Raw genomic sequence first — 72,089 nt, 5'->3', positions numbered from 1 at the left:
AATGATTGTTTTTTGCATATAGCCAGATCATATATGCTATATGTTATGCTAAAATGTATTTATTGGTGGACCTGTTAGAGGTACTTTTGTTGCTTACAATTTTGGAATATTTCAAATGAATTAGTATGGATATATGTAGGTATTATTATTCTTGGAAAATTATTTAAAAGTAAAACAGCAAGAAAATAATATTAAGTATGATTTTACAAATTTCAGATTGTCAAGCTAAGTTTACAGTAGTTATATCATGTTACATCCCTATTGGTTGAAATAAGAGCTGTATTACCTTGACATCAGTATTTTAGTTTGCATTTCTTCAATCACTAATGATGTTGAACATTTTGTTTCTCATTTTAAAATTTTATATGCACAGGTGTTTTGTCTGCCTGTATAATTATATTAGTGTAAGAGTCAAGAAGAGGACATCAGATCTGGAGTAATGAATTGTTGTAAGCCGCTATGTAGGTTCTAGAACTTAAAGCCAGTTCCTATAAGAAGCATCAGTACATTTAATCAGTGAGCCATTTCTCCAACTCATGTGAGCATTGTTACAAGAGTTTACCTGGATTTCAATATTCACTCCTTAGTTGAAATTGTTCTTCATACTTCCAGATTTATTTATTTTTTTAGGTTGAAAATTTTAATCTATTTATATTCAAGTGATTATAAATAGATACATAGTTAATACTTATATGAATTAATATTTTTTTCTTTTTTATACTATTTTTTTAATGTTAATCAAAGGTGTTATAAGTTTGGTAATGCTCAATAACAAGATTCCCGTACAACCAGAAGTGTAACCAACCTAGATATAGCAACTATCTTTGACTGGCGGAGACATGCAAACATCAGCCTCCATGTTCCCCCACCCTCTCTCCTTCTCCTCTCCTCCTCTCCTTACTTCTCCTCTTCCTCTCCTTACTTCTCCCACCTTAGCTCCTCCTACATATCATCCTTCCTGTTAAAATATAATTTTCTCTCAAAATATAATTAGAGCACAACTATACAAATTTGTGTCAGTAAGGTACAAGATAGATCTAATACCCAGTCCATCATTTTGTTGACTAACCAGAACCTCTGTCATCTCTCCTAACTAAAAGACTTAGTTATGAACCTGATTTTTTTTTTCTTGGCTTTAGAATGAATGTCAGCTGAAAACCATCCTCTCAAATCTTTTCTCTCAAAGTAAATAGCCACGATTGGCTATGAGACTATAAGTCTTCAACGCCGTCAGAAATCCAGAATGACTGAGTTAACTGAAATTATGGGAAGCACAAAGCATAGCTTCTAAAATATAGCCACTTTATAGAGACCGCTGAACACCTGGACAGTCCCTATACTACAGAATGTTGGAGCATCTGATCTTCAGCCTTTTGGCCCAGGATCATCTGACAGCCTAGAGATGCAGAATTATTAAGGGCTGATTACTCTTTATTGGCAGATATAATCAGTCGAATATTCTGCAAGTGTGTCTTTTTCTGGACAGTGATTTGTCTGTAGATGACAAGAGGCAACTTTTGCCTAGTGGCTATCTCACCACAACTGGAATAACTCCAAAGATGCTCATTTTTTTCTTAGAATTCAAAACAGGAAGCTGTCAGGAGCAGACAGGTCTCTAATCAAAATGAACATTAATACAAAAATGTTTGTAACATCAGTTCTGTGGACTTCTGAGATTTTGAAAACCAACTATCATGTAAGGCAATCTGGACTGTTGTCTGTTAACTCCCCTCAGCTATTTCTAAATAAAATATAGAAAACACCGTAACAATAAACTCCAAGCCATGAATTTGCTATAGTCCCTTAACTCACAGGCTAACCATCTCAAATCAGTTAGAAAAGTTAAAGAAGGACTGGGTCTAAGCCTTGTATTCCTAAATGTGTTATACAGGCACAATGCCCATGAGAGTATCAATATTCATCTCACTTTTATATCAATAAGAAGCTCATACCAATGAAAACGTTAAATTTGAAACCAAAGTAGATTTTCTACCATTTAAGAAATTATAACTTCATCTTAACAACAATTATACATATTTCTACCAATAGGTTATGGCTATGCAATACATCCTAGCTAATCCTCCCTGTTCCAACAAAACCACTACTTTTCCCTAGAAAGACAGCTCAATACTAACCACCTCACTCCCCAAGCCCAGAGAATAGTGGCACTGACTCTTCATTAACTTCTTCAAGCTGGTTATGGGTGTTGAGATAATTGAAGAAGGGTAGGGGGAAGAGTAAATTGATAAGCCTCTGACACTGTGTCTTCACTGCATCCAGCTGGAATTCCAGGACATCAGAGGTTCAAGCAGGTCTGCTCAGCTTGCTTGATAAGTAGGTACACCAAGGCTGTGTATTCTGCAATATACAATTCTCAAAACAAATTTTAGTATCAAGAATTTGTTTTGTTTGAATTATGGAATCTAGTCTTCTTGTGGCCTGCCTCTATCACATCTAATCCATATAATTCTGGGCGTTTCTAGGATGGGATGCTACCACCATCCTCTCATTCATTCCTGCCTCTTTGCTCTCAAATTTCCCAACACTAGGGAATCGAAACTTTCAGGCACCAAGACTGTCCACTTCCACTGATGCCTAACCCCTTACCTTATCCCCCCTCTTCCAATTACTATGAGGGTGTGCTCCCACCATCCTCCCATTCCCACCTCCCTGCTCTTGAAATTTCCCAATTCTAGGGAATCCAAACTTTCAGGCACCAAGGCAGTCCACTTCCACTGATGCGTGGCAAGGCCACCCTTAACTACCTATACAGGTGGAGCCATGAGTCCCTCCCTTTGTGTTCTTGGGCTGGAGATTTTAAAATGGCTACTCCAGCTTTTTTTCTTAGGACCATTTGCTTGAAAAATTGTTTTCCATTCTTATACTCTAAGGTAAAGTCTGTCTTTGTCACTGAGGTGGGTTTCCTGTATGTAGCAGCAAAATGCTGGGTCCTGTTTACATATACAGTCAATTAGCCTATGTCTTTTAATTGGGGAATTGAGTCCATTGATGTTAAGAGATATTAAGGAACAGTGATTGTTGCTTCCTGTTATTTTTATTATTAGAGGTGGAATTATCTTTGTGTCTATCTTCTTTTGGATTTTTTGGAAGAGGATTACTTTCATGCTCTTTCTAGGGTATAATTTTCCTCCTTATATTGGAGCTTTCTTGCTATTATCTTTTGTAATGCTGGGTTTGTGGAAAGATATTGTGTAAATTTGGTTTTGTCATGGAATATCTTGGTTTCTCCATCTATGGTAATTGAGAATTTTTCTGGGTACAGTAGCCTGGGCTTGCATTTGTGTTCTCTTAGTGTCTGTATGACATCTGACCAGCATCTTCTAGCTTTTATAGTATCTGGTGAGAAGTCTGGTGTAATTCTGATAGGTCTGCCTTTATATGCTACTTGACCCTTTTCCCTTGCTGCATGTAATATTTTTTCTTTGTTTTGTGCACTTGGTGTTTTGATTATTATGTGATGGGAGGTATTTCTTTTCTGGTCTAGTCTATTTGGCATTCTATAGGCTTCTTGTATGTTTATGGGCATCTCTTTCTTTAGGTTAGGGAAGTTTTCTTCTATACTTTTGTTGAAGATATTTATTGGCCCTTTAAGTTGGGAATCTTCACTCTCATCTATACCTATTATCCTTAGGTTTGGTCTTCTCATTGTGTCCTGGATTTCCTGGATGTTTTGGGTTAGGAGCTTTTTGTATTTTGCATTTTCTTTGACAGTTGTGTCAATATTTTTCTATGGTATCTTCTGCACCTGAGATTCTCTCTTCTACCTTTTGTATTCTGTTGGTGATGCTTGCATCTATGACCCCTCATTTCTTTCCTAGGTTTTCTTTCTCTAGTGTAGTCTCGCTTTGTGATTTCTTGATTGTGTCTACTTCGATTTTTATATTCTGGATGGTTTTGTTCAATTCCTCCACCTGTTTGGTTGTGTTCTCTTGTAATTCTTTAAGGGATTTTTGTGCTTCCACTTTAAGGGCTTCTACTTGTTTACCTCTGTTCTCCTCAAATTCTTTGAGAATGTTATTTATGTCCTTCTTAAAGTCCTCTATCATCATTTTTAGAAGTGATTTTAAATCTGAATCTTGCTTTCCTAGTGATATGGGGAATTCAGGACTTTCTTGTGTTGGAGAACTAGGTTCTAATGATGCCAAGTACCCTGGGTTGCTGATGCTTATGTTCTTGCACTTGACTTTCATCTTCTGGATCTTAGTGCTACCTGCCCTCTCTCTGACTGGAGCCTGTTTTTCCTATTATCTTGGTTGTATCAGAACTGTGTGGGGTGGGTATTACTACTGGGACTAGCACTAGGATCCAAGTTCTGCTCAGTGCTCTGGGGCAGACAGAAAAAAAAAAAACAAAACAAAAAAAAAAAAAACCAGTGCTTTGGGTCAGGAGTGACTTTCTGGGTCCTAGTGGGTCTTAGTTACCCCCTTGTGGGGCCAATGTGGCTTTCTCCTTACCTAAGATACTGTTCAGGTTAGAGCTCCTAGGAGGCCCACTTCCTCTGGGTTCTGTGAGATTGCAGGCAGAGCTGCTTCCCGGGATCTGCTCAGTGGTCGGTCCCAGACTGGAAGAAACCCCAGATTTATTTTTAATGTGTAAAATATGAGATTTGTTTTACACTGCCCCATGAATGCATGCCATCATCCAAGTCTTTTCCCAGGTTTGTGGACAATATTTTATTCCAAAGGACATGTTTTTAACTTTGGTTTTGTTTCTGATGTATGATAAAATATTCTTGCGTAATACAAGGAAATTGGAGATATTTTCCTAATTTTTCTTCTGTATTAAAATTTTAGAACTTATATTTCAGTTTATATTCAATATAAGTGAGTTTACATAGTTGGTAGAAAGTATTTTTCAAAGCCCATTTTTAATGAAAATATTTACATTTTTTATTACCTTATTGAAAAAGCAATACTTTTATATTTATTTTTTCTTGTATTTTGTCAATAATTATTAGACTAAATAGTTGTGTACATATTCTGAGCTTTTTATTCATTTCAATTATTTATTCACTCTTCATGTTGCACTTATCATGTTGTATTGATTATGATAGATTAAATATAATACATAAAATCAACTCATGTTAGAGTTTTCTTATACAAGATTGTTTTAATAATTCAGGATTTTTAAAAATTTACTATAATTTAAGGACAAGAAAGAGAGTTGTTAAAATATTTTAACATTTCAATAGGTTAATTAAACAAAATTTGTAACATAAATTTTTTGATATAGTTCTGACACAATTAAATTTATATATGTCAGTTATTAGGTGCCAGTGAGAGACTCTGAATCAAGTAAAGTGGATGGCATTTTAAGGATGATATATAGTGAAGGTTGTTATATGACTTCCATGCATCCACACAAACACACACACATGTACATATCTACACACACACACATACACACATACTAATATAATTATTTTAGACCCATAGCCAAACTATAAAGTACAAAGTATTTCCCAAGATTCTCATCCCACACATTTATAGTCTCTTGTACAATCAGTCTCCCATTCTACACTGATATCTAGTTGTAACCATAAATGACTGTTGTTATATCCTAGTTTGTGAAAATTCATGGTTCGCATAAAAACTTACTCTGTGTTGTGAATTTAGAAAGACATAATATTAGTATACCCTGTTATGACATCATGCTACATAATTCTACTGCTTTAAAATAATAATTTCTTTCTATTCATTATTCACCCTGTCCTACAAACTATGTCAATCATTGGTCATCTATTGTACTCTTCTATAATTTGGCCTTTTCCACAATATTACCAAGGTGGTATATTGCTTTTTGATATTGGCTTTTATAATTTAGTAACACATATTTAAGTTTCATCTTTTTTTTTTATCATTTCCTGGTTCATTTTGTTTTAATCCTGAATAACATTCCACTGCACAGTGAACCAGAGTTTATGAGTTACTTACTAATACTGTATTAGTAAGGGTTCTCTAGAGTCACAGAACTTATGGGTAGTCTCTATATAGTAAGGGAATTTGTTGATGACTTACAGTCTGTAGTCCAACTCCCCAACAATGGTCAGCAGCAGCTGTGAATGGAAGTCCAAGGATCTAGCAGTTGCTCAGTCCCACAAGGCAAACAGGCAAAGATCGAATCTTCCTTCTTCCAAAGTCCTTATGTAGACCTCCAGCAGAAGGTGTGGCCCAGATTAAAGCTGTGTACCACCACACCTGGATACACTTACTATAGCAAATGAGAGTTGTGTTTACTGTTATTAAAAACTACTGAAGTGTTTTTCAAATTAGCTAAGCCAAGTCACATTCTCATCATTATGAAAAATTATTCTTGTTTTTCTGCCTAGAGAGAATATGACATAATCATTGTTTTGAATTTTAGATATAGGAATAGGTTGCTGGCTTCATCTTATTGTTCTATTTTTGTGTGTATGTTTTGTGTATATGTGGTACATACACTTGCATATGTATTTGCATGTGCCCCTTCGTTCACATCCTGAGACCAGAGAGGACTTTTGGTTCTTACTGTTCTCTACTTCTTTCTCTTATATCTAGAAACTTCTCAATTTTATCTTTCTGTGTCTGAGTTACCTCATTCAAGATAACTTATTTTTAGTTCCATCTATGTGCCTGTACATTTCACAATACCAAGTTTTTAATAGCTGACTTATATTCCATCATATAAATAGAGTACATTCTTTTTTTTCATATCACTGCATCTCTGGGATCAAGTGATCACAGTGGATGATCTTTTTGATGTGGGCTTTTATTCTGTTTGTAAGAATTTTATTGAGTATTTTTGCATAAGGGAAAATGATTGGTAATTTTCTTCTGAGTATTGATGTTATCTCAGATAATAGAGTAACTAGATTAATAAAATGAATTGGAAAATGTTCCTTCAGCTTCTATTTTATGGAATAATTTGAGAAGTATTGGCATTAATTCTTATTTTAAACTGGTAGAATTATGTGCTAAAACCAACTTGCCTGGGCTCTTCTTGGCAGGTAGAATTTAATGACTGTTTCTAGTTCACTAGGGGTTATAAGTCTACCTAAGTTGTTTACTTGATCTTGATTTAACTTTGGTAAATAGTACCTGTGTGGGGGAAAAATATTCCTATTAGGTTTTCAAATTTGTTGGAGTTCAAGTTTAAAGTATGTCCTTATGATTAACTGGATATCCTCAGTGTTCTAAAGAAAAAAAGTTCATGCAATTAAAAAAGCCAGACCCAATGTTTACCTATTTCTATGATCTATAAAGTGAAAATAGCTATTCAATAGCTGTGGAGCTTTATCCTGGGTTTTACACTTTGGTTACCCAATATATGTTTATTCACCACAAAATATTTTTAAAAATCTAGGAAACAGTTATGTTACACACTCTTTAATGACTCCAGTATTCATTAGCTACATTCATTCCTTTCTTATTACTCATTATTCATGCTTTATTGTTTTCTTTTCTATACATTAAATTGTACCCACTTGTACAGTTATTTTATATGCATATGCATATGTATGTGCATACATACATGAATACACACACACACATACAAACATAAATTGACCTATGGGATACTTAAGATCCAACTATAGCAAGTTCAAATCATGTATAGCAGACTGCTCTGACACAGGCATTGATTGACTCTTGATATATATATGTGTTAAGTACATGTTTTGGTTCAATTAGTTTTCGACTACTCTGACATGCAATAGGAATTTCATCATCTGGAAAAGAGGAACCTTAATTAAGCAAGTGTACATATCACATTGCCCTGTAACTAAATATTTGTGGGCATTTTCTTGATTAATTCTTGATACAGGAGGCCTTAGACCTTTAAGGGTGTTGCATTCCTGAGTCATAGGGGCTGAGTTGCATAAAAGAGCAGGCTGTGTAAGCTATGAAGAAGACATCAGTGGACTATGTTGTTCCAGGTTTTCTGCTACACTTCCTTCCTCCAACATCTTTGATACTTGAATTTCTGTCCTAATTTTGCTATATGAGAACTGTTATTGGGTTGTTGTAAAATGGAACAAACCCCATTCCCCCCTCATTTGCTTTTGGGTGTGGTATTTATCACGGCAATAGAAAGCAAACCAGGGCAACCTTCTAATTGTATTTGTAGAGTCAAATCAAACAATAGCATTTGTTCACTGCTGACAGGTCACTACTTTTTTTTTTGGCATAATTTATCTAATGGCTCAAACAGCTTAATTTTTTTTTATGTCATCCTAGGATACGATACCTGACACTTTATTCCTTAGAATCTTGTCTCTCAAACTGAAATGTACCAAGCAGTTGGTTTTTTGCCTTTTGGGCAGTGATGATATAGAGTCATGCACCATTTTAAGGAATAATAAGACCAATGTTTGGAACTGACGTAACGTACATGCAAGAAGAGGTTAGAAGATAAACTGATTCAAATTATATTAGGGAACTAAGAAGGCCTAGTGGGTAAAGTTATTGTCATGTAAATGTGAGGAGCATAAATCCCTAGAGTTTATGTAAAACTGGGCAATATGTCTTAACCCCCATATTCTCAAAACTGGATGGGATGTGGAGACAAAAACAAAATAAAATCCTTGAAATCTCTGGAACCAAGGAGCCAGTTATATGCAGCACAGTGGCAAGCAACTAAGAGACTCTATTTCAAACAAGAAGGATGGTGAGGATCAATACCTGTGTTTGTTGTCTGATCTCTAAATATTCTCTGTGGAACATAAGTGACTATATGCACAAATATACATACACACAAAAGAATAAAAGATAGTAATATTATTCCTATATCAACATAAAATGAGTCTACATCAAAAAATATAAAAGTTATTGATAAATGAAATATCCATTAAAATGTTATCACTAGATAAAGGTAAAATTGAAGATGAAATATGTTTAGGCAACAATAATGAATTATAAAGTTTTATGATTAGACAAAAATCTAATCTATATATAAAAAAACTGTAAGTTGCATTATAGCAGAATCATTCTCTTGTATTTCCATATATGATTGTATAAGTTTGCTATTAAAAAGTTGAGAAATAGCCCAAAGACTGAGGTAACATGGAACATTGAGTTATAGAAGAATATTTAAGAAATCCCCTCTTCTTTCCAAGTATTTTATAATTCTCATCTAAGAAACATTTAAGAGAGTACATCCTGATTATGGCAATAATTAACATTGGAGGAAGTAAAAGAAGAATACGGAAATATAGAATTAAGTTGAATAAAATCAAAAAGTTACTTGTAGAAACCTATTTTTATAATCATACGGAAATGATGAAACCTAAATAAACATATATTAAATATATAGAGGAGGATCTTCTTAGATCACTCTTCAGTTATTCTTTCTAAAATAAAAACCTTATTTATTGGCATAGACATTTCTTAACATGTATGACTACAGGTATAATCTGCTAGGATTGGTAATGATTCATAGCAGATCTGAAAGAAATCTTAAAGAGCAATAAACTGTATTTGTTGATTGGATTAAGGCTTGAAACTAATTTTTCTTCAAATTATTCTGGAAGCATGTGTCTCTTCATCTGAAATAATTTTAGAAAACAGTTTGCTGGGGTAAAATAGTTTTCTCTACTATCTGGCTATGTTCTATTATTGATGTTATAAACCAGTTGGATAGCCTTTATATCATATTTGAAAATCCTGTTGTAGCCCTTTCTGAGACTAACTCTACTGCCAGTCAAATTTCAAATTGGCTTTATTCATTTCAACTGACAGGCACAACTAGAATGCCCAGTGATTGCCAAACAGCTTTAAAATAACTATACATTAATTTGGAGCAGGAAATATATTAAAGTCATAGGCTGATGAAATTGTTTTAATGTCAAGTCCCATATGATCCTTAAAAATGTGCAGTAAATAAATAACATTTTGGAGGAATCAGATTTTTATAGCTGTGTAGGTGTGGACACTGGATCATTGCTCTTTTTGTTTTAAAGTTTGGTCTAGAACTCAAGGATTGAGAAATCATATTAAAATGCAGATAGATTTTAATTTTCTTTGGTAGCTGTTAGGCTTTATTGGTCTGCCATACATTCATTAATGTCTGAAATTTCCATCACACTACATCTTTTTTTTTTTTTTTGTTAAGTCAATGAACCAAATTAAAATATCCATGCTGATACGAAAATAATTATTTTAGCTATTAACACCTAGGTAGAAATAACACATGTAATTAGTGAGGTCCTTCTTGAATGGCTCACAGATCAAACAATATTTGATTGAAAACAAAGAAGACAGAACATAAAAAGCAAAAACCAAAATGGAAACTTCAAAAACGGATGAGAAGATCTTATTCTGTAGTGAATTAAAGAAAATACTTTTGACTGCAGTCTTAGCAAATATGGACTCAATTATTTACACAAAATAGAAGTTTATTTATCTACATAAGATGTTGAGAGATTTTGGTGTTTGAGCAAAGCATATTTTTTCAGAGATTGTGCTTCCTTACTGTACTGTCACATGTCAGAGAGGGATCGGGCATCTTTGTTACAAGAATGCCACCTGATTCAGGAGGCCTCCGCAAAGGAAGCACCTTTCTTTTGATGTTGTAATACTAAACTATGATGTATTTTAGTATAATACCATTTAAATTCAAGAAAATCATCAAAATTAAAAAGAGATGCAAGGCCCTCTCTCCTTTCTTAGTTTACTCAGTTTTACTTTGTTGATTATTACTTTTCAAATTACCAAGTGATTATATGTAATATATATCCAAATGTTTAGTAAATGTTGATCAGTTATGAAATTGAATATACTAAGTCAATTTGCAATTATTTAGTTATAAAAAAGAATCATGTATGTTTCAAGTTAGTACAAATATTGTTTCTGAGATTAATATCCACAGAATGTGGTCACAGGGTAGGTAAATTGCACAGAGATTACATTATTTAATAATAGCAAAATCTGAGCATCTTGACACAAACCTGTTAATACAATTGGTAGAGAATCAAAGTTTGGACAGACAAAGAGACTGTACTGGAGAAAAGATTGCAGAGGATGTCTTAGTTATTAGGTAGGAGCTATTAGTGAATTTCAAATTGTTGAAGTTCGGATTATGAGAACGCATTTTTTGATTGTATGATTCAAAAACATGGCTCCCAAGAGTTTGTTTGGTTTTTTGAGGTAGGTTCTCATGAGTGTCTGGCTGACCTTGAACATGCAAAATAGTTGAACATGACTTTAAACCTCAGAATCTCCTGCCTCTACCTCCCAACTCTGCAGTGCTATGCACCAAACTCAGGTCTTCATTCATGCTACTAGAGCACTCTATTGACTGAGCTAAAACCTCAACCTATTCTTAGGTTCTTGAGAAATGCCTTTTTGGCTTGTTAAACTGAAGAGCTGGTGAGAAGGTTTAACCTGCTAAGGGGTAGAAGAGGATTCTTAATGACAACTTCTCTGAATCAAAATTCTTCAAGAAAGAGAGAGAGAGAGAGAGAGAGAGAGAGAGAGAGAGAGAGAGAGAGTCAGTCAGAGTTCTACAGATAGGAGGAAACTCTCCAAAATTTAGCCAGGCTGAGCAGACTATCAAGGCCTGATTGGAGACTGAATTCTTTTAGATTATTTATTCCCTTAAGATAATATCATATTTTGAAACTTAAAAATGTTTTATAGAAGAAAAAAGTATCACTAAGGGATAGAGATACTAAAGCAAAGAGAGAGAAACAACAACACACACACACAGAGGATGGATAGTGGGCATATAAAGGATTTGATTAGTATTCTATAAAACAGTGCGTCTCGACTTTCCTAATGTGAGACCCTTTTGTTATAGTTCCTCACATTTTGCTCACTCCCAATAATAAAATAATTTTTGTTGGTACTTTAACTGTAATTTTGCTACTGTTATGAATTGTAATGTAAATATCTGTGTTTCCCAAAGGTCTTAGGCAACTCATGTGAAAGGATCTTTTGATACCCCAAAGTTGTTGCATCCTACAGGTTGAGAACCACTGCTATAATACAACATGGGCACTATACTGTACAGTTGGCTATTGTAGTTTTATAAACAACTGGAAAAAGGGATTTTGTAAATGTTCTCAATACAAAGAGAAATGAATATAAGAATAATGTTTTTTGTAATTATCCTGATATAAATGCATACTGTATTAATTTATTGAGTTATCATATTATATTTACTATGTCTGTGGAAGTAGATGTCATTTAGATAGCGATAGACAATTTGTTTTGCTTGTTTGTTTATCTGTCTGTTTATTTTAAAGTGGAAACCAGAAAAAGAAAGTTACTCAATGTGCCACATTAGGTAGGAGGACAAAGGGATTCATTGAAGCTGTCCAGTTCATCTTCAGGGTCCCCATGAGAGATTAGATTCGTTATAAGCCTAAGAATATGCACTTGTAAACAGGCCTGGTCATGTTATAGTTCCTCTGACTGTTGGAGCATCATTGTCTGGGCCTCAGCCTCATCCTGTAAAGTAATCTGACAAGTGGTCAGAACTGTGTGAACTATCTGGCATGAAGACATGTTCCCTAATGGCTTACTTCTTCATAAATGGTGTTGGTGGTGAGTTACTATAGGAAAAAGTATTTTTTTATGGTTTTTGTTGTGTGATATAATGTTTCAGTGGTGCGTGTGTGTGTGTGTGTGTGTGTTCACACACATGTGTGCATGTGTGTGTCTGTGTATAGACATAATGGAAATCTGACCTAGCTAAATATGCAGATTACCCTCCTCATTGATATTATGTTCTTAGAATACCTTGGAAATAGCTTTTCTAAACGTTCTACATAGACACATCTTTTAAGTCCCCATCCCATAATGATGCTACTCTGATACTGGAGCTACCTCCACAACCCAATGAAGTTCATATGTCAGTTGTCACTCTTTTTCTTTTAAGAGTATTGTTTCCTATTAGTCTCATAACTTCAAACTATCTGGCCAACCAATACATTATTCTGTTACCCAGTGGGTTCAATGAGACTTTCTCAGATCATGCCTGTACCTTAAAACATGGAGAAGTCACTTTTAATATGTGTAATTCTTTGTACTTCAGACATATAATACAGTGAAAAACAAGTTTCATTATATCCATGTTATTCTTTGTGTGTGGGAGGTTGGCATATATACGTATACATATATATAATGTGCAAATGAAAGCTCTACTTGGGACATTGGGACAAATTGGACCTAATTTTGATTATATCCACTTTGTACTATGATTCATAGCCACGTTATTTTCTTCTTGAATTAAAGATTTTGAAGAGATGACTACTTTTTATTATCTTTCTCTGTTGTAATAAAATACCAGTAATAAATAATTGAAAGGAAGTAAAGTTGATTTTAACTCAGAATTTCAATATATGTTTGTTTGGCCTTATTGTTCTGAGCCTGGGGTAGTATAATACAACACTGTGGTCAGAAAGCCAAAAACAGATAGTAAGGTCCTCTCAAGCACACACCCCTGATGATTTCACTTCCTTCTTATAGTCACATTTCCTAAATATGCTTCCTTCTAATAGCTCTGAAAACAAAGAACTGTAGGAAACTTTATAGAGCAGCTATGGCACATGGCTCTTTGTCTTCTAGTTTTCTTTCTACTGCTGTGATAAACACTGTAAGCCAAAGTAACTTGGAAGAGTGTACTGGCTGGTTTTGTGTCTCAACTTGACACTCTTGAGTTATCACAGGGATTCAGAAAGGATATTCAGCTGAGGAAATGCTTCCATGAGATCAAGCTTTAAGGCGTTTTCTCAATTAGTGATAAAGGGTGGGAAGGCCTATTGTGGGTGGTGCTATCCTTGGGCTGATAATCTTGGGCTCTATAAAAAAGCAAGCTGAACAAGCCAGGGAAAGCAAGCCAGTAAGTAACATCCCTCCGTGGCCTCTACATCAGTTCCTGCTTCCAATCCTGACTTCCTTTGGTGATGAAGAGCAATGTGAAAGTGTAAGCTGAGTAAACCCTTTCCTCAACAACTTGCTTCTTAGTCAAGACTTTTTGTGCAGGAATACAAACCCTCACTAAGACAAATTGGTACCAGCATAGTGGGGCATTCTTGTGATAACCTGACTGTGTTTTGGGAAGGATTATAGAAGGACTTTGGAATTTTGGGCAGGAAGAGTTCTGTGGGATGTTCTAAGGAGCATGGAAGATAATGTTGAGAACAGTGCAAATGACAGGAAAGACTGAAGACTGTTACCAGGGCTGTTGCTGTTTTAATGAGAAGATTCTGTGGTTTTGGTTAGCTGGGACTAAAGAATCAATTTGATTAACAAGATACCAGAACTACTAAAGCAAAATCTTTGCATTACTGGAACTATAGATGCTGGTTAGCTGGGACTAAAAATTAGTGTTGATTAAGAAGAGACCAGTATCATTGAGGTTAAAACTTCTTGGACATGTTTTCTGAGAGCAAAAAGAAGCGTGTTCCAGAAATAGCCAAGGTTGTACCTTGTGCTGCAGCTGGACTTAGTAATGTGAAATAGTCACCCAGGTACTACTGATTTTGAAGGCAAGAAGGGGTCATGAAGAGCAGCTGAGGCTCAGCACTGTGAAAGCCCATGGAAGGACATTGGTGAAGGTGCAGCCTCAGTTGTAATTGATGGCCCAGGACTGAAGGGGTCATGCAAAGGAGTGTTGAGGTTTGGCACCATGAAGAGAGCCTATGAGAGGCTGTTGGAGAAGCCTAGTTGCAGCTGAAACCAGCAGTGTTTTGGAGAGGCAAGTATCATGAGATGACCACCAAGAACAGCAGCAGCAGTGGAGTACAGGCAGCTGGACCCTAGAAGACAAAGTGTGTTCTACAAAGGGCAGAGTTGGAGAAGTGACTCAAGCCCATAGAGGAGTCGAGAAAGTTGTGAGTGAATCCTAGACATTAAATGGTTTAATTTTGCTTTTCATTCTGATTGTTCAGTGATATTTTTTACTCTTGAAGTAAAAAAAAAATATTTTAGTGGAGTTCACAGTTAATAGACTTTGAATTGTGAAAAGAGTTTGAATTTTAAAAGAGATTGGATATTTTAAAGGGATTGAAATTTTAATACATAAGAATTTGTAAAGACTGTAGGATGTTTAAAGTTATTTAGATCTTGGGATCTAAAATGACAGGAAATTTATTGGGAATAAATAAGAATGTAAAGGTTGAAGCTTAATAGCAATGTGTTTATGTGTCAAGTTGACAAGGGGCTAATTGTACCAACTGGTTTTGTGTGTCAACTTCACACAAGCTGGCGTTATCACAGAGAAAGGAGCCTCCCTTGAGGAAATACCTCCATGAGCTCCAACTGTAAGGCATTTTCTCAATTAGTGATCAAGATAGGGAGGGCCCATTGTGGGTAGTGCCATCCTGGGCTGGTAATATTGGGTTCTATAAGAAAGCAAGCTGAGAAAGCCAGGGGAATCAAGACAGTAAGTAACATCCATCATGGCCTCTGCATCAGCACCTGATTCCTGACCTGCTTGAGTTCCAGTCCTGACTTGCTTTGGTGATGAACAGCAGTGTGGAAGTGTAAGCTGAATAAACCCTTTCCTCCCCAAATTGCTTCTTGATCATGATGTTTTGTGCAGAAATACAAACCCTGACTAAGATAAAGAGGAAGAGTTTACTGAATTTACATTTCCATGTCACAGACCATCATTGAGGGTACTTGGGGCAGAAGCACAAGCAGGATCAGAGGAGGAAACCTTTTTACTGGCTTTCTACATAGATTTCACTTTCTTAGAGAACCAAGGACCACTTGCCCAGGAGAACTACCTCCAACCATCAGCTGACAACCGTCACACATCAATTATTAATCAATAAAATATCCCACAGACATTCAAAGGGACAATCTTATGGAGATACTTCCCTAATTGAGGTTTGCTATTTCCATATGACTCCAGTTTGTGTCAAATTGACACAAACAAATCAGTTTATATGCCAGAGATTTTGAACCCAAAGTTTTCAAAGGGAGCAGAATGAAAATTATCCTGATAACTTGTGGTTTTTGTATGTTTGTTTGTTTGTTTGATTGATTGATTTGGTGTAGTTTTGGAAGAGAGGATCAGAGTTCATACAATATTTTCAAAGATGGAGTAATAAAGAAAAGATGAAGTATAAATTTTCTAATCTAAAAAGTCAGTTCCTAACCTGCTTATATTTTAAGACCTCTTTTGGCACTCCTGCTCCATCTAATATTTGGCAATGGGTCTCTTCATCTGTTTACGTCAGTTGCTGAGTGAAGCCTCTCTGATGACAGTTGGGCTAGGCACCATTTTCTGAGTACAGAAGAATATCATTAGGAATCATTCCATTGACTGGGTGTTGTTGCTGTTGCCGTTCATGTTGTGTTCTATTCTAGCTTTCTGAGCTATTCAGCTCCTCTTTCCTGGCCCCCTAGGTACCATCAGGGGTGGGCATCCTCTCATGGGTCTTGGGCTGAACCAGTCATTGATTAACTACTTTCACTGCCTTGGGATGTTAATTAAAAAAAAAAAAAGTTGCTGCTGCTGTGGCCCCACTGCAGACCAGTCACACCCAATTTCCAGAAGCAGATACTGACGTTTTCCATGTTCCCAGTTATTGTGGTGTGTGGGAAGAGTAGACAGCAGCACTAGAAAAAGTTTGGACGGACAATGACAGCAATGTGTGTCTTTGGCTTCTATCTTAATTTTTATCTCATTTTCCTTGTGATCCTTCAGTAGAACATGTCCTTGTGAACAGTATCTCATAAGAGTTATAGAACTCATGAGTTATAATCAAAGCATTAAGCTTTTCAGTTTCTTTATGGAATTTAGGATATTAAATGACCCCCCATCAGGTAAATAATGTCCTCACAACTCTAAAAACAATGATCTTTCAAGTGGTAAAAATTTTTGTGAGAAATTTCTTTAGCACTGTGTAACGGTTCATTTTTAAAATGCCACCTCATCACAGAGGAAAAGCACATTCTAAATGAAATATTTTATATTTAGTTTGCACTTTATGCAAGCAATTTGGCTGTTCTTGTTATAGCTTATAGTGAGAAGAAAAGAGCTTGACAACATTCTTTCTAAGCATTGAAGTAAAAAAAACCGAATATCTAAGTGACAATTTGCATTTTCAAGTGGTGTCATGATGAGTTTATTTTTGCTATAGAGACTTAACTGTGCTTTAATAGAAAACTTGAAACGTGACATAGCACAATATATTCTAAGAGAAGCAAGAAGGAAACATTTTTACACTTACTTTATACTCCTTTTGACATTTTACAAATAGTATTAACATTTTCTAAGTGATACATAAATTGGCTTCTGAGTTTTTATCTGTTTGTATTGGTAATTTTACTAAGTAAATTTGCCAGGTTCTAGTCTTCCAACTAATTTTCTCATCTTTTCTGACAGTCTTGTTTAAATTCTCTATCTAAAATAGATCTGTTAAATCACAATAGGCAATTATTTAAAAAAATAAAAGAAATGGACCAGAGTATAAATGATGTGTCATGCACACATGTGCATATTGGGTCTCTATTACACATATAAAACCTGTAGGTAACCACATAGCTGTGACCTTACCAGTGGAAGAGCCAAGACAGTCATTTGTTCTGAACTCTATGGCTAGAAATTCGAGTCAATAAATAAGTTCGGGGCACAATGAAAGATCTTGTCTTAAAAAAAATGCAGTGGAAAACAATCAAGGCAGAAACCTAAAGCCTTTTCATGCACATCTACACGTGAATGGCACTAGTATACACCACATAAACAAACACATATTCACAAAATAAGTCTTCTAGAAAGTCCCTTTACCCTTACGCTATGAATCTGATGGTGATAGTGTAGATATGAAGGGTTTGGTTGTTAAAAATCGAGGTGAGTAAAAAAATGAGTTGGTATCAAGAACCTTTGCATGACAAAACCCTCAATTCTATGGACTCTTTGAGATGTGTGTAATAATTATATTCCATCGTGAACTGGATTTACATTTTATAATATTTTAAAGATTTCATGGCTTGTAATGAGAAAGAAACTTTGTGAGTGAAGGTAGAAAAATTACCTTGAGACTGATCTTAATATTCTTGGTGTAAAAAGATCTCTCTCTCTCTCTGTCTCTCTCTCTCTCTCTGTCTCTCTCTATATATGCATGTTTGTGTGCAAGCACATATGTTTATATTCATAAAACTATATTACCACAGATCCATAAAATATTTGAAAGGAGATGTATATGTATGTACATATTTCATATGTATATACGTATGTATATATGTATACATATATATGTATCCTTTTTAATTTATATGTATTCATATTCTATATAGGAGTTTTAGTGGAGATTTTTGTACTTGACTATAAGAATACAAAAATGTATTGGTTCATGTTCACTGAGAATTCAAAATGAGGTGGAGATTTTTTGGTGCTACTGTAACAAATTATTGCCTAAAATATTATTTTGGTTTCTATACTCTCCTGTCCTGGAGGCTAGAAGTACAACATAAATGACATTCTTTTGATAGGTTGTTTGGTTGTTTTTGTTTGTTCTGACAATTATATGTATGCAGAGAGTGTTTATGCAACCATATTTAGCCCTATTACCCTCTTGTCTCCTTTTCTCACTCACCCTTTGACTCCTGTCTTCCCAACAAAACCCACTCTTACCCACATTTCTTTCTTCTAATGCTGCTGGTGTTGTTGCCATTGTGGTAGATAATGGTAGCATTGTGTGTGTGTGTGTGTGTGTGTACAGCATGTCTTGAGCAGATAGTCAAAGCTTCTATATTTATGTGATTATTATAAACATAAGTTTGAAGAGACCATATATCCCATGCCTCCCTCCACTATTTTGATGGGTGCCAGTAATTATTGGATTTTTTTACTCATAAATAAATAAGTAACTCCATTATCTGTCTTTAGCTTTATAATGTTTAGATGTCCAATTGTATTTTTTATGAAGATGTCAGTCACAGAGCAAAGTCCTACTTTAATTTAGTATTAAGGTTAATAAGCTTGATTACATTAAAATGATTTTTTAATAAAGAACTTAAATTATGTTTAACATTTTTAAACCTAATATCTATAATCAGCTACATACTATAACCCTAAATTTATACTGTAAGCTGTGGAAGATTGTAGAGCCTGATGTGGCCCTGGTGGAGACAGAGTGACATGGTTCCTGCCTCTGGGACAGGGCCCTGTTTTGAGCCTCAAGTATTGATGGCTACTGTGGCCATAAGGCTTTTTTGTGTAATAATGTACATATTTCACATTGCTCTGAGGAATGTCCTCCCTGTTAACATTAAGGACTCCATAATAATCAGATAGCAAGAATACAAGAGTGGAAGTTGTGGCTAATGTCTCAGCATAATGGTAAACCTTCCAGACAGCCCTTAAGGCTTTGAGAAAGAACTCTAAATATATGAGTTTGAAAATATATAATTTCTCAACTAAAAATTTAAATTTTTAAATTTAAAAATTAAGAGTGCAATATAAATGATGAGGGACTTCACAAATCTAAAGGAACAAAGGCCACTGAATTAGTGAGCCAGCTTGTCAGAAAGATACAAAGACAGGCAGACACAAATACAGGCAAATTCATGAGTTTAAGGTCAATCTGGGACAAAGTTAGGCCCATGAGTGGTAGAAATGGTAATTTCAGGACAAACTGCCACCCAGCTAGTTTAGCATCTTGTGTGAAACAAAGTCAGATAGATCTTTAAATTCTTTTGTAATGTTAAAAGAAAAATGTATGCTTGCTGTTTCCTAAGCATCAAAGGGCTGGGGTCACAGGAAGCTGATTCATAGGGTTATCAAACCAGAAACTGAAATAAATAACTGGTTTGATATGTAAATAAAATACTGGACTTTAGGTCTGCAGATGAGCTAGCAGAAAGCATTAACAGTTCTTTAGAATTCTCTTCATTGAGAGCTGAGCTCTCTGAAAGTCTCTAGCTAGGAAAAACAACCTTTCAAGATTTTTTTTGTAACAGGCTCCTCACTTGCTTGAAAGATCCAATAATTTTTTTGTAACATATTTTCTGACTTTGGTCAGAAGAGTCATGAACTACCCAGATAGCTTTTAGAATTCTTACTAGCAGAGAGAGCTGTCTCAATCAGAGAAATTTTAGAATAGCAAGAAAAAACTGGTCTAGAGCAGAGCAGAATACACACACACACACAACAGGGAGAGAGAGAGAGAGAGAGAGAGAGAGAGAGAGAGAGAGAGAGAGAGAGAGAGAGAGAGAGAGAGAGAGAGGCTAGCAGAGAGAGGAGAGAGAGGAGAGAAGACAAGAGAGAGGAGAGGAGAGAGAGAGGATGAATCTGGGAAGTCATATCAGCAGAACCTAGGCCGACAACTGGAACCCACACTTTGACTTCAAATCATTCTTTTCAGTCTCAGACATCCATTCTTCCAGAACCCTTCTCCATACAGAGGCTGTTCCTTGACAGAAGATACTTATATATACAGGAAAAGAGGCCCAATCTAGAGTCATTCATACAGGTGTAAAGATTTATTTTCTTTTCCTCTTGAGTTTTTTTGAACTTACCATATACAATCGTGTGTGTGTGTGTGTGTGTGTGTGTGTATACTTGTCAATCTGTGTTTGGAAAATGTATATATATTTAGTCATGTTAAAGGGAAACAGTGATAGGCTGTGTGCCCTTCTATTGTTATACTTAACAACCTGTCTCTATTAATCAATTTGATAATGTCTTCAAGTAAAAGTTCACTTTGCCTAAAGCAATGTTTCTCAAGATTTTAATTTGTAAAATTATGGAACATTAAATTTTGGAACTTTATTCTGCTTTGGTGTACACAATTTACACAATTTGGTGTACATAATTTAGTCAATGTATGAAGAAATGAGAATATGATAATAAAAAAGAGAAACTTGAATACCTACTCTTTAGTGCATGTGAAACAGGTACCTACTGTCTCCATTGGTAGTGCAGATTGCACAGCCTTGTTTTTATCCCTTAGGTAGTATGTAACTGTTACTTAGGCAAAAATGAAGAGAAAGAATGTATCTTCTTTAACACATCCTCCAGCATTATCTCATTCCAGACACTGCAGATAGTTCACATGATATTGTAGTGCCAGGGAAATATTAGTGATTCTCAAAAACACAGACAGAAGCCAATCTGATGCAACTCACAGCAGGGTCTTCATTCTATTCCAGCTAGCTTGCAACCACACCTCCACCCCCCAAAGCATCTCAGTCATGCAGGACAGTTTCGGTGGAGAAAGGAGCTCCTAATGTCTACCAAGGCAAGGCTTTATAGTAAGCAGCAAGCAGGGAGTACAAGTACAAGCCTCTAATTGGAAAGCTACTGTGGCCTTTAACATAATTGACTGGTTCTGGGAGTTATATCATAAACTTAATTTCTGCTCCCCTCTGCATTGGTGGTTGTTAGGCAATGGGTGAGTTTGTAGCCTGGGGGTGCAAGTTTGTTGTGGGAAGAATCTGGAAACACTGGTCTTGTTGATTAACCTCGAGACTGGAGCTAGGCTCCATTTTTGTTGGGGGGAGGGTGGCAACTTGAAAACTAATGTTAGTGTTAGGTACCAGCCTGTTATTTTACCTGAGTTCAAACTTAGGTCAGGTTCTCTAAAATGGATTCTGAATTTAAGAGATTAAGCATCTCAATAAAAAGCATTTGTGTTTGTTGATATGCAAATATGTCTTCTGGAGGTTCAATTAGCTTGCTTCACACTTCATTAAATGTCATGATTTGAGATTCATTTTTTGTTATTCTCTATGTGTCAGTCTCTCTCTCTCTGATCTCTCCTCATTCTATTTAAGAATTTATAAACTAGATAGTTATATTTTAAAGACAACCATTTTTATGTTTATTTTATATGTATGAGTGTTTGACTTGCCTATATATAATGTATATCACCTTTGTGTCTGTGCCTATACAGCCTAGAACTGGGCTGACACCTGAAACTGAAGTTACATACTATTGTGAGAGTTCATGCGGATGTTGGAAACTGAAACTGAGTTGTGTGAATGAGCTTCAAGAGCTCTTAACCACTGAGACTCTCCCCACTCCCCACCCCCAAAATGGTATATTTTGAAAGTTTTAGAAGTCATAATTGTGCATTGTTTTGAAAACCATTATTTAACCAAAGAACAGTGCACTTGTCAATATTAACTTGGTAATGCCTTTGATAACAGATATATATCCTAGAAAAATGCTTTAAAATGTGTTTACATCACAGCTTCACTGTAGATTATCAACATAAAAATTTGTTTCTATTATCCTAAATTAAATGGGAATAATAATAGTACCAACTATTATTAAATCTATAGTAACAACTATATGAGAGTTGTATTATATAAGCTATTTTGTTTAAGATCCTAGAGGAGCGTGCGGATATTGTGGTAGAAGTGTACTTATTTTGTGGCCTATATTTTAAAGAGATACAAAAGTGGGCCCAAACGTTATTCTATGTTGTTAGTGTGCATTAATATATACTGAAAGACATATAGCAACATTCTACGTTTTAGTATAGGAATCTTTGCTATTTTTTCAAATTTGTCTTTTCATTTAATTTTATGTTTTCCAAATAAAACAATTTCTTAAGAATGTGCTAATTCTTAAGAAATAATACTGTAATTTAATCTTAAATATACTGGCAAGACTTAGTGAACTATTTTTAATAAATATAACACAGACAAAAATCTATCCTAAAGAACTGAAAAAAAAAAAAAACACACAAATTTCATTGTTATCAGCTATCTTTCCTTGAGGTACTTTGCTCAGTATCCTGGAATTATCCTGTATAAGACTGCCACAAATCATGCATATTAATTGAAAATTAAACAGACAAAATATGTCAGAGTCACTGCTATCATTATGGAAAGTAGAATATGTGCACAGGCAGATGAAGACTAATAATGAATCTGGCCATCATGTACATGCAGTGGTTCTCTGTTATATATATAAATTATGTGGCTGGATAAAGTATTACCTGTGATCTAGGCAACAGTGTTTTCCTAATATATATGATTTCATGGCTGATATATTTGCTGTTCAACACAACTTTTTTCTTTGATATTTCAAAAGTCTAAGAGCTATAGAAGGTTACAATGTGAAAGACCTCCCTCAGATTACAATAACCTCAGACAAATATTTTGACTTAACAAAGAAAGATAGGAGCCAAAATGCATATAGAGCCAAACATCTATATATTTTAACCCAGTAATTGCAATTTTGGAAATAAAAGACAACTGTTTCCTTAAGGAACTGGGAAGCTAGCAAATTAGTTTTTTCTCCGTGAAGAACAAAAGAAAGGAGGGAAAGATATCCAGACTGCACAGGAGATTTGCTCTGGGACTAGTGAAAGCACAGTTGTCTAGAAAAATTTATACTTTAATACAAAGCATGGGTGAACAACAAGATCAAAAATCCTATGAAATCACATAATGTATTTGTCCAAAAGTTATTTATATAACCAAAATTACATGCTCAACTAGATGATGTTCACTTACAAACATAGTTATTAAGTATAATTATTTATGAGCAGACATCCTAAATTAACAATGTCTTTATTGAATACTACAAAATTAAATCTTAATAATTTTATAATATATAAATACCAAATTTGACATTAAAATATCTAATATCACCACAATATTCAAAACCAAATGCATTATTAGCAATAAATTAGCACTGATTGATAATGGTATTTTATCAGGAGTAAAATCAGCACTCTCAATAACACAATATATATGCATATCTCATATGTACCCAGAAACAATTCTATCTATAGTTCAGTACTGTATTTTTGGGGGTTTTGGGCTTTTTGTTGTAGTTATTTATTTTTTTAGCTTTATATTTTCAGTTTACTGACTTAAAAGAGAGCCTTTGAAAGTTCCTGGATATTTAATTGAACCATATTTTAATCTTAAGATTGACTTATGCCTTTTTTACACATCTAATATTGGAAAATGCAATACATAAATTAATACCTTGCCTCAAAAAATCAAAATTTAATTAGTATAATTTTATTCTGTGTGATTAAGATTGTATTTGCATAAATGTTTTTCTTTAGTCTCAATTTTTATAGGTAATTCTTAAATTGTTTAGGTGGGCTTGACTCTGGATCCAAACCAGTCAGCATTTTTGTTTGTTTGTGTAAATATATCTTTGGTTTAGAAGACACTTTCTCTCCTACTTGCTTAGAGAACATAGTTATTTTCTATAAGTATTTAGCATTGAAGGATATTTGATTTTACTACAAACCCCGAGATTGTGTAGTTTATAGAAAAAAAATATTTCTACTTGTTCTGTGGCTCAGGTCTTAGAACACACCTTTAATTCCTTTGGTTGAAATAAAGACAGGTGCTTAGCACACACCTTTAATCCCAACTGTAAAGGTAAAGTTAGTTTATCAGTTTGTAGATATTTAAGTTTAAAAGGGATATCTAATTGAGTGGCAAAGTGACAAACCAGAGAAAGATAGGATATGCCCAGATCTCACAGGAAGAAGAAAGGGAAGCTATGAAAAAGAGGGGGAGGGAGGGACGGTGGGGAGAACACAGTTTTACGAGGACAATTGTACAGAAACAGATTGCAGTGAAAGAATAAGCTTGACACAGGTGAAGATAGAACAAGCCAATGAATGAGGATCCAAAAGATTATAACACAATGCCAAGATTAGTATGCCAAGATTAGTATGAAGCGTAACAGAGCGACTCAGGAGACACAGAGAGTAGCCAGACTGAATCAGTCAGCTTATAAAGGAGTTTGATCTAGACTAGCTGAGTTGATCATCCAGCTAGAGATCAGGAAGAACAAGAAGTGGTGAGCATAGTCAGCAGTAACTCTCAGAGGCGAAGCATAAGTAGCAAGACAGAGAGGTGTGTATGTTACTATTCTGTCTAAACTCCACCTCCAGTTACCTGGCAACAGCCAGGCATGCTCCTTCCCATAGTTATCTGGCAACAGCCAGGTAGTCCTGGCCCACTATAAGGGGCTGCTTGCCCCTCCTCTCTCTCTTAATCTCTTGCTCTCTTGCCTCTAGCTTCCCTCTGTCCCCTCCCCCTTCTCTTCCCCCTCTCTCAACATAGTCATGGTTGGCCTCTACTTCTCTTCTTCCTCTCTTCTTCCATCTTCTTCCCCTAACCTTTGCCTTATCTCCTGAATAATCCCCTCCCCTCAGAACTGTTCGGTCTGGAGTGGTCTGTCCTAAGCTACACATGGATGTCTAACACTGGACATCTAACACAGGTGGTGGGGAAGAAGATGGAAGAAAAGAGCGTGGTCAGAAGGTTCTGCCTGTTTTATATAGCCTCTCCCAGGTAAAGGTGATGTAGCCAGGTGGATCCTGGGAATGTATGGCGGTTGCCTTGGCAACGATGTGGGGGTCACCTAGATATGATGTCACTGGGCCCGAATCCTGATACCAACAGCGTGCAAGTCTATATACAATAGATAATACAAGTAATGCAATAGTTGTAAATTAAACATAATACTAATAGCTTTGTAAACACATAAATATGCATGTATCTTGAATTATAAGAATAGCAAATTACGTATGAAACATGTTAAAAAATTTTTAATCACTGGCCACAGGCATTGTTACTCGGTTATCTTCAAGACTCTTTAGAGCAGATTTTTATCATTTTTCTCCATGCTGTTTTAGACATAGAAAGGCACATGACAATAGTGAGCAACAATAAACATGAACACACTGTTACACTATGTAACCGGTAAAATTTAAAAAAAAAAAAAAAAAGTGAAAAGAAAAAGTTTTAAGTAAAAGTCACAAGGTCAGCAGGTGAGGCTTTTCTCTGGATTTTAAAACTAAATTTTCTGGTTTAAAAATAATTTTTAAACTTTTGAGAATTTTATGCTAATGAGTGTGAGTTTGTCGTTTACTTCATTTCCAAACTTTTCTCTTTAGCATCACTTCTATGTGTCCCTCTACTCCTTCTCAAATCCATGACTTCATATATATATAAAATATGAATACATATATATATTATATATACACACATATATATATATAAATTAATATATATTAATATATATTAATTATAATATATTAATTATAATTAATATTATAATATATTAATATGTATATATGTATATATATACACACACATGTAGGGGTGTGTGTATATATATATATATATATATATAATACATGCGTATATATAATATATAATACATAATATATAATATACACCCCTACACATGTGTGTGTATATAAATATATATATATGTATATATGAGAGCTTTTTGGAGCTACTTGACAGGAATCTGACACTGGGCCATGACAAGGAAATAAGTTCAGGCAGGAATCTAATTTTAGGCTAAAACAGAAGAAATTTCAGTCAGGAATCTAAATCTTAGGCTAGAACAAAAAAGTAGGCCGCAAGCATGAATATGAATGTGGGCTAGGACAGGGAAGTACGTTCACATATTTTGGTCATCCTGACAAGCCCTTAAAAACAGTGATCACATGAGTGATCATGGGACTTTGCTTATTGCCCTGCTTGTTCCTTGATTATTTCCATTTATCATACTGCTGGTTCCTCAACAGAGAACTGACCTAAATACTTGCATGTAATTAAAATGGTATAAAAGCAGATTGGGAAAAAATAAACCTGCCTCAGCCTCAGAACTGGCTGGGGTCATGCTACAATGTTTTCTAATTGTCACTTTTCTTTTTAATCCTCACTCCTGTGCTGGAGAATTTTTTGACTGACTGGGCTGGAGATATATATATTGAGAGAGAGACACAAAGAGAGAGAGAGCCTCCTGAATGTACTTATTTTTGCTTTTATGTTCATGTTGCTGTGCCTGATCATTTGTGTAGTAGTAACTTTTATTCATCAGATGTAATTGTTGTCTTAGAGGCTTACTGCTGAATAATCTTACCCTTTCTAGCTCTTTCTGAACTCTGGCTGGGTGGTTCAATTCAGCTTCTCTGGCCCATAGCCCTCTATGAGCTGATTGATTCAAACTGTCTTCTCTCTGCTTCTGACTAAATTACTCCTGCTTGGCTTCTAACTGACAACCTATTCTAATCTTCTAGCTTTTCCTCATTCCCTGGCTTGATTCTGTCTTCACCTGTACCTTGTCTCTGTAAAACTGTTCTAATAAAAACTGCCTCCATACCCACTCCCCTCTCCGCACCTCTGCTCTTTTAAGTTACCTCTCCTTCCTATCTTTGACATATTCTGTTAAGTCTTTCTCTGATTAGTCACTTTGTCAGGCCCTCCATTAAAGGTCACTACCAAACATGACTTCTTTCTTCTACAAACGAATTTTCCTTCATATTTTTGGATTAAATGTGTGTCCTAAAGGCGTGTCCATAGTCCAGCCAGAGGGGTTAAAGGTATGTGGCATGTCTGCATTAGAGTTGATCACAGATCTAGAATGACTTTAGATGTGATTCCTTGCCAGAACATCCTTGTTGCTAGATTAAAATTCCTCTACATATTTTGAGTTGGCTGACCTAGCAGCCATTTGTCCTTGGGAAGACTAATTATCCCTCTCTCACCAGCGATTAATCTCCATGGCACTTTACCTGGGGATGGAAGCTGAAGAAACCAAGTAATACACTCTTAAAGTGGGTTTTTTTTTTTTTTTTTTTTTTTTTTTTGGAAGAGACAAGAAATTCTTCCCGATCTACCAATGGGAGGAGGCGTTTATATGAGGCAGATATCCATTCTGGTGTGTTCCCATGGCACCGTCACAGTGTTGAGGAGAAGGGAACAAGCATGTCTTATTATGGTACTTTATAACTAGTTGTCCCTGAAAGTTCTTTATGTAAGTCGGCAAGACAGGAGGGTTCACAAACAAATTTAGAATCAGATACAGAGAGAGAGAGAGAGAGAGAGAGAGAGAGAGAGAGAGAGAGAGAGAGAGAGAAAGAGAGAGAGGAGTAAAGGAGTAAATGTTATAAAATTAGTGTTTAGACAAACCAAAATAAACCAATGTATGCTGGAAACAAGCTAATGTGCTTTCTAAAATCAAATGTTCTGAAAAAAAAAAAACCCAACACAATTAGATCAAGGTAACCAGCTCAGTATAAACCATAGATTGTTGAACAAACCAAAAGTAAAGTTATCCATGTTAAAGTAATTTATGAACTATAATGTTTTCCTAGATACTTGGTCAGAAACAGCATGGCCTTATTTTAGTATGACTATTTCCAAAAGACTTTGTTTTCTGCCAATTCCTTCTCTGGAATTCTAATTTCTTCCTACTATTCTCCAAATCAAAAAGTTCATAAGCATTTTATAAAATAGATTCAGAAGAGATGAATCTTCTACAACAAACCAATTTTAATGAGAAACTAGGCTTAGTGTAGGAAAATAATCTGGCAGTTGGAATTTTGGAGACAAGGAGATCAATTCTTGAATCTTACAGTATTCCTAAAGAGAAAAATACACATGAAAGGAAGACCTATGCATCAGAGTCCTGGAAATTGAATTCTATTCCTGCTTAGCTTCCTCATTATATTAGGTAAAGAGACAGTTTCATATATATTTTGACTATAAATATGTCTTTCATACTCTCTACTGTGAGTTTTTCATATTTTGTAAATTCACAACTAATGCTTAGGAAGCTTTATAATGCATAATATGTAAGAAGTGTATGTGACTTCAACATTTCCTGAAGTACCTTCTCATTGCTTTGTGCATCTAAATGTGGAAGCAAGACATGAGCTCTATTCCCTTCACAATAACCTCCCATTAACATCAGTGTTTCTTGTTTCAATTTGGATCATAACAATAAGATACAGTTTATACGATCATTTTCCTGGTTTAAAAAAAAACTTATTATTTGAAAGTAAAATGGAAAAGTGTACTGTATCATAGTCTTTCAAGTGTGTTAGTATGTAATTTCTACACTGCTTTTTGCAGCTCTTTTTCAACTCATAGTGTCAAGTCAATGGTGTACTTTCAGGATAATTTACTTGCTTTATTTCATTTATGAAAATGTTTCATATTTATAACCCACCTCACTATTCATTTGTATTAATTTGTTCTGGATGGTTACATTTTTGAAGTGAATATTTTATCTATCTTATCCCTTACTGGATGTGCATAAAAATAATACATGTACATTTTAAAGTCTATAACCAAGTCATTATTTTACCTTTTTAAATATCATTAGTTTTAAAGGTAATATGTAAATTTATTGAAGACATTATTATGTTCTGATATATATAATAATGAATAAATTTAACTAATTAGCATATCTTTGGCCTTACTAATGCATACATTTATTTTTTATTTTATGTGTATTGGTGTTTGTTGAAAGGAAATATCTGTGTACCACATGTATGCAGTGACCACAGAATTCAGAAGGTATCTAATCTATTGGAATTGTAGTTATAGACATTTACTAGTTACCATGTGGTGCTGGGTACCAAACTCAAGACCTCTAGAAGAACAATAAGTGCTCTTAACCACTGAGCTATTTCTCCAACTGCAACCTTATTAATTTTTTCAACAATACTTGAAGTTTCACATTTACCTTTAGTATATATAATATACTACTGTTAATATAGTTATCTTGCTGTGAAAAAGATCTCAGCATGAAAATGAAATCATGAACTTCTAGTTAAATGGGTAGAAATGGAAGGTAAGTACTGAAGAAGGTAAATAAGACCCAGAAAGACAATATCACATATTCTCTTTCATCTGTGGTTTTCAGCTCTGAATTTATAGATGTGAGTAACCCCAGAAATGAAGAAAGTAAGAGGAATCAATGTAGGGAATGAAAGAAGGAGGAGTTCTTAAAAGAGAAATAACAAGATACCAATGGGGAAATAAAAGACAGTAGGGAGTTTACTAGGAGAATGTGAAGACAAGCAATATGGAAGGAAAGAAAAATAGCACCATAAATATGAAAAATGCTGTATGTATTGTGAATTTGATCTAATAGCACTTGTATTATGTTAATCTGATCCCCCAAATTTCATGAGAATCCACATGTTTGCATATGAGAAACTGAGGAAACCCTGCTCCCAGATGGTTTTGATTGGTAAATAAAGTTGCCAAGGGCCAGTGGCTGGGCAGAGAGACAAAGGTAGGACCTTTAGAGTTCCTGGGCAAGGGAATGAGGAAGAAGGAGAGAGAGAGAGAGAGAGAGAGAGAGAGAGAGAGAGAGAGAGAGAGAGAGAGAGAGAGAGAGAGAGAGAGAGAGAGAGAGAGAGAGAGAGAGACAGAGAGAGACAGAGAGAGACAGAGAGAGACAGAGAGAGAGAGAGAGAGAACCTCCATGTTCGGAAGGAAGAGAACCACTAGGCTTAAGAGGTGCAGAAAACAAAGAGATAGTTGTCATTTTGGTGCCAGTGAATGCAGCCAAGGATGCTACACTGCAGGTCTGGGTCCGAGGTAGCAAATATAGAATATAGATTTTAGTAAGTATAACTTAGGAATATCACAGGAGGGTATAACAGCCACGTAGAGATTAGGAAGTGACCCAGCCATTGAGCTGCTTAAGGTGTGTGTGTGTGTGTGTGTGTGTGTGTGTGTGTGTTTCTTTTATTTGGGAACCCAGAACATTGGGGCAGAATGTGCACCACCATCACTAGGGGTCAATTTTAGTAGTGTTAATTTGGTCCTACTACACATGGGAAATGATTTTATTTTGTGTTTACAAATAATAGATGTATAGATACATGAAACTAAGGAGAGTTGGAGAATTCTCAAAGGAAGAAACAAATGGCTGAGATTATTTTTTATTTTTAAATGTTCAAGTTCCTTAGTTACAATAAAAACTGGTAATTATAACTACTTTATGGGAAGCATGTGGCTGTAGAGATGACCCAGCAGTAAAGAATAGTTGTTCCTTTTGCAGATAACACAGGTTTGGTTCTCAGCACCAAAATATTGGTTCACAACTATCTGTAACTCAACTTCCTGGGCATTTGAAACCCTCTTCTGACCTCCTTGGGCAGCAGACACATATGAAGTGCACTTTCAAACGTGCAACAAACATTTACTTACTCATACCAGTAAGTAAATTCTGAAATAAATTTAAAAATGACTTTGGGGCTTTCCCTAGAGACTAAAGATTTTAATATTTTCTCAGTTTCCTAATTTTCATCAGTAAATTAAATTAAATTTCTCAGTATTTTTGTGGGTGAATATGTGTCATAATTTCCAAAATTTTATACACTATATCAATAGTGAATTTACAGTTATGTGATTTACGAGTTACAAAAACCACTGTGCAGATTATATTATGAATTACATTCATTTTCTTTCTAATAGATTTCATACTTCCAGTGGTTGTAAAACTGTGTATGTATAAACTGACAAAGAAAATATGCACAACAAAACCTGCTTTTTAATCTTTAATTGTAATATGGAATGATAAAACAGGCTATTTTTATTTATTCATAGAAACAATTGAATTTGGCCAACTTTATTTCAGGTTTATAAAGATATATAATGGATATTACAGTAAGTAGTATTAAATAATAGTGGAATAAGGGCAGTTTTAATAAAGGTTGTGACTATGGGAGCAAGTCTCTTTAAGCACTATTAAATTTACTTGTACAGATAGCTTTTGTTTATTGTTCGCTCCTACTGTGAATTATATATGACTTGCTTTTTAAAACAAAGATTGCAATCTTGTATAGGTTAAAATAATAGACTTTTATTTCTATGGAGAAAACCACAAACATTTTTTTATTCACCTGCTTTGTTCTTAGTGTTTAATCCCTGTAATTAGAAGAACATAAACATTTAAAAAATTCTCAATAAGACTTATGACTTAGGAGATAAATGCCCCTGATTTAATGGCCAAATCAGTTATCTAGTTCTAAATAACTTTTACCTAGTAAATAATTAGTGAAACTAATAAAGAAAATCATTTCTCTTTAATATTAACGTCCCAGTGCACAAAGCAGGCACATTTCACTCACGACATCTTGATCTCTGTTTGCACATAAAAGTGCTATCTAGTTTATAAGTTACAAATTTTATCCAAATAAACATAATTTAAATGTTTTCTTTGTATCCTAACATTGTTTATTGTTTATAAATTATTCTTGCTTAAGGACTTTGGGTTGACATATCCTGCTAAACGAGGAAATATGCAGTCCATGATAACATAGCTGCAGCCCATGTTTGGTTAGAAGAATGGATGACTGATACCACATAGACAGTACTTCAATTAAAATTTCAGTATTTCAATCAAATCCCATGTTAAGAATCACACTTCAAAGAAATCTCACATGGGGTGTTCTGACAACATATTTATATTACAAATCAATAAAGGTAGCCCATTACATAAACATAAGAAACCTTTCCTAGAGATTACAGGACAAAAAAAAAAAAAAAGGTATTGTAGAATTCAAGTTGAAATAATTATTGATCTCTTGAGATTCAAAGGTTTAGCATGAGCTTTCTAGAATTACTAAAAATCATATAATTAAGATATTAAATAAGACCGAGGAGCCTGAAATTAATATTTAATTTAAGAAGAAATCATGAGGCACAAACCTCCAAGTATCTTATGGTTTAGAATTGGAGAAATCAGACCCAAAAAAGTCCCATGGTAACGCTTCCTGTGTGTGGTAAATGCAATCAAGATAAACTTATTTATGAATCCACTGGGAACACATCATAAAATGATGATCACTTAACTTGGAAACATAAAATAAACCTCAGTTCCCTTTGGCAGTGATTTCTGCTAATCGCAGTTCACCCACATGGCAATTTCCTGAGTCAGCATTCATATATAAATAAACCATGACATTTTTGGGGCAGTAATGATTTTTTTTTCTGTCTTAATTTCTTTTGAGGCTATTTTTTAAACCTTTTCTTGGCCACTACTAACTTTCAAACCTGATTAATTCCATCAGGATATTAATACACATTTCCTAATGGACGAGTGGTGGCTTTCTGGTAATTAGCTAAGTGGGAAAGGAAAGCACACCTTTGTTGTTGAAAAAAGAAACATCTGGTTTTTGAAAACTGATCTCCCCCCTTGGATAAATGAGACATCATAGGTCAATTTAAGGCAACGGGATGGTTACTAGAAAGCATTCAGAGGTTTTTAGCCCTTTAAATTATGTATGATTACCTCAGAGATGCTTAGAAGTCTGTAAAGTACTTTATGGCCAGGAAAGGAGAAAGAAGAAATGGGGTAGCACACTTTTAAAGAATAGATTCCCACAAAGTGGGACTTTGCAGCTATCTGCATACTTAGGGGATATGTTGTTATATAGCAGGATAAATGAACTTAACTACTTGACAATTCCTCTAACATTCTTCAGTATATAGTATAAGGAGATTCTTTTTGATTAGTAAAGCTCTTATTGTCTTTGGCTTGTAATGTTACATTATGATCTTCTCTGTTCAAAGCATGTTTTCTTATTTCTTTCCTTTTATTTTTCTTTCTTTTCTTTTCATTTCCCTTTTGTGGCTGTATTATGTTTATTTCTCTCTTCTCACGCCCTTAAGTAATATGCAAATTTAATGACTGTTAAGTATATTTGTTGTCATATTTTTGATGCTTTCTCTGTGATAACAGATTTTTTTTTTTACTACTGTTTCTTTAACTGCCCAAATACTTTGCTGAGTAATTCTGATAAAGTAAGTGTTTATGTGATTTGCTTGTGATTTTTGTATCCTCAAGTGCACTTTTTGATTGAAAGCTGAATTCTGAGGTTACTGTTATGGTTGGTCAAACTCTTGAAAGGTGAAGATAAATAGGTAGCCTTAACCTGCCTGAGATGTGGAGTATTTCTTCAACCAGGGGTATTATCATAAAGAATGTCTGTTCTTATCCCCATAACCTTTGTCCTCTCTGCAAACATGTGACATTTCTCTTATGCATATCCACCACAAAATGTAACTGTCATATCCTGAACTTTAGCCTCCAATGAAAGTAATTAAGAAAACCTTTATCTCTTTACAACTTAGTGCTGCTGGTATTTCATCATAGTAACACAGATGATTAGTACATCAGAACATCTAATATACTGGTTTGACCCACCAGCCTCAAGAGCTAAATTATTAACCCCAAATCAACATTTCTTGTAATAATAACAGCATAACCAAGGATTAAGATAATATACATGTAAGATTCAATATGTGATATATTAGAAAGCAAACATTGATGTAACAAAGCAAAATATTTATGTGGCTTTTCTGAGCTGTTTACTGAATTAGTAAACTAAATGGAGACTATACTAATATTCCCTTTCTACTTTAGATATACTGGTGGTATATCTATATACTAGTGGTATATTTTAGAAAAAATGTTGAAATTGTCACTGCCACACCATTTTAACTTCATAGATGCATTCATTTTATTTTTACATTCTTAAAATACTTTGGAACATTTCTCAGCATTACAAAATGCCATACAACACATCTACAAAGTGTGACCAACATCTGTGGTTTCTCCTGTCTTTCATATGTGCTGAGACGATCTTTCCTACTTATAGGAAAGGATGTTAAAGCACTGAAGGGACTAATATTGCTACAATATTTAAATTGCTTCTTTATTTCTGATTGTTTCCTGGAAAATAAAACCAGGAACTAGACAAATGTATCGATGGTGTGCTATTTTATACATTCATGTAAATGTTAATTTAAGTTCACTAGATATTGAGGGGTATTCAGTTATGGGTTGATTGTAAGCACATTAAACTTAGTTGAACTCAGATGTTCATAAAGCCTCTCCATGGACTTACTTGATTCTGGTGTAGTCCAACCACACACATTATTCAATTCCATTTAAAATATACTGGCTAAAGTGAAGAGAAAATAATTAAAATGAGACAGGTTTTAAGTGTTCTGCTTGATGTTCTTCCTCTAATAAAATAATGTTTAGTTTGAAATAATAAGTAATTAGGACAACAAATAATGGAAGTAGACACTAATACACTGAATTAAAAGAAGTACCTGTGTACACATTCTTTCTGAACTTCCTCTTCTGATGACTTGAAAGGGAATAACGCCCATAAATGCATCCATTTGGGTGGATGGTCACCAGTTGGTACACTAGTTGTAAAGGATTAGGAGATGTGTTATGGAGTTGTCACTGCAGCTGGCTTTAGGGTTATAAAAGCCAACTCCATAACCAGTCTCTCTCTCTCTCTCTCTCCCTGTCATGATGATCATGGGTGCTAACCCTCTGTCACCATAAGTCCCAATAAATTATGTTTTCTTTGATAGGTCATTTTGGTCATGATGTCTGTTTTCAGCAATAGAAAAGTAAATGAGATAGGTAGTATTAGTATGTACATTTTTCTTTACTTGATAATACTGAAGAGTAAAAAACAAAATAAAATCAATCCCTAAAAAATTCTAAGAGCTGCAATGGTGAAATCTTTCTTTTTATATCATGTTTGTTAGTTAGAAATAGATGTACCACACTGAAATAATACTCCATTATATAATTATTGTATACATCCAGAAAATGTCCTAAAAGACATTGGATGATTTTGTAAAATTATATCCTGTTTGGTGTCAGTGCAAAATGTATTGAAATCTCTATATTGCTAATATATCCACTATGATTCTCTCCTGTTGTCAAACCTGACAGTCATGGAGAATCTTCAACTTCAAGGTTGTCATACTAATTAAGTGAAGACATAGCTGAAAGTATTTACAATGATTATAGCACTAGCTGTTTAAATTATGGTCTATGGTATTTTGAAAAAATTCAGAACTTCAGCACATATTGTGACATAAGGAGTTCTTCCCCAGATATATATTTTCTTTACTGGTAATGATTTTAAATCATGACAATTTAATCAGTATTAGCTATAGCAAAATACTTTAACAGTAGCAGATGAAAATATTTATAGATATCTTAAGATTGAAACCCTTCTTGCATATATAAAATTTCATGCTTAAATACAATCATATATTCTTTTACTCATTTTACTTGGTCTTTTAAGTACATTGTTATCAAATATTGCTTGATTTATAAAACTAGTTGACAAGGAAATTTGATAAGAAAGGAAAGAGTTGAGGAAAAAGTTATCTTTGCTTTTAAAGGAAATAAAATTATGTCTGGTGTGTAGAACTATTAATTATGACCAGTTAAATTTCTTACAAAAAAATTAGAAGCACTAAGTTATTTTCCTCAGTCTTTTTTCTTGATTGATCAAGGTTTTATAAGAGCACACACATCAGTGAAGAGCAGAGAAAATGTGTTTTCATTTCTTGACAAGCAAATTTTGTTTCATTTGAATTCTGTTAGAAAACAAATTGGAGAAGGAACTTATAAAAGAATTTTGATATCTGTTTGTTTTGTTAATCAGTTTTATTTTTAAGTATTTATGGGCTCAATTGGCTTGCATGTCCTTGACATTCATTGTTACAGATTATGCTAAACAATGAACTAAAGAACTGTGATTGTAGAAAGTCTAGCAGCTTGAAGCAGAAAGGAGAAAGGAGAAAAACATGTTCTTCCCTAGTTTGGCACTTTATGACAGGTGTGGTTACTAGTCATAGATATATGTATATATATGTATATATGTACATATATACATATATATGCAGGGGATGAATATGATGAAGATTTATTGTATATACATATGAAAATTTTGAAAATTAAATTTCAAAATTAAGCCGGTGGTGGCACACACCTTTAATCTCAGCACTTGGGAGGCAAAGGCAGGCAGATTTCTGAGTTCGAGGCCAGCCTGGTCTATAGAGTGAGTTTCAGGAAAGCAAGGTCTATAAAGAGAAACTCTGTCTTGAAAAACAAAAACAAACACAAATTTCAAAATTATAAAACCAAAATAAGCACTAATTTAGCTTATTTTCACATTGAATAGTACTGATATATTACTTATTTGATATATATCCATCAAATATATATTTTATACACACCTATTATATATATATATATATATATATATATATATATATAATATAAAATTTCTGCTGTCTGTTCTGAAGTGACATTTTTTGACTTGTAAAACAAGTACTTAGAACATAACTCTAGGAAAGCACTAAGCCACAAGGTACTGATACTTTCCATGCCATGGCTGTTGAGATGACTTCCCTGTACTAATAGTCATTTCTGGAAGGCATTGCTAAAGGTGAAAGGGAGATACACTTACAGTTGTATTTGAGAAGATACAGCCAGGAACACTGAATTCCATTTAAAGATCCAATACTTGCAGTTCACACGATGCATTCTTTTTTCTTTCTTTCTTTTTTCCTTTTTTTTTTTTTTTTTTTTTTTTTAAACTTTGTTAAGTGACATAGTATTTATTACCCAAGGAACCAGCTATACCACTCCTGGGCATATACCCAGAAGATGCTCCAATATAAAACAAGCACACATGCTCCTCCATGTTCATACATTATTTATAAGAGCCAAAAGCTCAAAAGAACCCAGATGTCCTCCAACAGAAAAATAGATACAGAAAATGTGGTACATTTACTCCATGGAGTATTACTCAGCTATTAAAAACAATGACTTCATGAAATTATTAGGCAAATGGATGGAACTGGAAAAAATATCCTGAGTGAGGTAAGCCAATCACAAAAGAACACACATGCTATGCACTCACTGATAAGTGAATATTAGCCCAAAAGCTCAGAATATCCAAGATACAATTCGCAGACCACATGAAGAAGAAAGACCAAAGTGTGGATGCTTTGATCCTTCTTAGAAGGGGGAACTAAATATTCATGGGAGGAAATATGGAGACAATGTGGAGCAGAGACAGAAGGTAAAGTCATGCAGCAACTGCCCCACCTGGGTATCCATCCCATATGTAGTCACCAAACCCAGATACTATTATTGATGCTGGTAATTGCTTGCTGACAGGAGCCTGATACGGCTGTCTCTTGAGAGGCTCTGCCAGAGCCTGACAAATACAGAGGCAGATGCTCACAGCCAACCATTGGACTGAGCATGGGGTTCCCAGTGGAGTAGTTAGAGAAAGGACTGAAGGAGCTGAAGAAGTTTGCAACAGCACAGGAATAACAACAATATCAACCAACCAGACCTCCCCCAGAGTTCCCAGGGACTAAACTACCAACCAAAAGAATACACATGGAGGGACCCATGGCTTCAGTGGCATTGTAGCATTTGATGGCCCTGTAAGGCATCAATGAGAGGAGAGGCCCTTGATCCTGTGAAGGGTCTATTCCCCAGTGTAGGGAAATGCTAGGGCAGGGAGTTGGGAGTGGGTGTGTGTGTGGAAGAACACCCTCATAGAAGCAGTAGGAAGGCAGATGAGATAGGTGGTTTCCAGAAGGGAAACATGAAAAGGGCCAGTAGGTGCTTTTATATGAAGGAGGTTGAAACAAAATGTTCATTTAAAAACCTGCCCATTTTTCACAAGATTCAGCAAACATACTTAAAGCTCAATCAAAAAGAATACAGGAGCCAGAAGATGGGAGGAATGTTGGGAGTTGTTGTCCTTGAGATATTGGCATTATTGTCATACACATGAACTCAGTGGCTGTGGATACCTATCCAAGGCTTGAACAAAATCAAGCCAGTTAAATTTCCAACATGGATAAAGAAGGAGAGATTGAAGTCCCCCAGTCTTAGATGAGGAGTTACTGGCAGCTGATGACTGCTAGGAAGAAGATTGCTACTTTTCTTTGGGCAGAGGTGGTCAGTGGTAGGTTATCCATTCCTCCGTGGAAGACCCCATACGAGCACTAGCTCTACTCAGTGAATTATTTAAAAAAGAGAGATAGAGAGAATATAAATTTGGGAATTTGGTGCAGGACAATAGAAGATAAATATGATGAAGATGTATTATATACATGTATGAAATTTTTGAAAATAAGTTTAAAATATAATAAAAAACAAAACAAGCACTAACTTCGCTTATTTTAATACAAATCATAGTACTGATATAATTCAGATTATCTGATTGCTTTATTTAGTGCACAATTTTGAATATAATTTATGGATTAAATATACTTATTCCCCATTTCACAATTGAATTACTAATTTATATCCACATTTCCTTATTAAAGAACAAATTTTGATTTTAAAATTTTAAGTAGTAGACCCTGTGTCATGACTTGAAGATCATATTGTAATGAACAGTTAAAAGTACTTAAAAGTACTGTATTGGATTTTTTGAGCTCCTATTGTAAACTTGCTACTATGGACATTTGTTATTTCATAGTACATATTTTGTAAGTAACAATATTAAGGCTGGCCCTGTTCACCTTATTGGATTATAAAATACACATTTAATAAAGTGAAAATCTGTTAGGTAAATATTAACCACATATATAGCCTTTATCATCATTGGATAATTTCTTCTACAGTAACTAATCCTATCACATTCCACCCATTAGGGGGCAGTAACATCACATTGTCAGCGTTACCTACATATAGAGGTAGCACAGGACCACTTATATGCAAATATACCCAGTATATTTAGGGATATACTCATTATATGATGGTTATTTGATTTTTTCAAAGAATATCATTGTACCTGGTGACTAATCACAAAGGTTAAATTTCAGAAGACAATTAGAAACAACAATTCAGCTAACATATTTTGTCAGTTCCCTTTTTAATCTGTTTACAATATTTATTGTACTTTATGAAAGATAAGAGACAAGGTTCTATATTTGATAGTAAATTTTAAGATCATGTTTTTCTCAACTATGTTTTAGGGAAAAACATGCAAAGGTATGGACAGGCATCTTCCACAATTGTCTGTATTAATTTTGTCATACTTGTTTAATATGGGAAGGCTTTTTAGCTGTATCTTTATCATTTTCTTATTTTTCATGTATTTGTACATGAAAACAGCTGTAGTAAAGAGAAATTGCAGCAAAATGCTGACATTTGGTTATATAATGATTTCCCTGTTTTTCTTGCTTTTTATGTGTAAATATGATAAATATCATAAAGCTTTTCACTGAAACATTTTTTTAAAAGTACACAGTAGTTAAGCATTAATTCTCAGAAGTCAGATATACTTCATCAGAAATTACAAAAGTAATTCCTGAGCTATAATAACTCTCAATTTATGTACAGAAATTTTTATCCAGCAACATGGATTGGAATACAGACACAGTTTTAGCACACACCTTTAATTCCAAACAATATAGGTAAGTTTAGCTTATGGAAGAAAACAACCATGTTTGAAAGTGGCATCTAATTGAGGAGCAGACAAAGTGATGAATCAGAGAAAGATTTGTCAGAATAAAACAGGTAGCATATTTCCAACTTTCATGGGAACAGACATGAACAGTGAGGATGGTCAGCTGGAGTACAGTTCAGTCATTTGAGTTCACATCAATTCATTTTGGTGCAGTTCAGAGTTAGGTCAGTTCTGTTCAGTCAGTCAGCAAAGGAGATGGTACAGTGAAGTTATGTTCAGTTGAGGCAGAGGAAGTTGAAGACTAAGTGGAGGTGAGTTCCTTTGTGAGGTCATGCAGTTCAGTGCAGGTCAGCAGAAGTAGTTGAAGCCAGAGAATCAGAAGAAGCCACAAGGTTAGGAAAAATTGCTAGACTAAGTTTGAGGCAAGTACAGCAATTCTGTGAGAAGCTAAGAGAAGCCATATTGAATTAGTCAGCATGTAGAGAAGTTTAAGTCAGAACAGCTGTGTTGAAGCAGCCAGCCATGGTTCAGAAAGAAGTAGAAAGGATGAGTTTATTCAACAATATGCACAATCAAATCAGATGAATCGAAGAATATTACAAATTTGTTCCTGTCAAATCCTTGTACAACTTATTTCTGTTTCCATAATTCTGACTTTTCTATGCACTTCATACACATAAATTCTTTAAGAATTTTTCTTTAGTGACTGGGTAATTTGATATTGTATAATGTCCTCTATGTTTCTCTATGTTCTAGTAAAATCAAGATTTTTTTTCTTTCTAAGTACATGAATATTTTGCTTGTCCATTTATCAATGATAAATAAAGTTTTGTACTATATTTGTTATAAAACATTTTGATTAAAGAGTATAGAATATCTTAGTCATACAATGATTTCAATAAATATGATGGCATTCTCAGGAAATGTGCTGCTCATTGTGTTGTAATTATATTATAATTGTGTAAATGGTCATCATGCTGATTTTTGTTGTTTTGTTTTTGTTGTTGTTGTTTTGTTTGTTTTGGTTTGGTTTTTTGAGACAGGGTTTCTCTGTGTAGCCCTGGCTGTCCTGGAACTCACTCTGTAGACCAGGCTGGCCCCGAACTCAGAAATCCACCTTCCTCTGCCTCGCAAGTGCTGGGATTAAAAGTGTGCACCACCACTGCCTGGCCATCATGCTGCTTTTAACAAAGGCTGTATTATTTTGATAATTCTACCAGCAACCAAATGTATGTACAAGGGTTTCAATATCTCACATACTAATTGCCATTTCTTATATTTTTATATTATTTTTGGCTTTGCTTTATAATAGTTATTCTAATGGTCGGATGGTATTTCATTGTAATTATTGTGATATTATTCATAAATGTTGGTAATGTCTGTTCATTTAATTTAATTTAATTCTTTCTTCCAGTTTCATCTTTCATCATCTATTGTTTACAGCTATTTTGTGCCATGTACACACTCTTTGAAATTTTTTATTTATAATATTGTTACTTATTTCATGTTCATTGTATTATGATAAGAGAACAAATATGTTAAAAAGACAGGGCCCCATGTGGAGGGACAGAGTTACCAGCCCACTGTCAAAATTTCTGACCTAGAATTGTTCCTGTCTAAAAGAACTAAAGGAAAAAAATGGAGAAGAGGCTGACGTAAAGGCTGTCCAGTGACCAGCCCAACTTGGGATCCAACTCAAGGGGGAAGGGCGGTGGAAGGGAGTAGTCACCAAGGCCTGACACTATTACTGATGTTATGCTTACGGACAGGAGCCTAGCATGGCTGTCCTCTGAGAGATTCAACCAGCAGCTGACTGTGACAGATGTAGATAATTAACACCCAACCATTGGATTGAGGTCCCTTATAGATGATTTAAGGGAATGATTGAAAAAGTTGAAAGGGATAGAGACTTCACAGAAAGGTCAGCAGTCTTAAATAATCAGGACCACTGGGAGCTCTTAGAGACTGAGCCACCAAACAGGGAGTATACATGAAATGGTCCCCAGCCCCGGGACACATATGTAGCAGAGGGCTGCCTGGTTTGGGCCAGGCATGAAAAGGGTGATGTGGTGGGGAGGGGAGAGGTGTAGCACCCTCTTTTGAGGCAAGGGAGAAGAGGATTAGGATGAAGAACTGTGGGAGAGGGAATCAGGAGGGGGGGTCACATCTGGAATGTAAATAAATACATTAACAATTAAAATATTTAGCATGATGTGCTTAATGGCACAGAATATGATGTTTTTCCTGAAATTTCAATATAAACTTTGAAAAAATGTATATTTAGAGAATTCTTCTGCTTGGAGAACAATCTATGGCTATCACATGTGTAAAGTTGAGAGATGAAACCATTGAGTTCTGTTACACTTTTGACTTTTTGTCTGAGGGATCATTGCATTTTTGATAGAGAGATAGTGAAGCTTAAACTATAAAAATAAATTAATGATTTTTCCTTGTAGCTTATCAGTTTTAGCCTCCTACAGTTCATTACTATTTATTTTTAAAGATTATTTAAATTATATATACATGAACACACACTACTCTGAGGTAGTATTTATCTTTGTTACTGATGTGTGTTTCTTATATGCAGCAGAATAATGAATTCTGTTTATGTATCCAGTCTGTTAGCCTATGTCTTTTTATTGGGGAATTGAGCCTGTTGATGTTGACAGATATAAATGAACAATGATTTAGTTCCTTTTATTTTGATTTTGGAGTTGTTACTTTGTGTCTGTGATTCTCTATTTTTGGATTTTACTGTAAAATGATTTATTTTTTTGTGTTTTCTTGGTTGTAATTTCCTGTTTCATGTCAGAGTTTTCTTTCAAGTATCTTCTGGAGGGCTGGATTATTAGAAAGATATTGTTTAAATTTAGTTTTGTCATGGAATATCTTTATTTCTTTATCTATGGTGATTGAAGATTTTCCTGGGTAAAGTAGTCTGAGTTAACATTTGTAGTATACTAGGGTGTGCAAGACATCTGTCCAGGATATTCTGAATTTAGAGTCTTTGTTGTGAAGTCAGGTGTAATTCTGAGAGTTCTGTCTTTATATGTTGTTTATATTACAACTTTCCCTGCTATAGATTTTTTGTTTCTGAAATTAATATAGCAATTCTTACTTTCCTTTGACTACAGTTAGTAGTATATATCTAAATGTGTTTATATACCTAACTTACATTCCTATATCTATGAGATATCTGAAGACCTCTTCAATAAAATCTATAAAACTCCATTTGATGTAATATAGAAATGACACCAAAATAGAAATAGTTATAGTGTACATGGATTAGAATAATTTATATTGCTGAAAAGACTCAGGTTTTACTCTGTTACCTAATGACAATACTTTGTAAGGACATTCCAAGACAGTGTACAGTATGAAGTTTTCTTGGAACCTATATAAATAACATATCAAGAAAGATAGCATGTTCATTTTGACAAGACATTTATATAAACTTTTAAAAGATGAGTGATAGAGCTAAACATGTCAATATATTTTGATTTTATATTTTTTCTTTAATGTATGAAACTCTATTTTTCTACAAATAGGTGTGGGTATAATATTTTAAAAAAGGTTATATCATCTGTTTTTCTTCAGTGACTTTAGTACAAACACAAAGCCCTGAAACCTTGTGCAAAAAAAAAAAAAGAAAAGAAAATATTTTCCTATAAATTATTTATCTTAAAAAGATTGAAGCTTAGACTATGTGAGTAAATATTAACACTCTATGACATAAAAACTAACTGCCAGTGAATCATAAAGAGAAGACTCAAATGGTGAAGGAATTTTTAAGATCACTAGCTATCAAAGAAATATCTGTTAAAAATATGATGAGATATATTTGAAACAATTTTAACAAAAAGTAGAAATAAATATTAGAAATTTTGATCGAGATATAGGGAAAACTGAAATTAAATACCTTTACTTGAAATACGATTATAACAATTATGAAAAAGGGTATGAGGTTTGAGTCAGACATATGATAGACCTATCACAGTACTGAATATATATCAAAGAATATGAAATTTTATCAAATAGGCATTTTGATGCCTAGGGCTATTATAATTTTATTCACAAGAGTGAAGAGATATAATTAATATAGATTTTATCAATATTCATACATACATGTATATACATACTATATTTTCAATAAAATGTTGTAACTAACAATTACACCAAAATGAATAAAATTAAAGAATATTATGTTAATTGAAATAAAACTCTGACAGCTATGATATGCTCTTCCTCTGTGTTGTTAGTTTTAAGAGATTGAAGTTAATACAAATGTAAGCTACTAATTACCGTATCTTAGAAAGTCATGAGATGTGAAAGAAATTTGAATATAATTATAAAACAGAGTTTACAGTGTCTTTAGCACGTTTGGGTGATTATATTTTAAAATAACTTGCCATATATTTTATGAATGACAAGAAAAAATGAGCCCAAAATTCAACGTATGGTAAGAAAGTTGAAATTTTAATTACCTTAATTTGATCACTCCTGAGTTGATGCATGTAATGAAGTATCATACTGAACTTTATAGATTTGAAAATTATGAAAATCAAAAATGTTAAATATATGTTTAAAGAAGAGAAAATGATATTAATTCTTATTTGATCATTGCATTTTGTTTATATGTATCAACTTACCACACCTCACATAACCTCACCTCACCTAACTTTATACAATTTAAAAAAACAAAGGCACTAAATATCTGAGAAAATGAGCATATGTGTGCAGGGATGTAGCTCATGCCTAGGTGTGGGTCCTGTTGGGTTGTGTTGTGGTTTCTGCATGTCTGCCATGGCTCAGGGAGGCAGATGCACAGGAATTTGACTGAGTTTACTCCACGCAGCTGAAGCAGCTGTCGAGGAGACTGGTGGTCTCTGTCCTTGGGCTCCCAGACACTGCTGGGAGCTGTTGAAGAATTGAGATGCGAGGGCATATGGGCTGGACTAGCCTGCAGCCAAGAGGGGTGAGAGGGAAAAGCTCTGGAGGAGCCCCTTGGGGTAGGAGACTCTTGGTTACAGCTTGGCTGGGTCAGCTAGCTTGCTTGAGTTAGCAGCCTCCATGGCAGGAATGTAAAAAAGTCCAGTAATCAAAGGCCTTCCCCACTGTGGGGCCCCAAAGACACAAGGAAGTCCATGGTTTTAAAAAGTTTACTGTCATGGCAGAAAGTGGATGAAGCTGTACCCCCTGCACCCCCAGAGTGAGCCTTTGGTTAAATACCTTCTGTAAGGAGGAGGGTCTGGGAAGGAATGCTTAATTGGCTATGCCCTCTGGCCTTTAGGTATCTCATTAATATGGAGATCTCTTGAGGGTCTGTGGGCCTGTAGTCACCTCTACCTGTGCAGGGTGACACAAACCTCTCTTTGGGAGGGGCTGTAGGGGCATTGCTCTATGTGGCTGAAAGGTGTGGATCAATGGAGGTCTTTGGCCACATGTCAGGAGCCTGGAGTCTGGGAGAATGGCAAAATGTATGCCGTCCCTTTCAGGAATACCTGTTGGGTCTCCGGCCATCTCTATCCAGTGCTCCACAAAACGAAAGCTATCCTTTCACAGTCCCACATATGTCCATTGTTTTTTATCCAGTTTTACAAGTATGTCTTTTAATTCAGTTACTTACATGTAATTGACACACTTGGATCAATATTTACCATATTTGCTTTTCATTTCTATACTGCTCTTTTTATTACAATTTTTATCTGTCACTCTTTTCTATCTGTTGTAATTTTAACCAAACTTGACATTTAACTTGATTTTTCCTCCTTCCTTAGTATTATCTTACAGCTCTTTTAAAATAATGTAATTGCTGCCTGAAATATTATGATATGTAGTAATGCATTTCATTTGTGTAAACATACATATAATGAATAGAAGCCTACCTTTACTTAACATTGTAAGACTTCAAGAATATCATTAGACTTTATAACAAAATATTCTGATCTTTATGTAATTTCTTATATATTAAAATTTGTGAAATTATGTACATCCAAGTATACATGTACAAGTATAGGAGATCTGTATGTAACCTGTCTTAATTATAGTTCTATTATGTGGAAAAACACTGTGACCAAGATATCTCTAATAGCAGAAAACTTTTCTTTCAGAGCTAGCATACAGTTTTAGAGGGTTAGTCCATGATCGCCGTGGTAGTAAATAGACAGGTATGGCTCTGTCACAGTAGCTAAGAGCTCAGCATACTGATCTGATGGCTCCAAGCAGAAAAAGAGAGTAGGTGTTTTGTTGGCATTTGAAACTCCATAGCCTACCCCTAAGGACACACTTCCTCCTTCAAGGACCCACCTAATTCAACAAGGCCAAACTTCCTCCAGCCAGGTAACACCAACTAATATTTTTCAAACTGTTCCACTCAGTGGTGAATAAACATTCCAATATATGAGCCCATGAGGGCCATTAGAATTCAAGTCACCACATAAGAATATATGAACAAAAACATTGTTTATATAAATGTTTCTATCAAGCCATTATATGTATGAGAGATGAGTATTTCTATTTTATTTTTGCTTACTCCTTATTTATAGACTCCCTCACCCCATCCCAGCTTTTTTAATTAATTTTTTTATGAGTTTCCAACTTATTTTTCCACTTACCACAACTTTTTTCAAAATTAGTTATAGGGCAGATAGGTTATCAACAAAGACACTCTTTTTTTTTTTGAAATGCTTAATTTGTGCTTCAGTTCTGAAGATAATTTCACAGAATACAAGTACTAATTCATGGGCTTATTTTAAATAGTATATTTCTATCAAAGTGGCAGTCGTAGATACATTCCTAAGGTCCAGAACCTCACTAGCTCTGGGAATAAGGTTAGGTTTCCAGTTTGAGGCATGGTTTGCTTTTTGATGATCTGTCCTGATGGTTGGATTTTCTTCCCTCAGGTTTTAAACATAAAAACAGGTATTGGTTTCTGCTTTTCAGAGAAGATGTAATGAAGGACATCTATATTTTCTATGGGGCAGGAAATGTTTCCACACATGCTGAGTGAGACTCTCACAATGCACATGTTATAGCTTTACAGGGCATATTGAGAAGCTGATTTCGTTTCAGTATGAAAGTCTATTGAATGTTCTTAAAATTATATAAGTCAGATTTTAAAGAAAAGTTTTAATATGAACAGAATTTGAAGAACCCAGGATTTTTTTTAATCACTGGATAAATCCTCATAAAAACTTTCTGAATGAGAAAAAAAAATCTACCCTCAATCATTTTGTTTAAGAATCTTAAAATTAGTTCAGTTAGTTTCATAATATTATCCTTCTTTTCCTGATTTAAAAATCAAACAGAAAATGTCCTGACTATGAATAGTTCTTCCTGGTTTATTAGATTAGTGTTCACAGTAAAACAGTTTTGAGCCTCAGTGTACAGCCTATACACTGAATTTGAGATCTTTTCCCTTGGTTTCCAGAGTGGTAAGTTCACAGCTGTGCCCTCCCACACCTGGCTCCAGAAAAAAAAACAATGGCTAAGTTGATTTTATATTTTAATCTTACCCATTCTAATTGATGTGAGGTGGAATCTCAGTGTCATTTTGATTTGCATTTCCCTGATCACTAAGAATGTTAAACAATTTTTTAGGTGCTTCTCAGCCATTCGAGATTCCTCAGTTGAGAATTATTTGTTTAGCTCTGTACAGAGACTATCTGGATTCTTCCTTCTTGAGTTCTTTGTATATATTGGATATTATCCCTTTATCAGATGTAGGACTGGTAAAGATCCTTTCCCAGGGGGGTTAATATTTGAAATGTAAATAAATAAAATAACCAATAACATTATATATTTTTAATCATTTGTTTATTTATTTATACTCCAGACTTTATTGTCCTCCTGGTCCACCCTCCCATTCTTCCATATCCCATACCTCCTCGCCATCCTCTGTCTCCAAGATGTCCCCAGCCCCCATCCTCCATCTCACCAGAACTCTAAACTCCCTGGGGCCTCCAGTCTCTATATTTTTAAATGACTTATTTGCATTGTGTGTTTTCTATTACAGAGAAGAAGCTGGTGTTGTTTTCTTCCTTTAACTAAACTAATTTGGCAATACTTCATAGAAAAATTGTTTTGAAAATGAAATTTTGAAATACAATAGGCTTTTCAAGACAAATTACCCAGTTAATTGAAGATAGTGGTTAAGATTTCATATCATGTAACTGTTTACCAGCACCTCAAATTCATGTGGTAGTCCTAACTTAAAACTGATTCTGTATTTAGATATGGGACCGTTAAGGAGGTAACTAATTTTAAATAAGTTCTTTAGGGTAGACCTTACTTTATTGTAACCGCCACTAAAAGGAAATTGAATTAAATCACACACACACACACACACACACACACACACACACAATATATATAAGGAGACAGCAGGCTGTAGCCATCTGTAACAAAAATGAAAGAATTGTCTGAAGAATACATACTGCCTATCTGTAGCAGCATATTTTCCCACAAGTTGGGAAGAGCTAAGGTGAGAGCAGTAAGGAGGGGAAGAGGAAGAGTAAGGAGAGAAGAAAGAGAAGGAAGAGGAGGGGCTAAAGAGCCTGAGATATAGAGCCATGGAGGATCACACTTGGGTCCAGGACAGTCAAGGATAACAACTTACATCTAGGTTAGCTAATTGGGAAACATCTACATTTATGTGGGCATCTTGATGATTGCGCATTATCAAATATATAAAGCCTTTGGATAATCTTTAAACATTACAGTCTCATTTATGCCTGCTACTGTGTGGATGGTAGGATAGTCTGGGCTCAGCCTAGCCTTACAGAGAAAGTGTACAAGACTGGCAGACAGAGCCATCTCCCATGGTAGCATCTCATTGGTGCCAGGGCCAGTGTTTCTGACTGGCCTTTCTAGTTGTGGTGCAATCATGGCCTCTGGCCACTTCCAGCTGTGGAGCGCTTGGCTTCAGGCCACAGAGCATAGTGGCCTGAGCTAAGCAGAGCCTCTGCCACATAGTCAGCCTGTCCAGTGGCTTTCATTAAATATCAAACTCAACACCTATCAATGCTTTTGATTCTAATAGTTTGATCCAATAAAAGTCAGTTTCTACATTTTGTAGAGGACAAACTTCTATCTTTTAAGCTATGCTCAATAGTGCTTCATCTTTTGTTAGGAATACTCCACTGAAAATATAATCCATTATGTTTGATACTCTTGAATTGGATTCTCCCAGCATGAATCTGTGAGTAATCACACTCGGGGATTCTTTATAGGATTTAGAAACTCTCAAAAGGAAGAAGTGGAAAGTGGTACAGTCTGTCAAAGATTGTAAATAGTCTACACTGATCTACAAGGGTGAGAAGTGTGTCTACTGACCTAATGAATACTTACCTCACTATATGGTAGGGGTTGTGAGTGCTGGACAGAGTGATTATAGGACTTCCACCTTCATGAGCATGGTCCACATTCTCAGCATTTAATAGTGACAGGAGCTTCCTTCTTGCTGGATAGCATTCATGGTATCTTTTTTTTTTTTTTTTTTTTTTTTTTTTTCTAATACAGGACACTGGCATAGAGAAAGGTCATCAAAGATCTCACTAGAATGGCCTCTTTGCAAGTTTTAATACTGACCTTCCAGGAATGACACGTACACTGATGTAATACTAATTTGGGGGGTAACCAACACTATTTGAATGCATAAACGCTAGCTTTAAAACTGGAGACCATGCCTAGCATTTTAAACCTAGGCAAAGCCCATGACTGGAATTCCAGCAGATGTGGTGACCTGTCTATGACTTGCATAATATCAAGCATATTAACATTCCAGTATGGATTCATGAGACACTTGAAGAGTTCATCGCTGTTCATTGGCTGTAAACGTTTGAGAGATTGACAGTCATTTTTTTTTTTTTTTCAGTAAGAAGATGAGTTACTTGCTTGTGTTCCAGGCAAGCAGCCCTAATTGAATTTTGTGGATAGGTAGACATAAATTGCTTAAATCTATTTTAATGACAAATGTGTTTCTTTCTCATTTGATTGTAATAGTTTTGTTGAGTATAATAGTCTGGGCTGGTGTCTATAGTCTCTCAGAACTTCTTAAAAAAAAAAAAAAAAAAAAAAAAAAAAAAAAAAAACCAGTCCAGTCGTTTTTAATCTTTCAGAGTCTTGATGGAAAATATGGACACTATTCTAATGGGCCTAGATTTATATGTGACTTGTTATTTATCTGTGTAGTTTTTAAAATGATTTCCTTGTTCTGTATATTTAGTGGTTTTTTGATCATGATGTGTCATTCTGAGATACCTTTTTTTGGCCCTATCTAAATGGATTCTAAATCTCTTTTCCACCTTAATGGAATCTTTAGATTTAGAACTGTTTCATTTATGCTTTTGTTATAAATATTTTCTGAGCCTTTGACTTGGGTTTCTTCCCTTTTTCTCCTGTGAATAATGGTATTTATAGGTTTATTCTTTTCAGAGTATTCTGGACTTTCTTGAGATTTTACGGGTTTTTGTTTGTTTGGTTGGTTTGGTTTTTTTAGATTTTTTTTCTGTGAGTTATCTTTTCTTTAATTCTTAAAACAAACCTTTTTGTTTGGTTTTCTTTGTTTTCTTTTAGAAGCATTATATTAGTTTGACTCCTTTTTTTAAAAGCATTTCTACTTACTTGTTAAGTTCTACTTTACTGCCTTGAATTATTTTCATTATTTCTTTTAACTATTCATGCTTTACAGTCTTCACTGAGGCATTTATATCAACTTTAAGGTCCTTGAAACATATTCATAGTTGCTAATTGGGGTTCTTGTCTTATGCTTAAGCTAATGGTTTTATTTTTTGTTGTTTTTGTTTGTTTTTGGTTTATTTATTTATTTATTTGGGTTTTTTTTATTTATTTTTGCAAGTCATGTTACAATTGGGATGCTGGTTTCTTGAGGAGTCAAATTGTCTTTGCTTTTCATCCTTTGTCTTTGTGATAGGATCTAGACATCTGGAGTTATGATGGTTTCTGTGCCTTGTGTTGTTTCTGTATGGTCTTGCCTTTGTTGCATGAGTGCTCAGAAGAATAATGGTTAGTTTTCAGTACTGGGTCCACGCTACATTTTCACATTTAGACTCTGATTATTCCCAGATCTGAAATTTTGGTTGGAACTTGGGGTTCAGACCAAGAAGTCTCTGATAGGTGTAGTCGAAGATAGTTTCGCAGAAGGCAGAAGTGGATAATCCCAGAGTTCTCTGTTAGTAAGACTTGTATTGTGGATCCACAAAGGGAGGCAAAGAGAGATCTAGTAGTACTTTGGATCTGGCCATGGATAGGGACATATATTAAGAGAATGAAAATGAAGTGGGATGTGGCGCTGAGGCATGCTGGGATAGAGGCTCCCTACAGAGAATAAAGTAGAGGTAGAGAAGGAGGACACAAGTAAACTAACTGAATCTCAGCCAAGTATGGAGGCTATAGTATCCCTAGTATAATTCTATGGACCCTTGGAAGAATCAAAAAGATAATAGAGGTGTGCCCAAGGGAATGACTGGAAGGAGCAAAGGAGAACTAGTAGGACCTTCAGTTCACACACAGGAGGGGCAAGAACAAGCTGTTTTTTAAATGTGGAACTGTAATTGAATACCTTCAAAAATTTCCTCATTGGACACATATATATATCCAAAATTTTCCACACAATCATATCCTAAGTAGGTATCAAATGGGGCTATATTCACCCTTACTCTACATAAATTTTATTCAAGTAACAAGAAAATATCTTAGCATGTTTAGACGGCTTGCAGTTATAAATATTTTAAAATTTTATTACCTTGGAGAGAAAAAGATGAACTATTTTCAATGAAAAGACAAATTACCTATAACCATGATATAAACTGATCATACTTCCTGTGTATGGCTGCATTCGTATGCAGAGGAATCATGATTTTATTCTCCCTTTTCACTACATAACGGAGCTGCTTCAAACTAAATTTGGTAGATATTGAGATCTCTCCTAGGACCGCATGGCAGACAAGAAATAATTGACTTTGTCAGATGGCTAGCAGCCGAAACCAATTATGTAGCAAGGCAGACAGGCCCTGCCACTAAGGAAGGGAATGGAAAATTGCCTAATAAAATAAATAAGAGTGTTTTTACAATCATGATAAACATCTCTTGTTGCTTCATGGTACTTTTTTCTTATTGTTAACTCTTTATGACTTAAGATTCTCAGAATCTAAACACCACTAATTGAAATTTAATTTTCAAGTACCAGTCGTACCAAATATGTAACTTTTGCTTCTGTTATTTTTCTCATTATTTTATTTTTGTATGAATATAACTTTCATTTGGTATCCAATATATCAGCTAAGGTAAGAAAGTGCTTTTATAGTTAGTAACAAAACTTCCTTTGTTTAAGTATTAATAATTGGTTTCCAAGAGTAGTTTTGTTCACTTATACTACTAACCATTTGTTGCAAAGAGGCAAGGAATTATGAGAGGTTTATTGCTAATTCTTTCTGCAAGGAGACTCAGCTATCTAGGGACCAGCAATGATGTTGCTCAACTCAGAAATTCATGTGTGTGGGCTTGCTTGTGTGAGAAGACATTTTATTGCATGTTATAAAGCCCTGAGCATATTTATATTTTATTACCAGTTAAATGGGAAACTTCCTTTGGGTCTATCTATTCTTTTCCAATTTTAGAGTCACTGTATTTATTAAATTTTATAGTTGAACTTGTAAACATTTTGTGTTATTAAATTACTCTTTATATTTGAAATATCAAGATGTAAAAGTTAATGCCCTCTATTCATTTCTTAACCATTCCAAGAGGAATATAGCACGCATTGAAAATGAGAAAAAACAAACTTGTATATTATTTTGTTAAAGGTTACTGTGAATATCACAAGTAGACAATAAAATGATATTTGCTTCCTAAGATGGATGACAAAGTCTCTTTTTTAAACAAGTCTACTATTAGAACAGATCCATAGGAAGAAGATTCATTTGTTCATAAAAGTGTACTAAGAATCGAATGCTCATGAATCCAACAATTAATCAGAATCTACAACTGGAAGATAGGCAAAATTCATCATGTAACTTTAAAAATACAGATTTTACATTTTTCATACTCAGTCTGTCAGCTGATTTCCAACATACCTCTTACCATTCTCACACACTTAACACCTTCACCATCTTAAAAACATAGTATTCAAATTGTTTTGAATCTCAAGCACAACGTTAGATATCATTAATGCCTTCTTTATCTTTTTAATTGAGTAGTTCTTCAGTCAATATGTACTGAATATACTTTCTATTTTTGATATGGACTAAGTGATGCAAAGAAGGAAAGAGACTAGCCCCCTTCCCTGAAAGGGATGTGTAGCCTAATGGTGGATATCATCCTGGAGACAAGTGAAATATAGAAATGGAAACTGTTCATATTAAGTATACACTTGTTTGAAAGTTGATATCGGAGGAAGGACTAATCCTTTACAAGGAAACAAAAGTAGAGGCTCGTATCTGCTCTTATTGCTAGCTGATGTATTTCTGCTCTTTCTAAACCCTGCCTGATCCACCATTTCCTGTTTGTAAAAAGGAATAACAACTCCTGCCTTGCTTCATTGCTCTGAGGATTATAAGAAATGTGTGCAAAATGCCTGGATCCTAGACTGTAAGTAATAAATGTTACCTAGTTCATATGATGGAGCCTGCACAGCTTGCTGTCAACAAACAGCTTGGAATTCTCTTTGTATCTATTTGAAATTTTTTAAATATTTTGAAGCAAGGAAATGGCAGTTTCAGAATGATACTTTAGAAAGATTAGTCTGGCAACAGTGAACAAAAAGGATGGGAGGGGAAATAAGCTGGAGATCAGAGACAAGAGACTATTGAAATAGCTCAGGCATGAAATTAAAAGGACCTGAAAATGGAGGATAGAAGGCATCCCAGGTGACTGGGTTGATAAAATGGCAGAGATTTGGCAGGGGAGAGGAATGGTACTTATGCAGAAGAATGGGGCCAGGATCCTTCAGGGAATGGAAAGTAGCATTGTGGTGCAGACTTTGAACTTTTTCAACAATTTCATGAGTTACTCATTCTTTTCTACTCTTTAAAAATAAAAGCCAATAATAGGGAGTTAAATTCATTTGGAAAAGAATGTATAAAAAGAAAATACTTATGTTAGATTCAGGCTAAATTTTTCACATTGAAATAGGAGATCCACATTTATCACACTAACCTGCTTTAAGAAACAATGACACCAGAGATTATAGAAAAGACGCTGGTCAAAACAAATTAAAGTGCTGAGGCGGAAGAGGAGACTTGGAGCTCAAAATAAATCTTTAGCCTTCTTTCCAACCTATTCTGTGCTCTTAATAAGAAAATATACACCTCATACATTCGCACTGAGACCTACTCTCCCTCAGTATATTCTATGGTATTGATGGAGTGTGGTATGAGGCACTTTACACATGTAGCTCAGAGTTAAAAAATGATGAGAATTCTCTTGCTATAATTAATATTTTAGTGTGTCTTAGTATTTTGTTTTGTTGCTGTGCACAGCAACACTTTTAAAGGAAACCATGCAATTGGGCCTGGCTTAGAGTTCAGAGATTTAGTCCCTTATCATGGCAAGGAAGTATAGTGGCAGGCAGTCAGGCAGACATGGTGCTGGAGAAGGAGCTGAGATTTTTACATTAAAATTAAAAGGCAGTAGAAAAGAGAGTAACTGTGCCTGGCTTGGGCTTCTGAACTCCTAAAAGCCACCCAGAGTGACAGACTTCCTTCTAGAAAGCCACACCTACTCCAACATGGCCACACCTCCCAAAAGCATCACTCCCTATAAGCCTATTGGGGTCATTTTCATTTAAACCAGGACATAGTGAATAAGATATTGATGTTATTCTTTCTTTTCAGTTAATTTCAATAATATCTTTACTGTACACAGAAATTAGTTTTTACATACCTTTATATTTCTTTTTTCATTTTTCTTCCATTGATATTAAGTTGTATTTGGTTTAAAACTAAGCACCTAGAGACCTTTCTGACTTATAGAATAGAAAGAGTTGATCCAACGCCAGAGTTTCTCAATGTTACACAGAGACGAAGCAAGTACATTTCAGTTTCATCACCTACTTTGAATTCTCACGTCTCTGTTCTTTAAAATTTTGGTGAGATTAGTTAAAATTGTTTTTTTTTTCTTTCTTTTTTTCATTTTCATGAAGGCATTTGGGAAAAGTCTGTGTTTATATGGGAGCATTTATTGTTAAGTCATAATGGGGAGACTGGGCAGGCCAGGCTGTGTATTGAACTGAAAAAAAAAAAAAAATCTCATATTTAAGGCAGCAAGAGTAAAGACTACTTTTCTTTTGAAAACAATTCAAGGGCACATTCTTAATTTGTTTTCCTGACATTTCCCTAATGCTTCCCAACTGCTACAACCATGATTTGAATGGAGAAGATGAGCATTGCATCCAGTTTCAGAAAAATAAAAATAGAATATTGTTGATATTTTTATATAATATTTCATTAATTGGGTATCTTAACAAATTTCTTTTAGAAACCTACTTGGGGAGATATTAATTCATTTTTAATATTTTATTATCTTAAAATTAGCATACAAGACATCAGGTATAACTATGGCATGTTTTTTAACAACATGTACTCTTGTCTGCTCTGCCTTTCTGTAACCCTGTAATAACACTTTATTTATTTGTTTATTTATTTATTTATTTATACTTGCTTTCATAAATGATGTCACAGCAATAAAACCCTAACTAAGACCACCAGTTTTAATCCCCACCAGCAATGAATAAATGTTCTGTTTTCCTCACATTCTCACTAGCATGTGTTGTCATGTTTTATTGATGACACTATGCTGTACTCATAAATCAGTGCCACACTTAACCCCCAACAGAGAAATTTCTTCTTGTAGTACACAGTAACTAACACAGAGATCAACAAATGGACAATGTGCAGACAGTGAGAGTCTTTGGAGTACTCTGTTCTAAATGGGTTGTCTTCATCAAACTCCTTCCCTCAGGATTCAGGGAGCTTCGGAAAAGAGATAGAGAAACTTAAGAGGCAGAAAAGATAGATGGGACCAATGAAAGAGCATCTACCAGACATGAGATGGAGCTCATGGAGACTATGATAGCATACACAAGCCCTGCATAGATTCCAGGAGGACACAGTCCTAGCACTGAGAGGGAGAAGTGGACATGTCGCTCCACCCTTAATGAACAAACTGTCTAATTGATAACCACTCAGGAAGGGAAATTCAATTTTCTCCAATGTTTTGTCACTGATTTTATCAGCCACACCCCAGACTAGGTCACATATCCCCTCCACAGTCTGGTTTCTTTTTTTGTGTGTGAGTATCCTATTTTGAAAGGGAGTCTAAGTAAATTGCTACAAAAATTTTTAAACGGAATGATTTGACAATTGGATTATGGAGTTATTAGGAATCATTCAAGTAGCTAGTCTTTAGGCTTATAGACTTATACGTAGGATTGCCCATGTATTCTCCCATAGATGTGAAAATATATTCATGATATAGATACTTTTAGAACAAAATGCATGTCATTGTTATTCAAATAGAATCTCTTCAAGGGAAAAAGAAAGAAAGGGAATGACTAAAGTGTATTTCTCCTGTAATGTAGGCCTACTTCTTTATTTTCTCATGACCATCAATCAACAAAGTAAAATGACTTTCACAGGCCTAAAAACAGTTATATTTACTAAGTTGTATAATATTTAATGTACTAAAAAAGGCCAGAATCCAGGAAATGCCTATACTCCAAATAGTGAGATAGATAGGCAGATATTTCTAGGAAACTCTAAAATAATACTTCCAATATCTTTTCTGGTTCTCCAGCAACAATAAAAGTATGGTTTTTTTTTTTTAATTCCCAAATCTTTGAACTCTAGTTTTCACTATGAAGTGTTTTTCTTCATTCTTTGGAGTTTTAGGATGTGTGAGGCAGATTTCTTATTTCTTAATAGCTATTCCTCAATTCAGCTCTGTATTAGCCAAAGCGAAGTCTGAAAATCATGATTTCAGAAATAAAATAATTCTTATTTCTAAGCTACCCATGAACACTTACATTGGAAATCACCTCTGGGGGATGAGGATGAATAAGATGATAAATGTGTAGTTGTGTTAGTTCTTTCACTATTGTAAAAATACCTTACACAAAGACCTTAAGGGAGAAACACATTTTGGCTGGTGGTTTTTGAAGTTTTATTCTATGAATAATTGGTTCAATATTGTATGCCTGTGATGAAACAGTAGATCATAGTAGGATCATATGTTGGAACTGCATCACAAGCCAAGGAAGAAACAGAGCCACCAGGGTCATAGTCCTTTCAAAGGTGTAGTCCGATGACCTGAAGAAGCCCTAATAGGTCCCACTTTTTAAAGTATCCATAGCTTCCAATAAAACTTTTCTAGGATCAAGTTTTCAAACTCTCAGTCTTTGGGGAACATTCATGATCCAATTATAGCAGTAGTTAATACTAAATTAAGAAGCAATTCTCTCAGAATTTCTATAATCAAGCCAGATACAGTCTTAGGACGAAGTTATATGAGTTCACTATAAAGTATTATTAGCAACTCTTTGAAAGTCCATATTCATACTAAGCTGTGTTTAATATATGCTGTGAACGAAGTAACAATAAAACAATGCAATTGCACTCTAAATACTTGTTTTGTAGTTGTCATATAAAATATTACTTGAAGATACATATACAAATAATTAAGATGGCTATGTCATTATGGGTAGATAACTGAAGATTATTTTCCTTTTCATTTCCATATGTGCTGTACATTCCAGGCTGGATTCTATAATTATGTAGTTGAAATTATTTTAATACGTTATTACTTTTCAGTTACCTATCAAGATGTAGATAAAAGAAAGGAGGCGGCAATCAATTCCACCTGAAACTCTAAACTTGGAAATATATCTTTTTTTTTTTTGTTTTTTGTTTTTTGTTTTGTTTTGTTTTTGAGACAAGGTTTCTCTGTGTAAGCCTGGCTGTCCTGGAACTCACTCTGTAGACCAGGCTGGCCTCGAACTCAGAAATCCACCTGCCTCTGCCTCCCAAGTGCTGGGATTAAAGGCGTGCACCACCACTGCCCAGCAGAAATATATCTTTAAATGTAGAAATGCATTAGAAAATGGAGGAAATGGGAAAATTCCCAGGCCTTAAAGTATAGCTATTCATGAGGAAGTTTTCAATGTGTCATAATGACCTGTAGATAGATGTAGATCAGGGCAGCCTCTAGCCTGGAGAAGAAATCTGAGCTGTCACATGTCAAGAGTAGACAAACAAAGAAATAGAATGGATGGGCTGAGTAGATGATTCAGTCAGAAAAGTGCTTGTTGGGCAGGTTTGGTCTTCATAACCTACATAAAAATCTAGTCACAGTGGTGTGTACTTTTTATCCTAGCATTGGAGAGGTAGATACAGGGCTAATCTTGGGGCTTATCACTGGCCAGCATAACCTAATTGGTGAGCAACAGGCCAAGATAGGGATGCTGCCTTGTGAAAGATAAAGTGTAGTTTTTTTTAAAAAAAATAACATCCAATATTAATCTATTGCCATCATAGTCAGGCATATAAACACGCATGTACACTTGCACACACACTCATGTATTTTTAAACATATGAACTCATACACACACGCACACAGGAAGAAATTCTTTCCCATTTGAGAGGACAGTGAACTCTGGAATGCTTAGTCAGCATAGAGAAATGTCTTTGTGTTTTCTCCATTTTGCTTATAACTAAGGAAGTGTTAGCAGAGGATCCTGGATACCCTGACACTGAGTTTTATACAGGGACATTGGTGTGAAAAACACCTGGTCTAGAAATGCAACACTCGCAGAGGAAGATTAGGCCAGCTGGGACTGAGCACAGAAATGCTTGCTTCACAGGGACCCATTCCTTGGGTGTGGTGAAGAAATGAGAAGCTTGCCAATCTCTCTTTTGTAACTATCTACAGGTAGACTCCAAGAGCATGACTCTATAATCAGTTCAGAACTTCAGACTGATTCGAACACTCAGGCCCAAAATGTCATTATTTGAATCTGGGATATTTGCAATTTTAAAACATTTGAATGTTACAAACAATAACAACTTAAAAGAAATTAATAAGAAGACTATTTAGCAACAAAATGAGAAAATAATAAACTCATTCTAAAAGTATAAGGCAATTTGCATTTGAAGAAACTAAGAGAAAGTGCATGAGTTGATGAGAATTAAAATTATTTTCTTCTGCTTCTCTGAACTAATTTAAATTCATTTTAATGTTTTGGTTTTGTTCACTAATGTGTCATTAGTCTACTTAGAGACTTTTCAGTTTGTTAAGGATGCTTTATTAATTTAAAAAATACATACAAGTTGAACTTCTCTTGTTTTAACTTTATGAATTCATAGATATGAAAACTATGGTCTCATGAACTCAATCTATGAAATTCATATTTAAAAAATGAGAGAAATTGTGTAAAGATTTTATTGCCTAAGTTTGTACTTCATAAGACATTTCTCAAGAGCTACCTCAGTAACTTGAAAGCCATCTGTTCCATAGACTAAAATAATCCAGCCAAAGCATAGAATTAAAAAATGGTATTCTCCCTATGGAAAAGAGTAAAATGATACAGGATAATGGAATTCTACTGGAAGTCCCAAGAACCTTACTATTGACAATACATCTAAATGGAAAATACTTAACTCACACTTCTACAAATATGCACATTAACCAATGTACACTTTCTGGATTGTACTTAATATAAACAATAGTTTGTTATCCAAAGAGATGGACAGAGAAGTGCCCCAGTAGTTGAGAGCACTTATTGTTCTTTTAGAACTCTTGGATTCAGTTCCCAGCATCCACATGCTGGTCATTGTTAATTATTGTTCATGGAGATTCTTGGAAAGATATCTGAGGAAGAGAAAATGCCAAAGATGTTTAAGAATAGACTTAAGAATTGAACTAAATAATAGTTTATAAAGCAGCCAAGGCTGACACTGGTTTTGTTTAAGTTCTTGGGTAGAGGGATCTCTAACAATTTGTTAGAAAGTTCATAAACAACACAAAATCAGTAAGTATAAGTTGGGTGCTTGGCACAGAGAAATTAAGAGCCATTATTATCCATTGTTTGAAAACGTCCAAGCAAAACCACCAGAAGCTGGATTTCCATGTCAAACTAACAAATTACTCTAAAATGTCCTAAGCTAACAAAAACCTGTCTCCCAGGCATGAGGAACCTCAATTCAAGTTGTCAAACAGAGCAGTCCAAGGGGCTCTCAAAAGAATACAGATTATTTCTTATATCCCTAGTCGCCTCTTAGAGGAAAAAGTATTTACTACTAAAAGCATTCCCTGGTTTGGACACAGGACTTGAAAGATTCAGATTGGCTCTGTCTTACCACTATCTTTTCATTAGCTTAGCTTTGGCAATAACTGAAGGAAGTTTGCAAAAGAAGAGAAAGGGAAGAAATTAACAGTCCTACCTACCAGTGACATATATGAACCACAGAATAACAACATGACAAGATATCATCCAAGATGCAAAAATGGCCCTATATCTTGGTAGTAACCAACAGCTGTCTAATTGTACTAAATGCCCACTCCACAAGGGAGAAGCCTTGCCTGGTTCTAGAATCCTACCCAACAATCTGAGGCTATTGAGGTCACACATCTTAGAAGATAACCTATTATGGCAACTTTACTATAATTCCTAATAGTACTGTAAAATATGCTTATACCCTGAGATAAATATAGTTCTCACCTCTCATTAAAGAAGCTTCTCTTCTCAGCTCTCCTCTTTTATCTTTCATCGCAGAATACTTCAAGTGCTTATAATGCAAAACCTAATTGATTGTAGGGATTCAGGCCTAAACAAATACAACTACAAGACAACTCTTTCACCTAAAGGCCAGGGAACATTACAGAATAGGAGATAGAAATATTACAAAAGACGGAAGAACAGGAAGTCTGATGTGAGTCTGGATTGCCTAGAACTACAAACTTTGACTGAGGACAAGGCTAAGCCTTTGATAGTGCAGTGGTCTGTGATTGTCTAAATAAGATCTGAGAAATAGGAATACCAGTAGTCATGATAACATAAAAGTAGAAAAGTCCCAAGGTTGTCACCCTTAGACAAAAAATGATAGGCAATTAATGGGTGTTGAGAAAAGGAGAATTAAACTTTTCCCAGGAGTGAGGCCTCTGATTGTCTATCCAACTCAATGTGATTGACTCTGATATCTTTTATACTCAACTCTAAATGAACTCAGCAAATACACACACACACACACACACACACACACACATATGGTAAATAGTGATGAAGATTTAGGAGAAATTTGCAGGAGGAACGGGAATACGAACTGGAGTAAGAAAAGGGAAGGGAGACTAATATAATTATATTTTAATTGCAATTTGAAAAGTTAAAAATTAATTTTATAAAAAGTCTTATGATCTGAGAAAATACCTATATTTTGTTTCTTCTTATAGTGTTTTTCTTTCCTTCATTATTTTTCTTTTTCCATTTTGGTTATGAACAGGATGTTAAATTTTACTCATCAAATGAAAAAAATTATTAAAATTGAAAGAAATAGTGTAATGATTTCACAATATAAAAATATTTTTTCAAATGTATCTATTTGAATTTATAATAACAGAAATCCAGATTTTTTTTATTTTAAAAGTTAGTTCCTGACCACCAACAATGGTAATTCTGTCACTGTGGAGCAGCAGGGCCTAGGTTGGCCCGTAGAAATGTGGGAATGGGAAACTGTTTATGCAAGAGTTTGAAGCACAGGCAGTTCCTCCTCCATTTCATTCTCTTGAGGAGGGATTCAAATCTCTGAGACAGAGGAGATGTGAGTAGAACAGCTTCAGTGGTCTTCTTTTAGAGCCAGAATTTTGTAGATGATTGATTTCCATTTTTGCTTTGGGTCAGTTACGTTTTCCTGCAGTAGCAGACTGTCCTTCGGTTGTAAGGAAAGATGCTCTGGGTTTATTCTAGCCATGCCATCAATATCTTTGCTGTTTGTAGTATCTCCTTCAGTCGATTCCAGTGAAACAAAGGATTTCTCCAAGGTCACTGTGCTTATAATGGCACTGGGAATTAAGCCATTGCTGCGTTGAATGTTGATAGAGATACCAGGAAACAATTGGGATTGATGTGACTCCATGAACTCAAAAACACCAATGTGTAACACAAATGCAAGAAGCTTGGAAACTACACCACTCAGCTGACATGTGCTGTCCTCAAGGAGGTAGAAAAGCAAGAACACTCCACCCGAAGCACCTATTCTTCAAAATCTGTGAATTCAGTTCAGAGGAAATCATGTATTGTGAAGGAGATATAGAAAATGAAGAATAAGCAGGAAGAGAAGAGGGCCCAGAACTCTGAGATAAGAATTAAGCGAGCTCGGGAATATAACAGCAGCTTTCCAAACTGGGAATTTGCCCAGATGATTAAATAATTTCAAATTAGTATGGAATGTAAGCCACTTATTGTGACGGACCCTATTGAAGAACATAGGATCTGCGTCTGTGTTAGGAAGTGCCCGCTGAATAAACAAGAACTGACTAAGGAAGAATTGATGTGATTTCTGTTCCCAGCAAGTGTTTGCTCCTGAACTCATTAAAAACTCATTAAAAGTGGACTTAAGGAAGTACCTGGAGACCCAGGCTTTCTGCTTTGCCTTTGATAAATCAGCTTCCAATGAATCATCTACAGGTTCACAGCAAGGCCACAGGCCACTGATACAGATGATTTTTGAAGTGGGAATACCAACATGCTTTGCCTATGGACAGATAGGTAGTGGGAAGACACAGTGGATGGAGACCTGTCTGGTAAAAGTCAGAATGCATTTAAAGGGATCTATGCAATGGCTTCCTGGGACGTCTTCATTCTGAAGAATCAGTCTCGATACTGGAACTTAAACTTGGAAGTTTATATGACATTGTTCGAGATCTACAATGGGAAGGTGTTTGATCTGCTCAATAAAAAGGCCAACTTACATGTGCTACAAGACAGCAAGAAGCAGGTGCAGGTTGTGGCACCGCAGGAGTACCTGCTTAACTGTTTTTGATGAAGTCTGATGTCATCAAAATAAACAACACAGGCAGCACCTGCAGGACTTCTGGACAAACATTTGCCAACTCTAGTTTCTTCCCCTCCCATGCCTGCTTCCAGATTCTTCTTGAGGCGAAGGAGGGTTACATGGCAAGTTCTCTTTGGTGGTTATGGCAGGGAATGAAAGAGGAGCAGACACTTCTAGTGCTGACTGACAGACTACCATGGAGGTTGCAGAAATTATCAAGTCTCTCCTGGCTCTGAAGGCATGCATCAGGGTGCTGGGACAGAGCAAGGCTCATACCTCATTCAGTGAGAGCAAGCTGAAACGGGTGCTGAGAGACTCATTCACTGGGGAGAACTGGAGGACGTGCATGATCTCACCAGGCATCGGCTTGAAGTGGAAACTTCTAGTTCTTTGGAAAGTTAATTATGCCAAATGATATTTTGCTGCAGCACACAGGTGAAAGGTTGTCTGGCTAAAGCAAACACGTGAAAGACTGTTTTCCTGAAGCAGATACATGTGAAAGAATGTTTCGATATAGCAGACACATGAAAGGATGATTAATGAAAAAGTATAAGTATGATCCCACAGACAGGGGAAGATGAGCTCTGAGCCTTGGTTTGATTTGCTCCGCCTTTCTATTCTTCGCTAAAGACACACATATATTGGTTTACCTTACATAGCCTTGTTGAGCTCAACTTGTAGTAATGCTGCCATTGAGAAAATCTCACCAAGGACCTGCTTGCCACTTCAGCAGCCTTGCCTCGGGCAGGTTGGCAAGCTCGGTGGTTTCTTCAGGATTGAACTACAGTTGCCTCTGCTTGCTGAAAGGACTAGACTGTAGCTGCCAGGTTGTGCTTAGTGTCTGCCTGCCTAGAGGACTGATCTACAACTGCTGAATCATATTTGGTGTTTGCAATGGGACTGAGATGCTGGACTGAATTGTCGCCCAAGAAGATTGAGCTTACCTCCAAAGAACTATTGCTGAACAGGTCCACTTCCCCATAATATCTTTTCTCTTCCACTACCTCTGCTAATTGGTGTGCTTCAGGGAAGGTTGAACCCTTATTAAAAGTAGGTTGCAAGTAATTTATGTCTTCATAAGCATCTGTGAATATACTTTAAACACTCTGAGATATATAGATAGAGACAAGAAGTTGAGCCCACACAGCAGGCCCAGTGAAAAGCAACCAGTTCAGATGGAAACAGGAAATGGAAGCCAGCTCTACTGGGACCTATCTAGCAGGTAATGAAGAGGAGGAGCTGTCTTCCCAGATGTCCAACTTTAATGTAGCCATGACTCAAATCAGGAAGATGGAAGAGAAGGCCATGGAAGACCTCAAAGAGATTATACAGCAAGGACCAGGCTGGTCTGTGTTCTCTAAGATAATAGATCAGCCAGAGTATGATTTGGAAACCTTTGTGAACAAGGTAGAATCTACCCTGGCACTGCAGGCTAAATACTTTCTAGGCCTTCGAGAAGTCATCAAATCCTTAGGTAGGCCTGGTCATGCAGCTGAAAGAACAAGCTAGCAAACAAATAAGCATTGAGAATTGGCACCAATGATGACTTCAAATAAAGATCTGTTTGGTATCACACTAGCCCCTTCCCCTCCCCAGAAAACTTTGGACACCTTCTGGCTCTGGTTAGAAACTAAGATGGATGGGTTTTGATAAATGTCAACTAAGAGGCATCAGGCCCAGGAAAGCTGGTTTGGAAAAGGAAGAAAGAACTTTAACAACGGTACTTTCATTTCTTCTCCCTTTAGGAGGGAGTCCTGTTTGGGTAGTTTCCTGGTACAGCATCCTGACCCTCCTGAACAGCTGCTAGTAGAGAAGCTTTGAGGTCCAGGCTCTGATACAGAAGTGGTGTTTGTCCAGCTCCTGCTGCCTCTGGCCTGCAGCATCAACCTTGGTCTGAGCACTCTCATGTTTTATACTTTTAAAGAAAAGATTTTGAGACCTATTTGTTTTTATTTTTGAAGCCCAAGAAAATCTCTAGTTCTCTCTTTTTATCTATTTATGTTGTACCTAACAATAAAGAAAGAAATAAAAGCTCCTGAAAACAATAATAGCTTTCAAAATTCAATTAATATGAAGTATAGTAAGTAAATCAAAACTTTTGAACAGAATTACTAAAATAAAGCCGAAGAAATTTAAAATAGAATATGTTATTAAATATCTTAATGCAAAACATTTACATTAATATCATGTTAGCATGCTAGAGGAACATAGGATTATTTAGTTGAAAATAGAATTCTATATCTTATTGAAGCTGGAGAGACACTCAGAGGTCAAAATAGTACTGTTTTTGCACAAGACCTGACTATGATACCTAACACCCATGTAGATTGACTCATAGCCTCCTAACTCTACCTCCAGGGGTTCTGATGCCTCTAGCTTTCACTGGAACACCTACACATGATTGTATACCTACACACAGGCACACAATACCCATAATTATAAATAATAGAATCAATCTTAAAAGTTAGGCACCTTATTTTACACAAATTGGTCATATGGACATATAGCTGATTCTACAATCTTTATATGCAATTACTGAAAATCCTAGGCTACAGAGTGAAACCTTTACTTAAAAAATAAAAAGTAAGTATTTAGTAGTACTGGAAAATGCTAATTTTAGATACCATGAAGTAAAAGTTTAAAAAAGGATTAACTTCTCATTTCTTACTATTTCTACAACTCAACCAGTCTGCATCTGTTGGAGTGTATATGCCTCATTGTATTAGACTATATTTCAAAACAGTTGGGATGGCTTCTTGCTTCACTTAAAAACATATGGCTGGTATATAAAGACAATGTGTAAAGGAGCTCTAAACTTTAGGACTGTAAACCTTGAGAGTTAGTCTATACTGCAGCAAAAGCAAACAGTAGGTCATAGGGAGAGAGGAGTTTATGTTTGTGGTGCAGTATGTATGTGTATGTTAAGCCGAGAAGGCAAAAGAGATAGATAGATAGATAGATAGATAGATAGATAGATAGATAGATGGCTGATAGAGCAAGAAGAAGAGACAGAAACAAAGAAGATAGATTTTAAAACTAGGATACAAATTAATCCAATTGAAAATAACTTTAGGTCTCACTTTAAGGTATTTCTATTAGGAATTGTTTTCAGAGAATTGTTTAGATCCATGGCAAATTTAGGTATATTTAGATATATCTACATACATATACTATACATTGATATTATATGTCAATGTATACATAGTAACTACAGAATTGTGTGAGGTTAAAATAAGTGGGAGAAAATTTATAGTAAAATAACAAGTGCTTCTTTTAACAAGATTAACTGTAGAATAAGAATAAAAAAGTATAAAAGCACAATAGAAATTTTTAAAAAATTAGAGTGTGTGTTTAGGTAACAAGAGAATGAAAAGTCTTAATAAAGGGCCAAGGAGCTGCCTGTGTTGGTGAAGAAGCAAGAATGTGGAAAGCAAGCAGAGGGATCCCAGGTGGATAATGTAAACCAGTATTTAAAAAATTACTGGACATGGTGGTGGACACTCATTGTCTTAAAGCTAGGGAGGTCAAGATGGGTAGGAACCATGGAATTGTGTTCAGCTTTTATAGCTTCCTTGACAAGTGCCTGTGGAAAATTCCTAAAGTTATCTTGTGGCCGAGAGAGAGAGAGAGAGAGAGAGAGAGAGAGAGAGAGAGAGAGAGAGACACCACCATTTACGTTTCCACAAAGGCTTAGCAGTAAGATGCTAAAAAAATTTGCAAAACCTTGGTATGATACTTTCAAGAAAAATAAGCTTGGATGTTACTCAGTTCTTATGTTGTTTACATTCTGAAACTAAATATAAATGAAAACAAACTTGAAATAAAGTTTTGCCTAAGGAAATATGTGAATATATGTATATAATATATAATGTATCTTATTAAATGTGTAATTTATGGACTAATATATATTATATAATATATTTTAATGAATATACAACATGAATTAAGCATATTAATCAGAACTTTTAAAAAAGATTTTGGATATGTTGTTTCTAAATTTCTGTATTTGGAAAGAAAGTAAATCTGAGTAGAAGATGATAAAAATAATGTAAAATGGTTAGTCTGTGTAGATTCACTATTAACTCCAAGAATACAGCTAAGAAGACAAAGCCTAAATTAAAGACACATTCATAAATTTAGATCACAGTTACAGAATGAATTGGAGATAAGTATATAAAAAAGTAAACAAGTAACAAAGATTGGCAGGATAGCTCTAAACCACAAGAAATGAAAAATTTATATAACTTGACTTATTGTCTAATAAAACCAATGTGGATTCTCACTATTGACTCAACTCAAAATTCTAATTTGATTTTGTGGAGAATTTAAGAGTAAAGAAGTATGCCTACTATTGTTTGGGCTCAGCAGTTGGAAATATTTGACCCTTTACTTTCAGGTAGGATACTAAAAATTAATCTCAGGCATAGGAGGAGCTAGCTTAGTGGTTAAGTCTTTTCTGCTTAAACAAAAGATTCTGCATTTAGATGACTGGACCCAAACAATAGTGCCTATCACTGTAATCCCTGCTACCTGTACAAGTTCTCCTGCTCAAGATTAAGTCATTCACAATTCTGGCATAGATAGGTATATGAGCTCAGGCTCAACAGCTCAAAGTTGATGGCCATTTTTAATTTCCATGAAGGAAGATAATTTCTATTTTGTCTGGTGGTAAGATGCTTCAGTGCATGTCGCCACCCATATTCATGTGAGCATCAATAGCTGGAGTTAGTGAGTTATTAAAAATAAAGGTATGAAGTTGGGAAGAACAGGTAGGATGGTGGGGAAGAATTGTTATGTAGGGATAAATAAAAAGTAGGAATTGGGTGGGAACAGAGGATGGAGAGAGGAACTTTTGAAAAAGTCATAAGGAAGCATAATTTTATGTTTACTTAAATATACAAATTATGTATGTATGTAATATAAAAATATGTATCTGAAAACATACATATGTATAATTTGTAAATTATATATACATATTATATAAGATATAAATTTTGTATAATGTATAAATATATATTTGTAAAGATAGATGATACATAGATGATAAATACATAGATAGGTAGATAGATAGATTGATTGATTTTAGTTCAAACAAAGTTATAACACTTAAAGTGATATGTTTGCCCCAAGAACCATAGACTATTGTAACAAAGCCCTAGTGGCAATTATGAGAACTTTCCACTCAAGATGTTGTTTAAGATAGTCCAAGAATTATCAGGATGACCAAAATATCTGAGCCAACTTCACTGTCCTAGCCCAAAGTCATTTTCATGTCTGAAGCCTACTTCTTTGTTCTAGCCTAAGATGTAGATTCCTGCCTGAAATTACTTCTTTGTTCTAGCCTAATATTTAGAATTGACCTTAATTCTTGCATGTAATTAAAATAGTATAAAAGCAAAAAGGAGGAGGAGAGATGGGATAGGGGGCTTATGGGGGGGATGAGGAAAATGGATAATATCTGAAATGCAAACAAATACAATAGCCAATAAAAAAAGATAGTCCAAGACACCCCTAAAGCAATATAGACTATTGAGCTTACCATTTGTTGCCTCCCAGAACTTCAAGGTAAAACCCTTTTGCTGAAGACACCACCCACTTCAGACACAAGAGCTTAGAGGAATTCTGCTAGAACTAACCTGTAAAACCCCATCCTTGGTGACTCTCTCTTGCAAGTATCTGAAGGTGTTACTCAAGCTACCAAAGATGAAAAGAGCAATCAACAGTCCTACCCACCTGTGAAGTCCTGCAAAAATTACTCATATGGAAAGATTTAATCAAGAATGTAATGGTGGCCCTTATATGTTAAAATAACCAACAGCCACTTTATTGAACCGAGAGCCTGTTCTGTAGAAGGAAGTTTACTCGTAATATTTAAACTCAGTCAAGTGTTTCTGTTTGGTGAAATCATGATTCCTAGACAAGAACCTACCAATGCTACAAGGATAATTTTATACCATTCTAAGAAACTTAACCTTATATTCACAGATAAGTGTATTTCTCATCTCTTACAAAATAAGCCTCCTTTTCCAGTGAACAGAGAATATTACAGAAAACCACAACCAATTAAATAACAGAGAACAACTGACCATGGTATACCAAAACAACTGATACATTTACAATACAATTCTCCACCTGAGGATCACGAAATACTGAGAAAGAAGGAAAAGAAAAACTCTCAGCCAGAGGACTGAGAGTCAGCTGTCAAATAATATATATATATATATATATATATATATATATATATATATATATATATTGAATAGAGGAAGGCTACTGATTTGTTTGAGTTGATTTTATATCCAGCCACATTGCTAAAGTTGTTTATAAGGTTTAGGAGTTCTCTGGTGGAAGTTTTAGGTTCACTTAAGTATACTATCATATCATCTGTAAATAGTGAAATTTTGACTTCTTCTTTCCTATCTGTATCCCTTTGACTTCCTTTTGTTGTCTAATTGCTCTAACTAAGACTTCCAGTACTATATTGAATAGGTAAGGTGAGAGTGGGCAGCCTTACCTAGTCCCTGATCTTAGTGGGATTGCTTCAAGTTTCTCTCCATTTAGTTTGATGTTGGCTACTGGCTTGCTGTATATTGCTTTTACTATGTTTAGATATGGGCCTTGAATTCCTGATCTTTCCATATATTTTTATATATGCATATGAAGCTGCACCTATAAATCCTAAAAAAAATTATTGTAATCTCAAAACTAAAGTAAAATATATTCACTTAAATAATATTTATACAATTATAATAACAGTTAACATGTCAATGTGGATAGATGAAATCTCACAAGCTTTAATCCTAGAGGAAGAGTTATAAAGCCATTATAGCTCCTGAGGGAGGAAAAGTCAGTTTTTTTCTCCAGGGTTGAGTTTCCTGAGAAATTATTCTATGTCAAACAGTCAGGTCTAAACATAGAGACATAAGAGCAACACTAAACAGACTCAGCAAGTTACACACACACACACACACACACACATACACACACACACTAGTAATCATTAAAGATGTGAATATATGAAGTAGGTAAGACACAAAGGAGTTAAGAGAGTTGGAGGGCAAAAAAATTCTATTATAAAAGATGTAAATCCAGTCCTCATTAGTGAAATTCTCAATAATAAACAAAAATGAGTTCTTACATACTAAAAATCAAGAAAATAATAATAACATAGATAGTGGTTGAGTATACATTCATGCCCACTTGTGATCTCATATCTCTATACCCACATAAACATATACACACACATACACACACACAATATACATATGTGTGTATCTATGTATGTATATATGTATATATACATACATGTGTGTATATGTATGCACATATATACATAAAAGACTGATTAATATAACCTCTAAAGGAATAACCAAGAAACAGCAGTCAAAACAACTTCTATTCAAATACAAAGACCAACTTCTAATAGAAATGTGGTTGTGCAAAATAATAGCAGTCTTTCAAACATTCTCAAAATAAAAACCACCACATTACTATATTCAGTGAGAAGGAAGACTGTATAACCCGTATTTTTATGACAGGTAAGGACTGACAATAGAGATGAAATTAGTCAGAAGCTGTGCGGGGAGAAACAGAGGAGCTTAGCTACTAGAGAGAGAAAGTATTGCTTTAAGGATGACTTCCAGCAGCGGGTCTCCAAAGGTATCAGCACAAAAAGCTGACTGGTGTGTATCAAGCACTTACTGTGAGCACAGACCTCTGCTCTCTGTCTTCTACTGTCAGGATAAAAACTGAGTTGGCATGAGCTGCACTGAGTTGCTTCCCAGCATACAATATGATTTTGAGACAATGTGGATATAAATTTGTGCTAAAATATCTTTACAAATATTTTAGCCCACACAAAAGTACTGCCAATCTGTTGGGAGAAAGAACATATTTGTGAGCAGTAGTTTGGAAAGTTTCATTGGGTTCTACCCTTGTCCTCATCTTCAACTCCTTCAAGACAGTGGTTCAAGAAACATGAAGCCATTCATAAACAAGGCATGAAGCCGACCAAAATATATTACATCCCCTCTAGTGATTTGATGTTGGTTTGTTTGAAGCCTTCTTTTAGAACAGAAACAAAACATGAGAAATGTTTGCCATCAGTTAAATTGGTCTTGGGCTATTATCTAAGTTTAGAATAAAATTCTGTTTTTGTTTGTTTGCTTTGTTTTTTTGATAAAGGCAGAGACTGTTGCAGAGTCTATAGTACAGAAAAGAAGAAACAATAAATGAGACACTGGGAAATACAGGTATTAGTTTTAGAGAAGTGCCAAAATACAGTGCCAAAATGTTTGGACTGTAACTGTTCAAATGAACTTTTAAAATCTGAAGACAAAATAAAATGAATCCAGTTCCTTTTTTTTTTTTTTTTTTTTTTTTTTTTTTTTTTTTTTTGCTTTCCTGGTCAGGTCTCAACCTACACTTAATTTTAGACATAAGTCTCTACATCCTAAAGCACACTGGCTTCTTTCTATCTCACTCTTTTCCAGAGTTAGAGTTTCATCCTTTTCTCCTCAGACTCTCAACACCTGTACTGCATCTGACAAGTGTTGGGGGCCGACTTTTAGCAGAAAGTGGCTATCAGCTTTGCAGCCATCTTGAGCCATATACTCTGACATGAGACTTGGATTACAATAGCCCACAACAGCTGAGAACACTCCGATAATCTTGGTTTAGATACCTTGAGATTAAAGGTGTGTGAGATTAAAGGCGTGTGAGATTAAAGGTGTGTGACTTAAGAGTGTGACTTAGAAGTATAGAGATCAGAGTTAGAGACAAGACCTAAGGGCATGATTAAAGGTGTAACTTAGAGGCGTGGCTTAGAAGTGAGACATATAAAAGGCAGAGACAGAACAGATCAGAATCAGACTGAGATCAGAGAATCAGACACATCAGACATTAGGTAGGAGACACTTGGCTCCAGACAGAATCAGACACAGCAGACAGAGGAGACAGAGAAGGAGACACTTAGAGGAAGAGAGACTGAAGAATAAACGGGATTGAATCACACCCTGTCTGGTCTCCATTCTTTGAGTCTGCCCTCATTCTCACTCTTGCTG

The 72,089-nt window shown here is 35.0% G+C and overlaps 1 pseudogene; it reads left to right on the top strand.

The window, feature by feature from the left end:
* The first annotated feature begins 39,918 nt into the window (after positions 1-39,918).
* On the top strand, positions 39,919-64,570 carry LOC143438335 (kinesin-like protein KIF2C; annotated as a pseudogene).
* The last annotated feature ends 7,519 nt before the right edge of the window (positions 64,571-72,089 follow it).

This window comes from Arvicanthis niloticus, chromosome 25 (genome assembly GCF_011762505.2).
Source record: "Arvicanthis niloticus isolate mArvNil1 chromosome 25, mArvNil1.pat.X, whole genome shotgun sequence".
Classification (NCBI taxonomy): domain Eukaryota; kingdom Metazoa; phylum Chordata; class Mammalia; order Rodentia; family Muridae; genus Arvicanthis; species Arvicanthis niloticus.
The sequence above is the reverse complement of the archived record's forward strand: the minus strand, read 5'-3'. Positions and strand labels throughout refer to the sequence as shown.